Consider the following 68,998-nt stretch of genomic DNA (forward strand, 5'->3'; position numbering starts at 1 on the left):
TTCCCATTATTTCTGTGACACACATCAGAAGTACCGTATTTTCTGCCCTATAAGGCGCACCGGGTTATAAGGCGCACCTACATTGATTGACATAATTTACAACTTCATTCATATATAAGGCGCACCGCCCTATAAGGCGCATGGAACAGACCAGTGGTCAGCAACATTTATAGCTCAAAGCCATTATGTTACATTTTCCATTGCTTCTCACACCCAGAGAGGTGCACACACTTTATTTTGATAGTCCTACCTGCAGCCTATGCCAGTACCACACTACACACAAAACCTTCTTCACTACTGGTTGACAACTTACAACTACCGGTAATAATAATAATAATAATAAACTAAACTACATGAACTAAGCAACAAAAACACAACACAACACAATTATTACCGACACCACAAACCAAATATAACCCCCAATAATTGCATTTAAAACACCACAAACAGCTGCAATGAATTATGGGAGTTTCTATCGGCTGCACTGAGGAGCTCAGGTTGAATTTGTCGCTGCAAGGCATGATGTCCCATCATGCCTTGCAGCGACAAATTCATGTTTTGTGTTGTTGGAGGTTATTGTGGCTCGTTGTTGGGCTTGGTGTTGATTGTGTTTATGCTGTGTTTTTGTTCCCCAGTTTAGGGAGTAATTATTTCATCTACCGTATTTTCCGCCCTATAAGGCGCACCTAAATACCTCAAATTTTTTTAAAAGCTGCCAGTGCGCCTTATAGCCCGGTGCGCCTTATATATGGACGATTGTTCTACTCCAGGCTGTTATTTGACAGCTGAACAACTACAAGCTTTTATTTTGACAACTCTAACTTTGCAACCGGATCTTCAGTGCGGACGAGACTCCGCACAACACCTTAATCACTCATGGTTGCACACCAACGTTCTAACAAACCAAAATAAACTAGATGAAATAATTACTCCCTAAACTGGGGAACAAAAACACAGCATAAACACAATCAACACCAAGCCCAACAACGAGCCACAATAACCTCCAACAACACAAAACATGAATTTGTCGCTGCAAGGCATGATGGGACATCATGCCTTGCAGCGACGAATTCAAACTGAGCTCCTCAGTGCAGCCGATAGAAACTCCCATAATTCATTGCAGCTGTTTGTGGTGTTTTAAATGCAATTATTGGGGGTTATATTTGGTTTGTGGTGTCGGTAATAATTGTGTTGTGTTGTGTTTTTGTTGCTTAGTTCATGTAGTTTAGTTTATTATTATTATTATTATTACCGGTAGTTGTAAGTTGTCAACCAGTAGTGAAGAAGGTTTTGTGTGTAGTCTGGTACTGGCATAGGCTGCAGGTAGGACTATCAAAATAAAGCGTGTGCACCTCTCTGGGTGTTAGAAGCAATGGAAAATGTAACTTAATGGCTTTGAGCTATAAATGTTGCTGTCCACTGGTCTGTTCCGTGCGCCTTATAGGGCGGTGCGCCTTATATATGAATGAAGTTGTAAATTATGTCAATCAATGTAGGTGCGCCTTATAACCCGGTGCGCCTTATAGGGCAGAAAATACGGTAGTTTATTTTGGTTTGTTAGAACGTTGGTGTGCAACCATGAGTGATTAAGGTGTTGTGCGGAGTCTGGTCCGCACTGAAGATCCGGTTGCAAAGTTAGAGTTGTCAAAATTAAAGCTTCTAGTTGTTCAGCTGTCAAATAGCAGCCTGGAGTAGAACAATCGTCCATATATAAGGCGCACCGGGCTATAAGGCGCACTGGCAGCCTTTAAGAAATTTTGAGGTATTTAGGTGCGCCTTATAGGGCGGAAAATACGGTAGGTCATTTTATGTGAGGTCCAGACGAGGGGGCGCTGTAAAGCTCTCGGCCGCGACCGCGAGTCACCTTCACCCCGAACCCTTCCAAGCCTTTAAAGCTGCAAGCAGCATTGGACGGGACCTCGCAAAAGACTGCCCGTCGGGCTGGGCACAATCCTCTAGACCGGTTAATGATCATTTTTTAAGTAAAAAAAAATAATAATAATTTTTATGAGTTATATTTTGAAGAAAACAGCGTCAAAACCAGCTAATTTGTGACCGCAGCGCCCCCATGAGGCCACCTACCAAATTTCAGCTCAATCTGACAATGTTTGTTAGCATGCTAACGGGTATGCTAGGCCACAAGCTAGCCAATCCACCTGAAGATCTCAGGTGGTACTCCCCATGTGGCCCCGATCCGGAATCTGGTTTTACTTCAATTCTGGTGTGTATGACACAGTGCTGATGGAACATGAAATGTTTTTCAAAAACTTCCACCGACATGAATTTGAGGGCATTGGGCCTTGTCTCTCTGTCTGTAAGTGAGTGGATCTGTTTGTCTGTCTGTGAGTGAGTGGATCTGGCCGTCTGTCTGTCTGTAGGTGTGAGTGTGTGTGTACACTGTTGGTGTGTCTGTAAGGGCCCTATGTCTCTGAGTCTCTGTCTGTTTCTAAAAGTAGACATGAGACATGGATTAAATTGACACATCATACATCAGTCATCAAAAAAAGTCCCAAAAACATAATACAATGCAATTCACCATTAACCATCATATTTTCTTGTGTGAAAATTAGGAGAGTAATGATTATTACAGGCGGATTACGTCTCCCACGATACAAATCAATACATCAGAGGCGGCGGGTGACCTGACCAAGATGGCGCCTGCATCGCGTCTGGGAACAGGAACTGGATGTGACGTCACACCGGCAATGACGTGTCAGGACTTGTTTCCCACACAAATGCGGCGTGCTTCTCCTCCTCCACACGTCCCAGTTTGATTCCAACGTTTAACAGTTTAGTGTTTTTTTCCTGAAAGACGCGGACATTGGATCCAGGTGGGTGAAACTCTAGTCTGCGGCCGATGGACTGAAAGACTCTGGTGTCGCTGCTCCATGCCGAGGAGGAGCAGGAGACGTGACGAAGACGGGTTATTAACACTGTGGACATCATAGCGGTAAGAAAGTGATGAAATACATAAAGAAACGTGTGCTGTAATTATCAACAAGCCACCGCGAGCCGTCGTAAAGTAAGACATATTGATTATGACCACTGATTGTTTATCCAGGTGAGAGGATAATGAATGCACGTTTTACCTGTTTGTTCAGCAAGTCCTGCATGAAGCCACGTCAGGAAGAACAACTCATGTGTGAAGTAGCTATATTGTGATCATGAACATTTTAATTCATACTTTGTAGATGAAACATGAATGATCAAGCTATGGCTCTGAACCAGAACAACTTGATTGTACTGCTCAGAGCATGATTATTGAATCATTACAAAGAAGCAGACGTGTAAATACAGAATACATCCAGCAGCTGAAACTTGGTGAGATTAGATGCGATTAATTCATGTGTGTGACATTAAGGTGTTTAAGGGGGTGAGAGTTCAGGAAAGTGACTGCTCTGTGGAAGAAGCTGTCTGCTAGCCTGCTGGTTCTGTCCCACAGGCTCCTGATATAAGGACAGTACGGCACTGCCATCACTCACTTTATTGCAGCAGAAATGTGTGGGGATCAACTTCCTCACCGCTCTTCTTTTAGTTACATTTCCTTGAGTATGAATTCATCACCCTGCGACGGCACGAGTAGTTCTGGTTCCATGAATTCATGTTTGTGTCAGGTGAGATGGTGAACCTCATCGCCCCCCATGGAGCAAGTCAAAAAGAACGTTGTTGAAAGCCTCAGGGACCAGGATTTGTTTTATGACGTGAAAAGATGCTCTAAATGAACTTCTCATCTCCTCTCTGCTGCAGCAGCTCGGTGCTGAACGTGTCCTCTTGTGATGGCGGTTTGACAAAAGTTGCACTCGGCCGTTGAACTTTTCTCCTCCTTTAGCGTCAAATAATTCCACACGGCAGACATGAGTGCAGCTCTGCAGGCTTGTGTTCTCATGATCCAGTGGATGGAACCATCACTAGTAATAATGCTAAAGCACTGTAAACTACTGGTGTCAAATGTATGTTGTTGTTACTAAAGCTGCCATGTCCTGTTTCTGATTGTCATTCCAACAGTGGTGGAGCTCCAGCAGCCCAACCTACTGGTCCACTGGCACATCCAAGCCCAGTGTTGTTCCTCCACCTTCCACTCAGGTAACCTGTGTTCTATGTGACCATCTGCAGCAGCTGGAACAATCAACTGAGTGCTATTCAAGATGGTGTTGACCAAGCTTTAAATGTAAGTCCCTGTTTGGTTCATGTCTTTAAAAAACAAGATTTTAACAAGTACCAACCCATTTTAGATTGCAAATAACTTTCTGCTTTGTCCCATGACAATATTGGTTTTTGCTCCAAAGGTAGAATGTGTATCAATAATTGTAAAACCACTGCATTGACAGTAAACAGGTCATGGTTAAAGTCTGTAAATCAATGGATGGCTGTGTCACTAAATACAGTGGTATGAATAAGTTTGGGCAGTTTGGGCAACATTGGTTGTTTGGATGCAAAATTCCAGTTAAATATATCTTATAGGAGACAAACACAGTGATATTTGAGAAGTGAAATAAAGTTTATATGATTTACAGAAAGTGTGCAAGAATTATTTAAACAAAATTACGCATGTGCATAAATGTAGGCACCCTTTTATCTTATTGATTTTAATACCTTTAGCACTAATTATTGGAACTCAACATTGGTTTGGTAACCTCAGTGACCCTTGACCTCCATACACAGGTGAGTCCAATCATGAGAAAGGGTATTGTTTGATGTCAATGTAGAAAACTGAGTGTCCAACATGAGAATAAAGTGATCTAGACTGTGTCTCTGTCTCTGACCTTTGTTCAAGCTTCAACACGTCACTCAAAATGTGTTTCTTGATGTTTGGTGCTGAGAAGAGGAGGCTGTGAGAACTGCTGTTCTGGCTCAACAGCACTTCCATGGTGACAAGAAACAAAGTTTATTCCAGAGGTGTCCTCAGTGGGTCCTGCATGCTTCAGGTCTCTTCCAGGAACAGCATATGTGATTATAATGAGGGGCTGGCAATTTGGCATTTTCACAAGCTTGGTGATGACATCACTACATTGAGGTTTGAGCTGGAGTGTCACTGAGTTTTATGATCATGGTTTTCACTTGAAATGGGAGTCAGGAAGCAGCGTTGGACGTGTATGATGACAAGGACACAGACCAACGAGACCAAGAGGATTTCCACCCGGCTGAAGAGTGAAGAGGATGTGCTTCTCCACATAAATAAGATTTATCAGACGTGAAACAGTGGTTTTTACAAATACTTGACCCACGTAGGATAACCTGCTCCAGATTTGATCGGTCTGCGTGTAGTGGTTTTAGATACCTGGACCGGGTCCAATGTGAGGCAGTTTAAAGCTGCAAGCAGCATTGGACGGGACCTCGCAAAAGACGCGTTTTTTTTCAAAATAAGTCAATTTATTTTATTTTTTTACTTAAATTATAATTAACCGGTCTAGAGGATCGTGCCCACCCCGACGGGCAGTATTTTGCGAGGTCCTGTCCAATGCTGCTTGCAGCTTTAATTGAAGTTGGAATTCATTTCGTTTGATATTTATCCCTCAAAGTTTTCCCTGCGATGTAGAGGCCAGCTAGCCGCTTGAATTATGATCTGTTAAATTTCAAACGATTAAGACCAAAATGCAGTCTTTTTTTTCCTCAATATACAAACATAAGTACAACCAAAGTACCAATGGTTTATGCATTGCTCATTGTTTATAATTCAATATTCTTTTCAGTCTTGTATATAATCAATTTCTGCCATAAAAGGGGTTTCAAACATATCACCAGTGGGTCAAATCTTACCCGTAAGAGACTACAACCATACAGGACTTAGCTAGTGGTCAAAACCACTAGCTAAGCTAAAGTGGCGGTTAGTACTGATCAAAAATACTCAAACGACGACAAAGTAATGCTGTAAAGTTTTCATTGATTTTTTTTTTTTTTTTAAAGATTATAGCAACTGATCCAATTTTTTCACCTTCATTGTGTCTAAACAGGTAAATTCACTCAAATCACACAACTTAAAAAGATAACATATTGGGCTTCTTTTTAGATTTTATACTTTGATAAGTATCTAATGATTATGAAAGTAAACGGGAAGCAGAATATAACGCTGTGAATATCCTCGCAGCATTGAGACATCAGTTGCCATTGTCAGAAGCAATAAGAAAGAAAATAGTCCCAATATTCTTTGGCGTGCTCAACATTTAAGCATTTCTACATCTATTACATGGTTAAGTGCAGCATTTAAGTGATATTCCCCTCACTACAGGGTATAAGTGCAGCATTGAAGTGACATCACCTTTAATACAAGGTTAGTGCAACATTTAAGCATTGGTAATGAATCTGGACTTTCGTGTGTGGTGCAAAGAGGGTCACTCTTTCCAGAAGAGAATGTAGACCAGGCCGTTTCCGTCGCCGCACACCAGCTCAGTGGGCTTTGCTGGATTCACCTCCAAGACCAGAACAGGGCTTTCGCACACAAACATGCCCACCTTCAGGAAGAACAGAGATCACAATTATTTTTAAAGTATTGTTTTTATCTGAAACTTGAGTAGAGAACTACTTTAATTTAATTTGATCTTGAACTATTGACCAACAGATAATTGAACTTCATTCTCATTTACAAACATTTCATTCACAGAGTGTTGTACATTACATTTGGACAATAACCCATTTTGTCCTTTAGCACTATTATGTACCTGTTTTTTGGTGTTGCGGTCCCACAGCTTCACTGTGCGGTCGAGGGAAGCGGAGATGATGGTAGTGTCAGTCAGTCTCAGCTGAGTGATCTTGTCATTATGAGCCTGTGAAATAAAAGAAACATCACTGTTAATACTAAAATAATTTCTAACCATTTTGTCTGTTTGCTGGGAGATCAGACTTTATGTAAATAATCTGTGCAATAAAAAGCACTGGGCTGTGACTAATTCCCAACAGAACATCTGAAAAACTGTCCAAAATATTTAGAATATTTGCAGGACCTCTCTTTGAAGAACTTATTTTTTGCCAAACTATCTTCAACCCTTCTCAGTTTAGTCTCCATGAATTAGAAACTGGTCCAGCCATCAGCGTATCAGTGACTTTTTGGGGCAAATCTCAACAGTAGTATTATGCAATATGTAAACTCCAGGTGAATTTCCATCCAAATTTCAGAGTTTAAGTATTTGAGTTTTCATCATCCAAACTAATAATCAAAAATAGATTTTGTGATTAGTCATTTCTTTTGTGCATTTTATAATTTTTGGTTGAGTTGATGATAAAGTTGGAGTCCTATAAAGTCTAAAAGGTACGGGGAGCACATGCTGTGATGTTCACTTTAATAACAATTTATAAAAATGTACCTTAATCCTTTTACGGAAAAGTTCTTAAATTAACTGAAATATCACATCCCTGAATGTTACAATTAAAACATGCACTACCTTCATTTGTACAATACTTTTCTCAGACATGGTTTTTCAAAATTTTAAATGTGTTTGCACAGTTAAGTTAATTGATCCAATTAAGTGACTAAAAGGAAGCAAAGCTTCAACAGAGCAGTACCTGTCTCAATGATTAGTACACCAATTCATTCACGCACATTATTACTGTCAGTGTAGAAGCTACCAGATAGATTGTCCAATAAAAGCTTAAGATACACTGAACACTATAAAAAAAATTAAAAAAAACAGGATTCAGGATTTGATCTTTCTTTTCTTACAGGTTTTCTCTTGCTCCACGACAAAAGCTGAGGAGGTTGATTAAACCACATGTTGCCCTTCATGTCTCCACACACCACAAGTTCTGACAAAAAAAAGAGGAAATAGATTAGGCATCATATGTTTAAGACCCCCCCCCCCCCCAAAAAAAAAAAAAAAAAAAAAACCTACAGGATATTGACTGTCAAATGTCAAATGATTTTTTGATAAATCCATAAAAGTACTAGGGCTTTTTTTCAGTTTTATGTGGAAGTGAATGATTTTTATGTTTCTGAGAACAAATGCTTAATCAATTAAATCCACACACTAAATGATAAATACCTCTGTCCTTTGTTATAGCAGTTATGAGGGCTTCCCTCTTCTTTAGCTCCTCATCTTCCTTCTCATCTCCGTCCTCCTCTTCACTTCTCTCCTCCTGTGTCTGCTGTTCTTTCTCTTTCTCCTCCTGGCTCTGCTGTTCTTTCTCTTTCTCCTCCTGGCTCTGCTGTTCTTTCTCTTTCTCCTCCTGGCTCTGCTGTTCTTTCTCTTCCTCCTCCTGGCTCTGCTGTTCTTTCTCTTCCTCCTCCTGGCTCTGCTGCTCCTCTTCTTCCTCCTCCCGGCTCTTCTGCTGCTCTTCTTTCTCCTTCTGGCTCTGCTGCTGCTTTTTATTCTTCTGTCCCTTGATTACCTGCTTCTCCATCTCCTCTTCATCTTCCTCCTCCTCTTCCTCATCCTCTTCCTCAGCTTCCTCCATCTCATCTTCCTGTTCTTCCTCAGCTTCCTCCATCTCATCTTCCTGTTCTTCCTCAGCTTCCTTCATCTCCTCTTCCTCATCCTCGAAGTCCTCCTCCTCTTTCTGACTCGCCACTTTCTTTTCATTCTTCGCCTTTCTCTCTAGTTGTGAGTGCTTCTCTTCCTCATCCTCCATGTGTTCTTCATCCTCCATGGCCTCGTCCTCCTCATCACCTTCATCCTCCCAGTCCTCATCCTCTTCCTCATCCTCAAAGATTTCTTCCTCTTCCTGACTCGCCACTTTCTTTTCATTCCTCTCCTTTTCCTGTAGTTGTGAGTGCTTCTGTTCTTCGTCATCCTTGTGTTCTTCATCCTCCATGTCCTTGTCCTCCTCATCTTCATCCTCCATGTCCTTGTCCTCCTGATCTCCCTCCATTTTCTTTGCCTTCTTTTCCTCCTCCTTCTCATCTGACTTCACTTCCTCTTCCTCCTTGTCACCCTCTTCCTCCTCTTCCTCATCCTCATCTTCCTCCTCCTCCTCCTCATCATCCCTGTCCATTTCCTCCAAGGAAACTGAGGCGAACATTAAGGAGTCCTTTGATTCGGGGCCCAAGATGTACTGCAAGAGAAGACAAAGTTTTGCTTCAGTAAAAACAGCTTAGTTTGGACTTGGTGATTCAGAAAACAATTGTCATCAGCAAAAGGAGCACAAAGTAGAATAATTTACGTATGTGAAACTTCAGCTCTATGAAAATGTGGCTCTGATTCCAAATGTAATTTCAGACATTTTATTCACGCATGTGATCAAATCTTGATCCTCATAGGAAACCTTGTAATATAGGAATCCTTTCTTCAACACATGGGTGATAATTAACTATTTCTTTATGTTGACCAGTGACATAAAGCAGTGAAAGTCGAAGTTAAACTCACCATGAAGCCAATGTGAACTTTTCCTTCACGTTCGCCGACAAACCACACACTATTGTTGTCATTGCGGATTATACCGTGGATAAGAGTGTCCTGCCAGCTTAAAACAAGAAAAATACAGAGGTGTTTTAAGGGTTTCCCAAAATATACAAAATCTGAATGAACAAGAAACAAAACACAGTAACTACTTAGAACTTAGTCAAAATGGGTACCAATATGACAAATGCACAAAGAGGATTTATTAACTGTAGCGAATTGTTATGATTTGGCTGCTGAAATTCATTTAGTAATTTGCACATTTCAGGTATTTGTTCATTTATGTGTGAAGTACAGTGAAAGGGAAGTGGTTTTATTATAATGACGTTCTTTTATGAAGTGGTTTCCCATTTTCACTTTCAATACTCAAGTTCTCTGGGATTTCCATTTTCTTTTAAAAAGAATAAGCAATTTGACTCCCCAATAACTTTTTTGATACAAAACGAACATGTTTTTATATAAAGGAAAAGAATCAGTGTCAAAACCTAAAAAGTTGTGATTAAATCACAATATCGATGAGTAAGAAATCCCTACAATAGGCTTTTTATGACTTCAAAGCTGTTGCTTTGTTTTGTTTTGTTTTTTTAAATAATCAACTGACCCTGAGATCTCACGGTGCCATTTGTTACGCCCACGACATGACACATCAAGTATCCTCCCAGTGACGGTCACCCCAAACAGTATTTTGCTGTACGAGAAGAGGCGCACCACTTGGTCCGTCACTTTATAGGGACTCCCCTTCACCAGGCTGCAAGAAAACACAGAACAAAGAAACCCTTATACAACTATATATATATATAACAGAGATGCAAGACCAAATTCTGCACTTTTTCTGCAAGCAGCACTATTTTGGTTCAGCACAGCTCAAAGTTGTATTTTCAGCTTTTCTGTTGACAATTAGATTCCCGATAAATCTTTAAACTTTATGATTTTATGTGTAACAGGCTGATGCATCTCGTTTGTAATTGAATGCTTTTTTTGCAGAAGTCCAGAGTTTCAATGTAATGACTATGGAGGGTACTAGCAGCCGAAATTAGCTTTCTCCGCAGCTTTCTTCATGATAGAGCGAGAAGCTCAGCCATTCAGAAGACTCAAAGTTGAGCCGACTCAAAAGCGACTCCTCTACATTGAGAGCAGCCAGTTGAGGTGGCATCCGATTAGGATGCTCCCTGGTTGCCTCCCTTTCGAGGTTTACCAGGCATGTCCAACTGGGAGGAAGCTCCGAGGTCGGCTCAGGATTCGCTGGAGAGATTATATCTGTGGCTTGGCCTGGCAGCGGCTCGGGGTACCCTCCAGTAGAGCTGGAGGAAGTTGCATGAGACACGGATGCCTGGGCTTCTCTGCTCTCTATGCTGCTACCGTGACCCCAAATGGACTAAGCAGGAAACATGGATGGATTGATACACGGATGGATGGAAACTGCAAACAGAACTTGGTAGAAACTGATGCACATTTTTCTTTAGCCTTCTGTGATACAGTGATTGCACACTGAACTATCTGGGCTCATGTCGCCATCGGAACAAAAATGAGGGATCCTATAAGCGAAGTTAACATTTTTAGGCAAAAACATGTTTTATCGTGAGATTGAGGGTTCGCTGGATGACGAAGGACAAGGATGTCGTAACTCTTATGTTTACCTGGCCTTGTTGTGTTCTTCATTCCACATCATCCTCCAAACATCAACCACCGGTGACGCCACGTAGCTAATCGCAAACTCATCTTCGGACATGAAGTTAGCCGCTATGATGGCAGTGTTGGACACCTGACGCAAACATTCATTTGGTTAATTTGGTTAATTTGGCGTATGCCAAACATAATGACATACGCATGTGCTTCAATAAGCTTTCTTGTGGGATTATTCACCTGTTTGTGGGCAACAATGTTGTTGTGATGCCACACCTCCACCAAGCCGGACTCATAACCAGCAAGAAACATTTCACCGTTTTCAGAGTAGCACAAAACTGAAACACTTTTCTTGTGGTCTGCAGGATAGTCTGTGCAGAAAGGGGATAATATGGTTTCATAACTAGTGTGTAAATAGTCTGACATGACATAAGAGAGCTGAAGAGGGAACTGTGTTGCAACTGTTCAGTGGCCATCTGTAAAGAAAACTTTTTTTTTTTTTTTAATTTGATTCAGATTTTAACGGGAAAGCTAAGGTCAGTTCTGTAACCAAGTTTGTATTTAATTATCTTGAAAATAATTCTAGGGTGTGTCCATTAAGTATCCTTCTATTTTCAAGTCTATTTACCCAATGTAATGTCCTCCTCACTAGTCGGCACGAAAAAAATGAAAGAACTGACTCCAAGTTGTTCTGAACTGTGCAGCCTGCCCAGAACGAGAAGGAGAGCAGCAACACGGCAGAACAAGTGTACTTTATTGATCCCCCATGTGGAAATCATTTCTCTGTATTTAACCAATCCTATTCACACATATCCATAACTGCACGTGTTAGGAGTTTCTTTCATTTCAGTGTTAATAATCACATAGTTTACCACATAGTTTTAAAACGCAGTTTCGCCATTTTTGTCTTGAATTTACTCTTCTGGTTTTCATCCTTGTTTGGCCCTATCATTAGGTCAATCATCCTGTTAGCCACTATAAATTATACCAACCTGCATGAGAAGTGTCGCATGAATAAAGTTTGAATAATTAATGGAGCTGTACCTCTACCCCAGGCCCAGATGCGAACTGAGCGATCTTCAGACACTGTGATGATTTCGTTCAATTCCTCCTTAAGAGCGAGTCCTTGAATAGCACCACTGTGCCCGTAGAGGGTGGCAATGTGCTCCACCTGGTCATTAAAAGAGACAATAATACTGCAAATGAGAAGATAAAGCTGAAACAAACATGAGTTGAATCAGTTTTCTTATAGACGAACACTTTTGCTTTGACTTGGAGCAGCAACTGTAACAAAATCAAAGAACAAGTGTGTATAAACCTTAAAGTGAGCCCTCACCAAGAATGAGAGGAGCAGCTTTCATGAAAAGCATGTAGTAGTGAAGACTTTATTTCAAACAAACTGACCTGTAAGGGCTTCCAGACTTTCACGTTGCCATCATTAGATGCAGTGAAAACAGTCAGGTCTCCTGGCTTGGTTTCATTTTTCTCATCTTTAATTCAAAGCATGAACAAAAAAGTTACAACAACAAGAGAAATTGCACGTCTGGACTATTTTCCCTTGAAGTCCAGTACCTGTGTTTGACGGGAGGCAGCACTGGTTTATACGCTTCTTGTGAGCAGAGATGTGGCTGATCTCTGCCGTTGTTTCCAACTCCCACACATGTACCCCCCCCTCTGCGCACCCTGCAATCACATGTTCTCCCTGCGCACAGTGAAGTCAGTTAGTTCTATTAAAAAGAAATGACAGCTCTTCCTTGAGATACAGTCGTGTAGCTTACTCACCAGACAGCAGACTGAAGTCAAGGGACACTTCCAGGAGATTTCTCTGATGCACTGACTTGCCTCAAGGTCCCAGAAACAAAGTCTCCCATCATTTGAGCAGCTTACCTGAAACAGAAACAAGTCTATGAAGACACAATCAACTCAAGAATGTACAGCGCTTTTCATCACATTTTAAATGTGTTCCTCTTTGACCCGTGACCGACAACCCATCAGGAATTACTATAGCGACAGTGACCGTGTGACAACTCCAGATAACAGCCAATCCGGGGTTTACATTGACATACTTGACTCAAGCGATTCTGAGGACTCACCACACTATCGCGAGTCCAAACGCAGCCGTTGATCCAGTCCCGGTGAGCATGAGGCAGAGACTTTGAAAGGCGGCCAGGTAGGGGCCTTACATCCCACAACATCAGAGACTGAAACAAGCAGATATTCTTCACCCGAGCACTTTAACATTACCCCTGTTTACATGTGGACATTTCAAAGCAAAATACGAAAGCTTTTACTCAACTACCTTAACCCATCAAGTTTAGATAACGTACATCATTACGATTCTTGAAAAGAAAACATAATCATGAAATAAGTTTACTCATCTAATAATGTCAGCTATTTGTCGTCAAAAAAAGTAATGACTCTGTGCTACCCCTTTATTAGACAAGGAGTAAGTTATTGTTTGTTTTAATTGCTCTTGGTTTACTGGGATCGGCTACAGTGCAGTGAAATCATATTTAATTTCTTACATTCGATTTAACTGAATGTTAATACAGTGAAATCTCTTAATGTTCTAGAAAACCAAATAAACAATCAACTGAATATTTTAGTTACCAGGTCTTTTCCACCAGACAGCAGCTGTTTGCCATCAGGACTGAAGGCCAGGCAGGTGACTGCTAAAGTGTGGCCCTTTAGCAGCGCGCAAGGTTCCGTATTTGGGTCTTTATCAAGAGTCTTTAAAGGCCACAGAGCAACAGTGCTGTCCTCTGATTGGAAAAGAAACACAGTGTTACTGCCACCTACGGAAAAACATTTACAGTTGTCTTGAGCATCATCATTACGAGCAGTCATCTTACCGGATGCTGTCGCCAGGTAAGTTGAGCTTTGTGCCATTGCCAGGACGACACCGAACTGCATAGAAAACATGCCCACATAGTCTAGGCTTCCATCATCCTTCTTCTTGTACACCCTCATTCGTTTGTCACTCCCTGAAAACACCAGTACTTCCGTCTTATTCTTCTTTCTCTTCACAACGACCCACAGCATGCAGAGGATGGACAGCTTGACGAAGTCAATGGACTGAATCTTCTCGCCTGCAAACGAATCATTGTTATGGTTGGCACTGTATGGCTTATCAACACCAAAACTATGCTAATTTCAACCGATTGACAAAAAGTCATGTTAAAATTAGGTTTAAAATGCCTTCTCCATACATTTACATTTGGAACCGATAACTCACTGTTGTTTTTTTTCCAAATATATGCAACTTCGTAATATAATTCTCCTTTGTACTTTCTTTAATAACTATACAGGATTTCATAGATTTAATTTATGAGAGAAGCTTGAAGAGCACTTTGTGTTTTTTGGCTTCTGGTGTAAATTTCTGATACTTGTCATCTTGTTCAAAAAAACAAATGACATCACATCACAAAAGCATACCTGAAGTAAGACTAAAGATTTTGATGCTGTCAAGGTGGTACCCAACCGCAACATCGTCTCCATGTGCAGCCACACACAGTGCAGCAGGCCCAGATGTGGCGGATTTCATTTTCTTCTGAGGAGGCTCCTGCAGACTCTAACAGAAAAAAAAAGACTTTGAGCAGCTTGAAGAAAAGAAAATGCTCCTACAATAATATAATATAATAATATAATAATCTTTATTTCTATAGCACTTTTTATACATTAAGCAACACAAAGTGCTTCCACAAAAATTAAAAACAGTGCAAAGATAAAATAGATGAATAAAAAGCAGGTGAAACACACACGCACACATGCAGACACACATCATAGGTGAAGACATGCCGAGTGATATGGAGACATGGCAGGACACCGAGGACTAAGGTGAGGAAAGGGACATATTTGGGCCGTCCACACTGGGGGCGGCACAACTTCCGACCACAGGGGGCGCCGCCCCACAGATCCCCCCCCAACCGGGCAGACAAGCCAATCCCACCGCATACGCGGGGGACCTGCCAGGTGCCCGGGCAGGGAAACCCATGGGACGGCTCCACCAGCGGCAAAAACCGGCCACCACCAGTGTAGCGCCCCCTAGAGGAACCACTGGAGATAAAAAAGAAAATTAGATAATTATCTGAAATAAATAAATAGAAGTAGATAAATACATTGATCAAATACATAACTATATACACACAATGTTCCACATTGTTACTTAAGATTACTTGCTTGTTATTTTTAATGTGAAGACAAAGGTGATGTTGACTGTAAATTATTATTGTACACAAAGTTGACAACATCAAATATGGTGATGCATATAAGGGGAATGTGAGATATTTCTTGTGCAAGATATGCAAGAGGTTATTACTTCAACGTTTTTCAACGTGGTGACTGAACGTCCAAGTCCACCTGACCAGAGTCGGATCTGTTTACAAAACAAAAAAAACAATACATTAGAAATAGGAAAGCAAGGGTTTGTATGTCCCCCTGTATGTGTTTGTTTTTCTTGCCCAGTGGTGGTAATGTCAATGCACGTGACTGCCCGTCTCTCTGTCTTGTGATGGGTTTGTGACCTGATGAGGATGGATGGCTGAGGCATCAGTGGACCAATAATGTTGTACTCATTCATACTTTGAAATATGCAAGTATGAATTTGTTTGCTACTCTCGGCTCACACTGGGGCCTAAACTAGTCAAACAAAGCTGTGCATCTGTCTGAATTTGTGTCGGTCTGTAATTACATTTATTCATGTTTACTAAAATGTGCATGTGTCTATTTGTAATTTGGTGTGCAAGTACTGAAATCGTTCAAACTGTGAAAGTCCCCATCTCAAACTCTACATCAGACTGGCCATTTATTTAGCTGGATGTTGACAGGTTAATTTTGATATCTTGGCTTTCTTTGCCCTACGTCAAGGCTGAGGTTCTCACTTCTGTCAAACCAGATTGTGTAATGCTATTTAAAGCATTAAAAGCTTAACAAAGAGTATAGGTCAACCTAAAATACAAACGTGTCAAGGGTGAGCTTACAAGTCTACACCGAGAGCAAAGAAAATCCTAATTTGAACGAAATCTCTGACAAAGCAGGAGAAGGGCAAAATTCACTTGCATAAATTCATAGGCCTGTTTGGGGTGGAGGAGAAGACAGAGAGATTTACAAGTCCATGTCGACTCGCACGCATCAACCATATTACACACGGACAAAATCTAAATCCACACAAATATTCCTTTCCACATCTGCGTGGACACCTAAAATTTTGATATACAAACAGTAAGTAGCAACATGCAAACACAAATCAAGAGAACACATCTGTCCAAAAGCCATTATGTTAACATAGTTTCACAATTATTCTCCCTTCAGTCATCACTATTATTTTGTATATAAAGTAAAGCTTCACCGTGCAATCAGAGCTGGCTGTCAGAAGCATGTGTCCTTCCTCGAGGAAAGTGAGGACCTCTGTACCCCAGCTGTGAGCCTGGAAACATCCCACACAGGTGGAGGTGGGCAACGACCACACCCTCACTTCTCCACCGATCGAGCCAGAGCAGAGCATAGAGGAAGACGAGAAGCTGAGACTGCGCACGGATCGCTGGTGACCACAAAGCAACTGAGGATATAAAAAAAAAAGACAGAGGAACAGTTTGGCCTGATGCTGCTGCAGTCTGGAGAAGAGCCATGTGATACAAAGTGCATTAAGTTCACCAATTATAAACTTCACATGTATTATTATTACTACATTTGTCCTTTTCTGTCCAGCCAACACCAACTCAAGATAGTTGTCGTTTTCTCTAAATCTGGAAAGTAAAGCTTCCACGCACTTCTAAATATGACTGAGACAAGCGTCTCACGAAGACAACTCACCGAATGTTTTTTATTCTGGAGCCAGTTCCACAAGATCACGTTTCCGTTCCAGCAGCCAGCAGCCAGTAAGTGATCTTCAGGGTCAAAGGTCACACAGTTCAGGGGGCTGACGCTTTGCAGAGAGGCCACTTCGTGATTTTTAGCAGAGGACCACACCTGAAGAGCACAGACATGTTAATATATATCAGTGTTTGTGTCGTGGTTCATTGCGAAACTACTAGTATTATTATGTATGCTCTTGACTCACTACAACAAAGTAGATCATGTTGTTGTGAAGATTTAGTCAACAGTTGACACTTAACTCTGGTTAACTGCGTTTTTTTTTTTTTTTCATGATGCACACAAAAAACCTCAATGAAAAACAGAAAACAATATTGCTATAATTGTTGAAGTGAATTGTTATATGATTTGTTTTAGACTCACTTTTAGCATGAAGTCAAGGGAAACCGTCACAAAGTGCTTCTTGTCTGCACTGACGTTACTCGCTGTTATTGCATTACTGTGGCCATCAATGAGAGCAGTCCTGCAGTGAGAAGAATCCGATATCAGGTCAGCAGTAAAACCACAATTTGCCATCAGTTTGAGGTTTTGGGCATGTGAAGCGTTTTAAAAATTCTGCTTTGAACCCTCATCTCACCTGCATCCGTTCTCCACATCCCAGACCTCGATGCGCCCATTGAAGGAGGTGGTGGCAAGACGTCCGTCCTTTAGAAATATACAGCTGGAGATGCCATCGCAGTTGCTGACCAGCGACTTCGCTTCCTGCTCACGAATGAGATATATATATATTTATACACACACACACACACACACACACACACACACACACACACACACACACACACACACACACACACACACACACACACACACACACACACACACACACACACACACACACACAATTAGGCAAAAAAGACAGACATGCTCCATGTTCATGTACAATAAAACTATATCTGTGTGTGTATGAAAAAAAAAGCATTTTTATGGCTTACCTGTCCAGTCTGTGCGTTGAGGAAGTGCAACATTCCTTCAGCACTACCAACCACCATCAGCTGTTTATTTGGACTCAAAGTCAGGCAGGTTGGTTCAGAGCGGAGTGTCGACAGCACCATGCTGGGGTAAAACACACAAAACAAATATAAGTATATATAAGAAGGAGCTGACCTTCCATCCATCCATCCATTTTCTGCCGCTTATCCGGGGCCGGGTCGCGGAGGCAGCAGTCTGAGCAGAGTTTCCCAGACTTCCCTCACCCCAGACACTTCCTCCAGCTCTTCCGCTGGCACCCCAAGGCGTCCCCAGGCCAGCCGAGAGACATAGTCCCTCCAGCGTGTCCTGGGTCTGCCCCGAGGCCTCCTACCGGAGGGACATGCCCGGAACACCTCCCTAGGGAGGCGTCCGGGGGGCATCCGAAACAGGTGCCCAAGCCACCGCAGCTGGCTCCTCTCGATGTGGAGGAGCAGCGGCTCTACTCTGAGCTCCTCCCTGGTGGCTGAGCTCCTCACCCTATCTCTTAGGGTGCGCCCAGCCACCCTACGAAGGAAGCTCATTTCAGCCACTTGTATCAGGAGCTGACCTATGACAAGCTAGTTGCTTATCACAAAGGTAACAAGTTCTAACAACTCATTTACTGATGGTTTCTGAGTATGAGCAGTGAGCATTGAGTGATTTTTTTTTGTTTACACCATTTAAGTAATCGCTACATACACTTTTTAATTAAGAAAGAAATAGTTTTCCACATGTATAAATGAAGTATATGAGTATACTGTATATGTAATTGATTAACTTCTGTGCAAAATGGAAAAAAAGTAAACGTCCTGGCAATGACTGAAAGTCATTTTTGACAAAGAACTGTTTACCTGATGTCTTGAGGGTCATATTTCAGACGAGTATGACACTCCACTATCCGGTTCACTCCTTTCATCGTCAGACCTTTTGCCCAGGAATGAGCAGGGGTCATTGGAGGATTGCGAAGGGCTTCTTGAATGAAAAGAGTCGGCCAGGAGGAGAGAATGGCAGCGTGGCACCGGAGGAAAGTGTGGCAGTTCAAGAGATGTTTTATGAAGTGTCCTGACAAGACAAAGAGACAATGTGATGAGGAATGAAAATAAATTGAGCAAGAATTTTGTGGCAAAAAAGTGTTTTAAGCACATACTCGACCGGCCAGATGCAAACTCCTTCTCTGCAGGGAAATCAGAAATTCACAGGTTTATAACATTATTGTTATAGACAAAACAACTTCAGTAGACATTTCATCTATTACATGAGGTGGGCATCCATACTCACTATACAAGTTGTACACATCCAGGAGGTGGTGCAGGAGACTGTTTCTCACATTGGCATACATGAAATAAAAGCTGGACAGCAAGGACTCAACAGCCTCCACCTGTCCACTTTGAATCTGACCAAAGCCAATACAGATATGAAACAGTTAAACGTTTCAGTTAATGTCAGGCTCAACTGTTAGTGTATTATTAAAGTTAACATTCTAATGTTTTGAGATTCATTGGTACATGATGATTATTCACTGCATCCAAAGAATGTTATTTTGTTGACTAGTATAAAAGTCCCACGGTTGATTTGTGAAGTAGTATTTATGAAATGAAGAATTCCTCACAAGGCTTTGAGGCAGGTGCATGACGGAGTTGACCTCGCAGTGAAAGAAGGTATCTTGTCCCTCAGGATCAGCCCGTGTCCACAGGTGAGCTGCAGATAAAACAATATTTTAATAAGCAGCCGCCTCCACTTCATATTGTGAAAACAGAAAAAGAAATTGGCAGACTTTACCGGCCAGAATGAGGTGAGCTCTGTTTGTTTCACTTTCTGCAGGGAGGAGAACGTCTTCAAAGGCTCTCCTCACCTCCAGATTGTTTAGACTCAGCAAGTCGCTGGTATTGTGGCAATGAGATGGATCCATCAGGCTGCAGGAAAAATAGCAAACGTATTTAATTCTTCTTTAATAATCACATTGCAATACAATGCATCATTTGGAATTTGGGTTGTGATTCAATTAGAGAATAATGGCATCTCGTATGGTGAAATTCACCAGTAACTGATGTCATAACTTCTTGAGGCTTGTTGAATTATACCTTTGTAATGTCTGCACTATGCGGGTGAAAGCCGCCATGGGAACGCGTCCTGTGGGATTCCTGGAGAGGTGCAGGACTTCCTGCCATGTGACCTCTCCTTTGTGAGAGGACAGACTGTTGCATGTGTTCAGCACAGAGTACAAGTCTCTCTCCTTCAGACCTGACATTGGAGAGAAGATAGATGTGGTTAATTCAGTTTCAGCATCTTCCTCAAAGTTTTACAATCACGACTTCCATGATACAAGTCTGAGGATGAAGCTGGTTCCATTTAAAGACCTACTACATCAGCCAAACAGACAAAAACTTTCAGCCAAATGCTCTAAGCTGAACCACAGTTGAGTATAGCGTATCATTTTGCTTTATCTAAGAATCATCTCCTTGTCCTTGTCATTGTCCAATTAATTACATATATAATTATATGTCACGAGATTCCTCTACCGTAACATAGCATCCACATTTTGAAATAGGACGAACACAACATTAAAATGTATGCGCATGTCGAATCATACCAGTGGTGCTAACAGTGAGCACTGCCAGTGCCCAGCGGAGTCCCTGCATGTCTCTGTAGTGCGAGCAGAGTCTCTCCAGGATGTACTGCACCAGCTGGCTTAAAGACTGTGGTATACCCAGCAAGGTTTCCTTCATCTGAGACACAAAGACAGATAACATAATCATTGTAATAAATATTAAAAAGCTGACAAATCAGATGGACAATGTGATGCTCTGAATGAACCTATCAGTGTATCGTCAAATAATCAGTCTTGCGCCTCAGAGACAATGGCATCTTCCTGGTAGATCCTCCAAAGGAAGGTGACCAGGAGCCATCGGGAATAGATGTCAAAACCACCTCAACAGCTCCGCTCAACTAGACTTAATTATTACAGTTTATCCTGGGTGGCTGACTGGATCCCTCAATCACAAAAAGTGAGGCCGGCACATTGGGGAGAAAACTAATTCCAGTCCATGACTATAGGTTAGAGTCGGGATGAAGATTTCAATGATCAAGTAACATATGAAGTATGGAAATGTATGTTGATCATGTCTAAGACAAATAAAAGTCAATGTTTTTCACTTAATTTTTGCAAACTATTTCAGAGATTCCAGATAAATATCACTGCACAAACCCTATCAAAGGAGGCGAAGTTCCTCAGGTCTTCACACACCAGACGGAGGTAAAGAGGACTCGCAGCTCCCTTGTTCATTACCAGCATTTGGAGCTGAAAAAGTGAACACAGCACAGTTTTAGCACCAAAAGAATTGCACAACGTGTGATGTCTGCAGTAGAAGAGAGAAGAAAACCTGGCTGTTCAATGCAGAGTCACTCAGTTTCTTCCCAAAGGTGTCCAGTTCCTTTTTAACGATTTCCCGGCGGTCCGGCATGGCAAGTTGTCCCAGGGAAAACAGGACTGTGCCTGTTTTTTTGACCAGCGTTTGGAGCAGAGGTGCTTTGGAGGTCATGCTCACGACCAAACACACACCCTGAAAAACAAAAGATGCAGAACAGTTAGGGTTAGAGAGAAACATGAGAAAGGAAACGAGAGATCCAATCTCATCCAAAAACCTCACAGTGGAAAATAATTTCTGCATTTGTCTACTGTAAATGTGGAAAAATCCTTGGAAATTAACTTCACAATTTCTGCGAGAATTTTATCCCAACAAATTACATTTGTCATAACCAACTTTGGGTATCCAACGTTTGGAAGCCATCATTTTAGATGGACTCCTACAAATGTCACTGGATGCTTAAAGGTGTGTATGTCCAGTTCTGTTATTTGATGTGTATGAGCCAGCATCAGTGACGATTTGCATATGCAGTCCACTGACCTTTGGAAGCTTCGGAGGGAGCCAATCACAGCTCAGCTGACCTCTGCCATCTCTGATGAGGTCTACTCCATCAACCAGCAGCACCAGAGGCTTCGTCATCTTCATGGCGATCAAGGTGGAGTGGAACTCCACCAGCAAATCTCTGTGATAAAAGAAACAAACATCTCCTCACGTCAACACAGATGGAAACCTATTGGAAAGCAAAACGATGTGAAAGTCACTCACTTGTACGAGCGCGGAAGAGGCGATTCTTCCTGTTTGTCGCCAGTCTTTCTCAGCAACTGAACGAGGCACCGAAGAAGGTTTTCTGCGGAGCGTGCCGATTGGCTGGCAGCCGTCGAGTAGGGAACGACATGGCAGACGAGGGTTTGGTTTTTCCTGGAATCATGTCCTTTCCTGAGGGCTTCAGCTAAAGCAGCCTGTGTGTGAGGAAGTAAGAGTTCAGGTGGTTTATCAGATTTTTATTGAAGCGAGGTCAATCAATCTATAAAATGTTGTTTGAAAATAAAACTTTATCCCTTTCAAAAAGGTACAGAAGTCATTGAGATTTTTTTTATTTTATTTTCACACTGTCGGTGTGTTGTTGGCTTTTTCAAGACTTACATTTTCCAAATGTTAACATTTCATAATCACAATAAATAATAATATGTTAATTTGTTAAACACTTTTAACAATTTTGACTGCTTAGTGTACCAACAAGTATATGAGCCATTGGATTTATGGAAAGGAGAAAGACAGAGGTAAACATCTATAGTCAGTTGTCCAATAGAAAGTTAAATTCTGAGCATGTTTTGGTAAATGTTGCTTTAATTCTGTCACTTTGTATAAAACCTCTGCTTCTGCTTGTCCCTTACGTGTGCATAAATGTTTACACACTTTAATCAAAATGGTAAGAGGCCCGAAGGACAAGAAAAAATGCCAATGCTAAAGATTTCTCAGTCTGGTTATTCATATATAAATGTAGCTGTTTTTATGCAGTGCTAAAAGTAATTTATTTAATTAGTTGCAAGCAAACTACAGAAATCCAGTTAGCGTTCCATCAAAACAGCATTTCTTTAGTCTGCTAGCATATTTAATCAAATTAGAAACCTTCTAATGGATTTACCATGAAGAGAGTTTTGCCCTCTCCAGGCCCTCCTTCCACCACCATCATGTGCCCTTTGCTCTGAACCTGGTGGACAATCTCCACAGCAGCCGACAGCAGCTTGGACCTGCCAAAGAACTGCCTCTGTAGCGCCCCCTGGTGGACCTCCTGCTCGTATACCTCTGATGCGCCCTCATGCTCCTCAGAATTCTGCGATGAAAAACAAATGGTTCAGTATAATTAAGAGCTTAAAATACGAAATACTAACAAATATTAGTTTTGTCCTTGACATTATCACAAAGTTGTTTGCAATACTTAAAAGAGACAGAAACTGTAATACAACAAAAAGATAGTTCAAATTAAATGGTGAAGCTTTGATCATTTCAAAGCTTTCACATCAGTTCATGTTCAGAGTTACTCACATCCACAAACAGTTTCTTAACAGCCATCCAAAGGTCCTCCAGAACAGCTTTGCCAAAGTTCTCCAGTTTTGCCAGATGTGGCTTCCCTTCCCTAACGCCTCCCCACTCACACGAGTAACTAAGGCCGGCACATGAGAAAATTCAGAGAAAAGCACCCATCATGTTGTCATTGTTTCTATTGCAAATTATTCATCATGCCAAATATAGAACCTGAAGTGTGATGCATTTCAAAAATATGGCATTTCAATTTACTGATGCCCATGACTGAGAAAACTCACTTTTTCGTGACCTTAACGTTGTCACGTCTGAGTGTGTTCTTCAAAGTGGTCATTTTCTCCTCAGCATCCTGTGATTCAGGGGCAAACTGTGATCTCCAAGCAACAGGGACCGATCTGGCAAAAGAGGATAAATACAGGAGGAAGCACTTCATTTCAATTCTTGTTATATATTACACTAACTACAACAGGAATAACTCATTGAACTCATTTCACACTGCATATAAACACACTCAAAGAGCATACTTGATGAATTTTGGGTTTCTAAAGTAGCAGAACATCCGCTCATGTGCAACGTCGGGGTAGAGAGCCTGGAACTGACGGATCTCCATCTCAGTGACGGACAAACTTTCCGGGGCCGTGGCCAGCTGGACACAAAGAGAAAAATAAACTCAATTCTCACAATGAAAATGAAAAAAACATTCAATTCAGAGTCATGAAGACATTTGATGTATAATGTCGCACAAATGTCACAATATGATGCTGATGACACACACGCGCACACACACACGCACATGCACACACACACACAAAACATCTATTGTTCCGTTCAGGGTACATAGTTTAATATGTTTACATTATATATGTATATACTTTATAAAACATTGTGCTACGCATTGACCTTAAAATATATACATGTTAAAGATATGATTCACTGCTCAAAAGTAAATTTTGATTCTTGGCTAGTTTAGCATTTGCAATTTAAAAAAAAAAAAAAAACTGGACCGGCTGTAGGTTCACATCACAGTCTAGAGCAGGGGTAGGGAACCCCGGTCCTCGAGAGCCGCAGCCCTGCACATTTTGCATGTCTCCCTACTTCAACACAGCTGATTGCAGTGAGCAGCTCGTTATCTGGCTTTATGCTGAACATGGTGATGAACCATCTGGACGTTCAGTGGAGGGAGACGTGGAAAACGTGCAGGACTACGGCTCTTGAGGACCAGGGTTCCCTACCCCTGGTCTAAAGACCAAGTGCACAATTCTTTGCAGCCCGCAGCATCTTTCAGTATAACCAGTTTTTATGGATTGTTCCTACATTAATTTGTTCTCAACAGCTTACAGTATCTAATCAATATTGCCTTTCCATGATGATATTTCATTCACTGAGAACAGGGAAGTTTGATCCATTTTTGAGCAGTGCATTATGACAAGATCTCTCAGCATAATTTCAAGTTGAGGCTTCACAAAACCTTCTGAGTGAGACTTACAGAATTATACATTCAGGCAGCAGTGGGGTTATTACACATCGCCACTTGGTACCAGTTTAATTCTTTTTCATAAGCCTTACCCAGCTGTACTGCGGCAGGTCGGGAAGTGCAGGCCGATCAGGCACCTGGCCGTACCTCTCCCCCAGGATTGCCACCAGCATCTGGCTGCGACACACCTCCGACAGGCACAGCTCAGTGGCCCGCTCCGACTCTTCCTCCGTCACACCCCAGCGCAGTTCCACCTCCTGCAGGTAAAGGCAGTGCGGTGCAGCACGACGGCGGAGCTCTGGGAAGACGCTCTGCACCAAGATGTCTCGCTCAGAGTGCATGTCCCTGAAGGTGGAGGAGATGAACACCCGCACACCTTGCCACCTGGAAACAAGTGCATGAGCGGAGGTTACAAAACTTGCGATGACCTACAACTTTAAGAACTCTAAGAATTTGAATGGATTGATGACCATCAGTAATGTTGCATATATGAGTCTTGAAGTTAGTCAGCTACCCAACTTGTCGAGCACGCCATAAATTTTACATATCTTCCTTTTGAGTAAATATTACCTCAGCTTTGGACTGGGTGGTATCGTTACAACATCCTTGGTGGTTGGAGTGCCTTTAGTGCCCTCTGCTGGTTTAATGTTGTACAATCTGTCCAGATGCTCCACATGTTCCAGCATCCTGGAAGATCCCCGCTCCGACACAAATCTAGTTACACAGATAAATACTCGGTATGATTTTGGCCAGAAAGCAAAAAAGGTGTATTCCAAAAATCCCAATCTCCCATATAAGTAAAATATCTTCTTTATGATGTTGCTAAAGTCAACAGCTTGGCATAGATTGAAGACTTCCAACAAAAAAAAACCCAACTTATTTCATGATATGATGAAAACAAAAGAAAAATCGATTAAATGTATGCACTTTACCTCAGGATTTGCTCCCCGAAACCAACCAGCTTCACGGTGTTTGCTTCAAGGGCAGCGTTGTAATTGTAGCAAGAACTAGGCATAAGAGCACAAACATTGAGGGTAAGCTCAAAGAAGAAAGTCGATGCACAAATGCATCATTGTATTTCATATTTCTACAATCAGGCAAAGCAGTCCATGTATTTTCTCATTACTGAGAGTCAGATCCAGGTAGAACAACACATACAGTTTGTAAGAAAAAAACAAAATGCTATTACTTGTCTGCGGGTAAGATCAGCATGACCAAGGCTTTGGGGTTCACGTTAGCCTTGTAGCGGTTGATGGCACCCTCGGTTTCATAATCAAGCCACCTATCAGGAATTGCAATGATGTTGTCCACCTGGAATTAAAAAATGATTTCAGGCCAATAAAGCAGTCCACACATAGTCGCAGAGCAATACTTTAGAACCTTCCATTACAAAATAAACTAGGCCACCTTGATGTATGTCATCCGCAGGCACTATTCTTCTAAATGAAAACCTAGCAACCCCTACTCCATGTTACTTCTTTCTGCTCTCAGTTCTGTTTATATTCTGCTCAGGTTGCAGGCAAATAACCAGCATTCATCAATGATGTATGCAGCCATAATAGCCAGATGTGCACTTGATTTGTACAAGAAAGAAAACATTGAAATAACTCATGAGGAAATTCAACTTGACACTAAAAGATGGCAGTGAAAAAATACAACTAGCCTGTAACATCTGTAAGGAAAACATAATTACAACCCCCCACGTCCCCAACCCCCCAAAAAAACAAAAAACATACAGACAAACAAACCTACCTTATTCTCCTTTGAGAACAATTTGTAGTGCATGAAGTTGCGGTTACTAGAGTCCTCGTATCCATTTTCAAATTCCTGTGTAAGAGTGGACATTATCCATTTCTCAGTCAAAAAAAGTTAACTTTTTACAAAATTATAAAATATATAATTCAAGAGACTTGACAGAGAAAGAGCCTCACCTTCATTTGCTTGATGACAGTTCTCACGTTGTCCAAAAGGACATCAGACTTCAGTGTGATTTCTTTACAGTAACCATAATTCACTAAGCAAAGCTGAGCGTCTTCTGCACAGCTCTTGATCATCAGTGCAAGCAAGGCCATCACCTCCTTTGCCTGTGAGAGAACAAGCATAAGGCAAGTTTGCGTATTACCTCGTTTTTTTACGATTATTAGACAAAACGGAAACGGCCCTATTACTCACAGAGAGTATGAGCTCCTCAGTCTTTTCAACGTTTCTCCTTCTGTTATCGTGGTCATGCTCACGTTTTTGGTCTTTTTGCTCTGGATCTGGAGGGAGGCAGAAGCCTTGTTTTTTGAGCCAGTCAGTGTCAAAATACACACACGGGGCGAAAAGGATGACTGTCCGTCCAGGGAGCGGGGGCAGGTTGTAACGGCAGGAGATCTGAACTGCAGTCTCCAGGGCTTTACGGTAACGGTCCAACAGAGCCACGGTGAACACCTTCTCCCTGCACGTACACATAGAGAGAATTTAACTCAAAGACCTAAAGCAAGTCAAAAGTGTTCTTATAAATCTTAAAATTTTCTTTAAACCACATAAACCTGTGAAATATGTCTTGGCAGTGAAGCGGTTTGTTGAGATGTTTTTGCGTCACATTTCATGAATCCCACTTTGGAATCCTTTAATTTATTTTATGTACTATTCTTCCGTTTTCCTTTCCAGCCATGGCTGATTAGACCCCATGTTACTAAACCAGCTGTTAATTTTTCTACTGTAAATTACTGTTGGTGTTGTCTTCTTTAAAAAACATGAAAACACATTTAAAGCACACCTTGCTTTCTGTAGCTGGGCCTTCTTTTGCTTGTACAGTCGATAGACAAAAGGCACGCCAAGCGCCACCTTCAGCCTGCTTCTGTTCGTCGTCTCCCACTGCATACGGTTGAAGCGATTGCTCTTGGGGATCTTCTTCACGATGCCCCGCAGAATCTTGTCAGTGCTGACCATCTCATGCTGGGTTGCAGTAGCTAAAAAAAAAAATCATAGTTTTGTTCATAAATCTCAACTATAGTAAAAAAAAAAAAAGAATGAAAATGAATAGCATTTAAATTTTTGAAGCAAAGTCTTAATTGATTTCATTTCGAATGTATGATTGAAGCACTAGCAGCTGAAACGAAACTAGCGAGGGAGGAGATCTGTTCAAGGACGAGCCCGAGAACACTGGAGACTGTAGAAAAAACTGTAACCAGGAAACATCTGATAAGTTCGGCCTAGTTACACACTCCCACTAGACTCCGTGTCTCCATGTCTAATTACAAGTATTTAATAATGTAAACAACAGCTGTTCAGAAAAGACATGAATTAAATTTTCTAAGATAAAGATAAACATATCAGTTAATAACATATGATATGCAATACTGACAAATGTGTGACATATTGTGAAAGCCCTAAAAGGCATACATATAAGATTCCTTGATGTGAGTGTGAATTGATCAGCTCTTGTTGATGTATCTCACCAACTGGGAGAAGCTCCAACATGACTTTATAGGCCGAGAGGAACCTGAAAGGAAACTGCCGACTTTCGATGACCGCTTTCTGCAAAAGCCACAAAGATCAAAACAACTTAATTTACTAAATCTTAGGAGTCAAATCATGATCGAAACAAGTGCACCGGGTTAGAACATGATGTAGCTGGGGCTCAGGCTGCAAACACGAGGTGTGGCAGCCAACAGCACTGGTGTGTGAGTGTGTGTGAACAATAGGTCGTCCATTTATCGATTCTCCATCAGACCTTGTCAGTCAGCCTCTTCAGGATCTTGCTGTGATGTTGCTCGCTGATGCCTGCATGGATCATGTTCCTCAGATTCCTCAGCATGGCCATGAATGGAAGAGACTTACTGTCTGTACAGCAAAGGAATTACCATCACTGCGTGTACATACATGTGTGTGTGTGTGTAGGTACACTATGTGTTTATGTATAAACAACACTTTAAGGTACACCATCTTGTATTGGATTTGAATAAATAGTTTCCAGGTGTTATTTCTCCAATAAGACAGCAATCAGTACAGACAAAAAAATATTAAGGTGGAGGGTTTTAGCAAAGATTTAAAGCAGTTTTTTGTTGTCGTTTTTTTTTTTTTTTTACAACTAAATGAGATATGATAATGACACCGTTATCAGTCAGTTTGAAAGAGTTTGAATTTGCACTACAGACCTATGAGCTTCTCCCAGGTCGCAGCTTTGTTGCCTTCCAGACTGACCAGCCGTTCCCACGTCTGCGGCTCCTGGAGCTTAATTCGCTGCCCGGCCTTGTCCGGATCCCACTCACCCTTTAATCCACTGCGGTTGAACGCTCTCTGATCACTGGGATACCTTTTAAGAAAAGCACTAGTCATTTCAAAAGCTAAACCGAAGAGAAGCGAATTTTTGCTATTGTCAATATAAAACACTGGGTCAAGCATTACAAAAAGCGTCACAGAAGATTTTTATTTTTCTGGTGAGATGTGTGCTTTCCTTTCTTTATCAGTTATTATCATGTCCGTTAAATTAAAGTGTGTCAGGCTCCGCCTAAAATTCACCAGAGTGATTGAGAAATATTAAAACCATGTAGTGGCCTCACATCCACAATCCATTGGTATACGTGTGTCTTACTTTTTTCCCAGAATGGCCATAACGTGGTGAGCTGGTTCTTTGATGTGAAGCCTCTTTATCAGCTTCTTTAGACTGAACTCGTTTTGCTTTTTATCCACTTGGACTTTTTTTTCTTCGAGCTGCAACTATGCACATAGACACACAAGTGTTAGTTTGCTTTCAGCACAGAAAACCAAAATAAAAAAAGGGTAAAACATCTATTGTAAAAAATATTAATTTTATGAGGTGTTCCATTATTTTGCTGGGTCTTTAAAAAAAAAATTTAATAAATTCATATCCATGGGAGCATCTGAGAACCACATTTATAGGACTTAAAAAAAAAAAAAAAAAAAAAAAAAAAGCAAAACATTTTAAATATTCGCAATAAATCAAGTGCATGCATATTGACTTACAAACTTCTTCAGGATGGTTTCATCTGATCTCAGCTTCCGCGACCACTGTTTCAGCTGCTGGCTACTTGGTTTCTAGAAATCACAGACACAGTTACAAGGACAAATTATTTAATAACATGAGCAACAGAAACCAGCAAAATGTAAAAGTGTGTGAATAAGAACTGCACCCATTATACAATTAGGTCTGATTAATTAAATATCAGTGTCTGTACCTTCCCCTTGGGCTTGTTTCGGTTGTGTTTACAGCGATGTTTGCGTGTATTGTATTTAGCCAGCTGATACTCGCTGAATTGCTTGAACTTGTCGGCCATTGCCTTCTTCAGGCACGCCGGCAGGGAGTGTTTGAAGCACTGAAATCAGACAATGACATGGTTCATGCGAAGTCAAAGCGCCAGGATTCAACATCTACAGTAGATGTTCCCTGAAACTTACCGTTGTATAGATTCTGACCACTTCCAGCCAATCGGAGGGCAGCTGCACGGCAGCACAGAAATATCTGCGGACATGCGACTTGGTTTCGGGGAGACTGGCGGCCAGAGCCAGTAAGAAGTTTGCAGTGATACGGACGTTTAGCTTCTGTCGGGTGTACAACGCCACCTGGACAGAAAACAGAGAAAACACGCCAAGGTGGAATCATTAAAACGAGTCCTTTTCTTTACTTTGATTTGAAACTGATGTTCAAATGCAACACATGAAACAATGTCACTACCAAATATGGTGTTACTACAACTGTAGTTCATAGTAAACAAAATATGAAATTCTGAGTATAGTTCTATTTATCTAATTTTACATGCACATACTAAAAAAAAAAATTAAATGCTTTTATAATCAAGTTTGATCTTTGCAAAGTCTTTTTTTCTGGAGCGGCACTAAACTGAAACCGTCGTTAGTGTGAACTCAGACACAAACTGACCTTGTGGGAAGACGAGTACTATGCAGTGTATTGCTTGATTTTAAAGGTTGATCAATGGCGTAGTGGTCGGCACTCTCGCCTTGTCGTGAGAATTTCCCCAGGTAAAATACGGGATGGCTTCTTTGTTAAGTCTGCATGTTCTTCTTGACAGTGTTTGGTTTCTGGTCTTTATAGTCCAAAACATACGTGTGTGGCTACCTGGTGACTCTAAATTGCCCACAAGTGTCTATATGTTTGGTGTAACCATCTTTCTGTGCCCTATTCAGCCCTCGCCCGGTCAGCAATTAAGGCAGCTCCAGAGACTAATATTAGTATAACAGAGTGATTTTTCTGACACATTCTACCAAGTTAGTTTGTGGGTTGCTTTGTTTAATGGATTACCTAAAAAAAATTAATTGAAAGTTATTACAGTTCTAGAAATTGCAGGTTCCAATTCAACTTGACAGCAAGTCTTCAGCCAAAAACCGATACAAACCTTGAGAATAAACTCTGGGTCTTTGGCAGAGATCTCCTTGACGAGCTTCAGGATCTTACACCAAACACTGTCCTTTGACTTCCACTTCTTCTGGCCAGGAGCTCCCGTGCTCAGCATCAGAGAGGAGCTCACCATGTTCAACAGAAGATACTGAGGACAACAAACAGAGATGCACCAAGTTCGTGTCATTTTAGTCAGCACACAGAAGTTTCAGTAAACGTTTTGAAATCAAGATTTTATTTTACGGCTTCTGCTGAAAAAAAAAAATCTCTTCATACAGTATTTTCATAATGTGTGGAGTCTCTGCTTCCGTCTGTTGTATAGTTTGTGTGTGGCAAGAATCTCAAAGGTGGTTGCCAAAATAACACTATATGGATTTGTTTATTCATTTGGATCAAATATGGGTTATACGTTCTTTTTTTTTTTTACATTGATGTGTAACATTATTCTCTATTTACATGATTAGAGCATGGTTGAATGCAGTTTAAGATGTCATTTTGTATTTTTTTCTTTTTCTTTAAACACAGGCATGTATATTCCATGTGAAAAATTCTGTTTTACTTTTCGGTCCCGGAACTCCTCTTCAACGGTTTTATTTCCTCTATCAAACTCCGGAAATTCATCTTCCAAGTCCATCTCAATGTCCTCATAGCCGTCATCCTCCAAGTTTGTGTCAGAGGCCTGTAATGTCTCAGCTCCCAAAGCATCAGTCTCAGTCTCCTCCATCATGCTCTCTTCTTGAGACGACGCATCTTGTGTCTCAGAACACTGCCGGTGCACAAACCGTTAAGTTAAAACATGATCATCACGATGAAGTTATGGTCAATCTAAAACCTAAAATTATGATTTGTAAAATGATAACTAAGGATTTAACGCACCTCACTCGTTCCTTCAAAATCGGACACGACAGATACTTCCTCTCTCTCTTCTTCGCCATCAACCTTTTTCTTTTCTCTGCCCTGTGGTTGGGGGAGAAATGAAAAAGGGTGTGCAAAGCGATTGAGCAAAGCACCGCTGGCCGTGGTTGTCGCGAGCGGGGTGTCATTGGTGACGGGGGAGGTCAAGGGGAAGGAGGGACAAAGGGAACAGGCGGTCAAGAACTTGTTCTGGGTACTGAGGAGGGGTGAGGAGAGGGAGGATGCAAGTGCAGAGGAGGAAAGAAGAGAGGATGAAGTCGAACACAGAGCAGAGGGTTGAAGAGACGGGCAAGATGTGGGCTGGACTGCCACATTTATGAGTGGAGAGAGGGACTCGGGCTTCATCGCTGAGGCCTGCGCCAAGTACTTATTCTCAAGGTTTGGAGGAGAATAGTTTGAAGACAGGCTTCTCCCACATGATGTGTGCTGCGGTTGCTGTCCAACATTTGGATGTTGCAAAGCCAACGCCTTCATCGCTGCAGGGGAAAAACATCAATCAGTGAGCCACTACACATATATCTGATAATCCTACACATGAGCAGGGACGAGGCTTTGCAAGTTCATCTGCATTCTTTCGACTGTTTGAACAAGCGTTGTGCCGTTTCAGGGCGTGTTGCAAAAGGGAGCAAAGTCTGCAAATAATCTAGAGCTGACAGCAGACCATAAAAAAGGCATAGGGAAACTCAGAATATTGAAATGAACAAGATCAAGAAAGACACAAGACATTGATGTAGACCCACTAAAAACCCAGAACTCGGAAGTTACCAGAATACGTTTTTAACTGGTGTCAAGCCAGCCCCTACTTCAGAGAACACAATCAAGCCAGCCACAGCTCTGTTTAGCAGTGCGCCCATACACCATGCATTACCGTAAAGTATGCTCGAACGGATTTCAAAATAAAATTGGCATTACTTTGAGCGAGATCTCACACTCATTAAGTTTGTTAATACAACAAAATGTATACTTCTGCTAATAAAAACACATAATAACAAACAAAATAAACCAATGTGCCATTAGTGCAATCTATTAATGATTAAATATTAATAAAACTTACTGCCTGCAGAAGCAAAATAAGCTAAAAACCTCAGCCCATTCTAATCACTTCTTTCTGAATCATATTAAATGTAATCCTTCTGTTGTCATAAACCCATACTGCTTCAGATTGATAGTAGACCAGTTCAGGATGTGACCTATCAAAATAATACCCCTCTGAAATAGCACTTTTTGGCTCCATTCCTTCCAAATTCAGACTGAATTTAAAAGGAAATTTCCTGTTAACATATACTAATTCCTTGTCAGACTGAGAGTAGACAATCTCAGGATTTCACTGCCCAAGAATCTGCCACATCTGATGTGGCATATCAAAATAAGAGCTCTTTGGAGTAGCACGTGTAGGCTTATTTTGCTACATTTCAGACAGCTATGAAAATGAAATCCCCCATTATCATGAACCATGTCAGACTGATAGTAGATCAAGTCAGGATGTCACTCACAAAGTACCAGACCAATCTGATCAAAATAAGAGCCCTCTGATATGCCACACCTGGATTTCATTCTCTTGATCTTCAGACTGATATTAAAAGCAAATTCCCTGTTCATGCACTCATTCCATGTCAAACCGATAGTTGACAACCTCTGGATGTCCCTAACAAAGTGCATGCCCAGTCTGACGTGGCATATCAAAATAAGAGTCCTCTGAAATAGCACATCTCAGCTTCTCTAAATTCAGACTAATACAGAAAGGGACTTTCCTGCTATCATAAACCAATTCTATGTCAGACTGATAGTTACCTCAGATGTCACTCACGTCAGGTTGCCACCAGCCCAACCTGGCGTGATATATCAAAATAAAGGCCCTATGAATTAGAACATCTGGACTCTACTGGATTAACTCCAAAATTCCTAGTTATCATGTCAGTCCACGTCACAGTTATAGTGGACCATCCCAAAATATTTAATATCCCATCTCTGTTAATATTAAATATTTCTGATGTGTCATTTCAAAGATAGAGAACTTTGAATATTGGACTATGACCAAACATTCAACATGACAACTCCTGATTTAAAGATGGCTTAACTCCAAAATCCCTATTAATATTAATATATTATTGTGTGTCATTTCAAAATAAAAGGCATTTGAAAGTTTGGATAAAAACTATAGGTTTATTATTCTATCGGTTAAACACACATAGGACGATAGCAGGCCTGGAGTGGCTAATAGAGAGAACCGGTCTGATGTTTGGGCTGCGAGGGCTGGTGAGGGCTCTCCTTTACCGGAATGTCACTTTTATATTGAAATCCGTTTGCGCTACGCCGTTACGGTAATGCATGGTGTATGGGCGCACTGCTAAACAGAGGGGCGACTGATTTGACTGTTTTCCGAAGTGGCCTGGCGTGACACCAGTACATTACTGATACATTAAAATCCCAAGAGGGATACACGTTACACATAAAGTTTAGTCACGTGACAGTGCAATGTAAAGTGACGTAAAGGGTAAAGAGTAACTATGACGTTCATGAATTACGTGCATGTCTGGTAAAATCAAGCAGAGGCCAGGATTTTTCTTTTTTTTAATGCACCTTGGATTGTTTTGCATCTTGGATTGTTTTGCGTAGGCGTGGTGGGACGAGGAACGAGCTGGACGCTGAAAACTCACCACAAACCCCCCCAAGTTCCCCTCCGCAGGAGTGCCGGAACTGTCAACAAACGCGTCCGCTGGAGTGCGATGTAGTCTTTCAACGTGCTGCAGAGTTATTATCGGTTTGTGAAACCCTGAAGGAAAATATGCGAGTTCGCCCACTTCCAGTAAACGACCTCACCGGAACAGCTGACCGACTTCTCGTCAGCCAACGAGACTCGCTGGTCTTAATGAGTAGAGTTTTTTTTTGTTTTTTTTAAATATACTGTAATAACCATAACACACGCGCCTCTAACAATCTATCAAACGCCTGATCAAATATAGGAGTAATTTTTAAGTGCAGGGATGGAGTGAATAAAAAGACATTTTAAATTAAAAATGCACGATGATTAAATCGGATCACAGTATAATAAAAGCCATTAAATTGCAGGGTAATTTTGGAAATCTACTACCGTAATAACTGGTGCGTGGCTCAAACAGGAAGTGTGCATGCTCTATTTCCGCTGCAGCAGTGAAGCACAGGGCGAAAAAGAAAGGAAAATGTGGGGAGTAAGGACAAACTGAGGCCGGAAAGGAGAAAACGCAAGCGCAACAGTCCTCCTCTCAAACTTAATTCACCATCCTTCGTTGATATTTAAAGTCCGACGCCGGATCTTTCGCGATTTGAGGGTCGTTTCGAGGTTACGCCGTCCCCTCGTTCGGTGGTGTTTAGCTCCGAGGAAGCATTTCGGCTAGCCAGCTGAGCCGAGTCGCCAGCCCGAGATGGGGACGAGAGCGAGCCGCATCCAGGAAGACCCGGTCCCCTCTGCCTTCGGGAAAGACGGCCCCAAGCGGGATTCCTACCGGCGACCCCGCTGTACGAGGCCCACCAGTCTCGTCGTCGACTTCTCGGGGAGCTTCGAGGACACGGAGGCCAACCGGAGCCGTTCGGAGGAGGGCAGCGACTCGGACCTCGGGCAGCATGGGGCGAGCGCCGACGGCAGCCCCGCGGACCACCACAGCATCCCCTCCAGCATCAGCCAGGCGTCGCCTGCGGACGACAACAACAGCGAGGGGAAGCCCCAGGAGGACGGCAGCGTAAGCCCGGGGGCTCCCGTCGACGCGGAGCACCAGCCCGGAGAAGAGACGGGCCGCACGCCCCACCGCACGTTTTCCGAGCGGCTGCCCGGGAACCGCCACTCTTCCTCCCGAAGCGTTGGCGCACGATCCGCCCGGGTGCGGGGCACACACCAACGGCCAGTGTCGGAGGCGTGGATCGGTCTTTACCGTGTGAACAACCGCCACGGCAGTAAGTTCATATACTCATACAATGCATCAGGAACTTTTAATATTAATGTTCAAATCGCATTTGGATTTTACTTCTGGTTTGCCTCGTTTCCAGACAAGCAATTGCACAACCGAGCAGAATTTACGGATGTCCTGACATTTCCTCTTGCGACTGACTATATTTGGTCAAAAATGTGCATTTCTCTAAAAAAAAAAAACAACAACAAGCAAACACAAAATAACATCATATGGTTACTTAGGTCTGGTGGATTTTGAGATTAGGGTTAAATTTCAACCGTTTCTGGAAAAGCTATTAAAATGTTTTACAACCCAATAAATAAACTTCATGCTTATTTGCTTAAGAGAGGCATGTTTTTCTTTCAGTTCAATGTAATCATGAAAATATCTGAAATATTTGATCTTAAAATGGGTTTGTCCTGATGCATCTTGATCATTGTGGGATACTTCACAGGGACCTCTCATCTGTAGCCAAGTGCTAGAGTTAGATAATCATCTACTGCTTGGAGAACATTGCTCTGCTCTTAACATTGATTGCATCACTCTTAAAACCCAGCTCCAAGAAAACCCAAACAAGTTACATCTCTTGAAACATGCCCCACCATTGGGTTAAAATTATGAGGGTTAAAGTGTCAGGAAATTAATCTGTAATATATACATATATCAGACAGTTGATATTTGCCAAAATTGTCATGGGGAAGTATATGAATAATTTAACTTATGAGATGGATGCATTCACTGACATTTTGATCTATTCATGACTGTAATGTAATATTAAAGATACATTCATACATGACTATTTATGCTTTTCATGATGTAACACCATCAATATATCCCACTGTTTGCTCAGCCTGAAATTAAAATGGATTATTTCAGGAATTTAAATTCCTGAAGAGCTAATCTCCTATCCCGTGCTAACATGCAGTCTTAAATCATCAGAGACCCTATTGTATGAGTCGGAGCTGTTGTATAAAACTGGAAGGGGCAACATTAATGCCAAATCATGTCATACTGCCCGGTGGCAGTGGTTGTCGGTGTTAAATATTGCATCGGGCCAAGTGTAAAACATGAAGCAACTGACTGCCTTTTGAGTGACACTGATTTAAAATGGGAATGATGGTTTACAGAGAAAGTGCTCACGCACTCCCGTTCTGCGTTAGATAAACACACGGCGAGGCATGACAGCGGACGTGACATTCTGAGCCAAAACACGGCACCGAGCGTGATGGGTTTCCCAGGCCTGCCCGCCAGCGAGCGTGGGGGAAATGGGTCACAACTTCACTTGCCCGCTCACTGCTGGCAGCAGCTCATAGATGGAGGAGGGGAATGTAGGGCAGCAAGGCAATGTTTCTGCCTGGCTGTCCCATCCCCGGACAGCTCGACTCTCCCTCGGGCCTGAGTCACTGTTTTGAGTGGTGCATGCAGTCGAATGAAGCTATTTCAGGTCAGGTACATTTGTTCTCGCCATCTCTGCGACGAGCCGACTGTCTGACCGAGGGCGTTTCAGTCCACTCTTTGGTATGCGGCGTCGGCCTTTGTGGTCTGTATGTCCAAACACGGCACCAGAGCCCAGCGTGACGGGCGCTTCATCTATCATTTATATCTGGCTGTGACACAGTGTGTTAATCTCGGCCCCCTGTTGCGTCTCTGCCCACCACAGATATCCGCTGTCCTTTCTGCTCAAAGCCTTTCCCGGGGGGTCGGATTGAGGATCACCTGTTGAGCTGTCTCACGTCTCCTCCTCTACCTTACAACAGTACGTATCACATGTAATATCACAAAAATGCTCCGACAGCTATGTGTTTCTTTCATATTTTTTTGCATTTTTCTTGAAGGTATTTATTGTTGCTGTGCTTGTGTGCGTGTGTGTGTTTACAGCGGACCTGCTCAGTAAAGACAGTGGAGAGTGTTCAATCTGTTTGGAGGATCTTGTACAGGGAGAGACAATTGCCAGGCTGGCTTGTCTCTGCGTCTACCACAAGAGGTAACCAAGCCTAGTTGATGCACCGTTTAAAGTTGCTCTACCAGAAATTAGAATCTTTGAAATATATGTCCCATGAATGGTATCACTTCTATCATAAACACGAAAACAAGACCATTACTCATTTCCACTCATTTCCAAATCGCAGTTGCCTAAATTGAATTTACAGAATTTTTTGGCATGTAAGCTACTGAAAAACAGGACTCCTGAAAAAGAAAATACAATTGATTTACTAATAACTCATGATTGGTAATCATTATAGTATTTACAAGTAACAGAACACATGCTTTCACTCATTTTTAACACCAACTGTATGTACATGGTTGCGTTTGTGTCGATCTGATTGAATTACTTTGTTGACAGTTGTTTGTGTGAATGAATTGACGAACGTGATGAAGTTGGATAGTATATGTGCACACAAAGCATGCAAAGTACCAGCCTAATCAGGTTGAATTGTTTACATGTGATTAACTTCCAAACAAATCGATCAGTCGCTGCTGCTCCATGGACTAGAGTTGGAAGGTTTTCAACAGTTACCATGGAAACCAGTGGATCCTGGACACTCACTTAAATCACAACACCACCTTTCTTCACATTTTGACTGCGCTTTCGGTTTGACTTGTATCTTAAAGCTCCTACAGACTGCAACTTGAGCGGTCTTTAGAGATGATATTTTATTAGACATTAAATTAACCACCTGGATTTCATACACTTGTATAACAGTACGTCAGTCTGCACAATGTTGCCGCACTGAATTGGGAGTGAGAACCACTACAACATACCTCAAAACACAAGAATAAAGTTATCATGTGTATTGTCAGCATGCATTATACTGGCGTCATGGGAAAGCAGATAAAACAAGTTAATGAAAAATCGAGTCATTTTAGTACTGCATTTAGGAAACAGTTCGGTATGGGACAAGACAGGGCGCTTTATTTTACGTATTGTTTTTAATGGGTGTCGCTTTATTCGCCACACCATTTTCTGAGGCATTCTTATTGGTTTTCAGCAGCTGTAGCTCGTAGCAGTCCTGATCTTTCTGACACCAGCACAAAATGATCTCAGGCGGTCTGTTGTCACACGGCCGTGGCGTCAGCCACATATCCCACCAAGACAAGACGACATACTTTGAACCATGATTGCTTATCTTCTGTCTGAGATTGTAAAGTTTACATCCACTTTTCCAAGTTATCCCAGACCGACTGTATGTCACTCACAATAAATGTATTCATTTATTGACATATGTTTGGCATCCCTGCGTTAGGGAGCGGTATCGCCATTGAATATATAAACCCGCCACGACTTCAAAGTAAAATGTCGACAAAACTGGAAAGAAAAGAGGGATTTGAAGGTAAACTTCAAAGTGAGTGCTCTGGATCGGATGTGAAAACGTAATTGTCTGTTTCCAGATGTGAAATGTTGGTGGCTGGGTGATGGTTTCGGACAAGAGGGAAGCAAAAGTTGCTTCTTACTGGTGGACATGTCCCTACAGTGCACACTTCTGATAAATGGAGACAGATTGTCCTTTCCCGTCATGGGATGTTCTAAATTTATCTTTGCCACTTTGATGAGTCATTGTAAATGAAACTCACGGTTTGGAAAGCGAGTTAACAGTCAAGATCTTGATGTGTCCCTCTGCAAATATTGTCCAATAGGAGCTCAGTCAATTGTGAAAACATCATCATCAGAAATACATTTTAAATAGACGTGGTCACCGATCTGTGTGGAGTTGTAAAAGGACCACCAGTGTTTCTATAGGTTACTGGAAAGCCCGTTTCTTTTCTAAGCATGCTGTAATGCTCTCAACCCCTGGTTAGTGTTTCCCATTTGTAAAGTATGAAACCTACTAAAATTAGACAATCTTTCAACCTTGAGCCCCCCCCCCCCCCCCCCCCCCCCCCCAACCGTTTACAACATATATTTGTGTTGAAGCACCTCTAAGTCCAAACCAGTTTGGAAATCCAGGATCCATTTTCACACATTTCACATAACCATCACAGACTAGTGAACTACAGGAGAGCTGTTGGAGAAAATAGATATTAACAATAAGGTGTAATGCAAGTTCTTTGGGGGGAGAAAAAAATGTCTGTTTGTAGTTGTTCAGAGAGTGTTTTGTATTAAAGACACTGGGCGTGTTGACTTGGCTGCAGAAGTCACATTTCAATCCACCCAATACAGCGACTGAGATCTGGAAAAACACTGAATCTTCTATTGTGCAACAATAATGGCGATAAAGATAATTATACACTGCAGCTCTGCAACTGTTTCTTCCTGCAGTAATCATTATTTCTCTTGAATATTATGTCCTAATTATTTCTCCGATTATGTGGTTGATATATCTTTTGGCCTTTTAAAAAAAATAATTTTCCAGCTTAAGATAAAGCGTTTGAAATGGGTTGGTTTATTCAGCAGTGCTGAACTGAACAATTAACTAGAAATTATTGTAGAGAGAAAGAAACCATTTTGTCTGTTTATTCCCCATTAAGGTGTTATGGATTAGTTTGAATTGAATAACAGGAACAGTCTGTTTATTATCTGGTCGTCCCATTTAATCGCGTTTTACACTTTCAAAACTCTGTGACTTTTAACACATGCTAATCAGACTGTGGTGTCTCAACTGCTGAGTATTGTCCTTTTTTCCCCCACAGCTGCATTGATTCCTGGTCCAAGGTGAAGCCCTGCTGCCCCGAACATCCCTTCGATTGACTCACAGGTCACACATATTCTGCACAGTGACCAACCCGACTCAGGTACGACCCGAACTCACTGCACGACGAACACACGCTGTCGGCTTCTGACCCCGCACTCAAAGTTGTTACTGTAGGTGGGAAATATCCCCGAGTAACTTGACACCGATCGAGTGTTGGGGGTAATGAAGTGTTTTAATTTGAAAAGAAGATGCTTCAGATTGAGCAAAATATGCCAAAGTCCTTGGTTCTTTACTTGTTGAAATAGAATTCAAAGTTATGGAATTTATGAAGGATATTTAAAGACTATTTTCTTGATAGATAGATAGAAGAAATAATCATCTTTATTTATGTGTTAAACAGACTAAAATCTGCCAGATTTAAATTATTTAGATAGGATAAATTTCTCATTAGACATGCAGAGATTAACATGTAAGTTTACTTTGTTGATGTATTGCTTTATTTCCATATTATTGTAAAACAAATTTGATTAGAGCAGAATAGGACTTTTTTTTTTTGGTCCTTTTACAAGAAACGCAAAGGAGCATGTTTGTATAGCCACCGTTCAATAGTTTCCACAGAAATTCAAAACCAGCTGGTGTTGGTGTATTATTGGTTTTTCCCAAAAAAGGTGTGGCTGCATCACAGCGGCGAGGCAGCGCCGTAACGGCTCAGGGGAGCCTCCACGAGACGCACGATCAGGAAATGCCCTCGAGTACAGCATGACTCATCGGGCATCTGGCAGCCGTTTCTACACGAGACGGGAATTTTAAATGAGAATATTCCCCACAGGTTGAAAGACAAATTAGGAAATAACATGGACACCAAAAACATTTTCTTGGAAAATGGGTCTTATTTGTAAATATGCAAGGGGTCTCATTGTCCCACATGGTTTTTACTGCTTCACAGAAGTGGCATGTAATGAAGTATTTGTACTTCATACGAGGTGGATTTTGATGTGAAAGTATTAAATGTCACTGCAGCTGTTCAAATCAACATTACTAATATACTCTTTTAATTGCCTCTAAAAAAAAAAAACATATTGAAAATATACTACATTTGTAATTGCTTTAATTATTGCCCGTTTTTTGAAAATGAAAACAAGCAAAACATTTTTTATATATATGCTGTATTTTTTTCTTGACTAATATATGAAAATTATTCCATATAAAACATACATTTAAAAACTGAAGTAATTTGCTATGACTGTCTAAACAGTTTTGTGAACATTTCGATTGTATTTACATGTTTTTAATTGCACACCTTTACTATCATCTTGACAATATCAATGCTCCCAACTGTGCAGGACTAGTTACTCGCTTAAAAATAATAAAATAAAATTGCCACTAATGCAGGCACTAGAATTAACTGAATAGATCTTGTCGTCTTCAAAGCAAAACTGAAAGATTATCGGTACAAATGCAGAAGCAATGGCTGCTGGTGTTTTTGTCCCATTGATGAAATATTTATGTAAATATTCAATGTGTTATTTTTTTATTTTTTATCTGATGAATTTTGTTTCTGTCTTGTGTTTTGTCTTCACAGGAGACTACACTGAATCCCAATAAAATCCCATTGAAAATGTGTATTTGAGCAAATGACAGCCCGCGGTCCCACTGCAAATATTCGGGTGGAGAACAAGACGACCCCGGCAGGAGGCTCCAGTTCGCGACGCTCTCCGCTCGGATCGGCCCATTTCAACTCGATCTTGACCATTTCACACAAAAGTAAAAGCAGCCGATCTTTTCTATCTCTGCTCCAAGCCCCGTGGCGGAGTTGACCTCGTCTTTTCTCTGGACTCGGCTTGGAAACGCGGATTATTTAAATATTTCTTTAAACCCTGAACGATGTCGACCCTGCGGAGGGAGACGAGGAAGATAAAAACAAACGACGACAACAACAAAAAAAGAATCTTAACTGTGACTCTGGATCCTCTCCTGTGTAATTTTTCCTTCCTCCGATCGGGGTCGCTCATTTTATCAAGTATTTTGCAAAAAACAGTGTTTGTTCCTGTCATACATGGGATGAATGTTTTCTTTCCTCGGCTCACCCCAAATGAACCGACCTCACACGGAAAGCGTGAACCGTCGCCACATGGACGTTGCTTTACTTTGACCCGGCTGGAGGTTGAGGGCTTGTTTCTATTTTTTTGGTGAATGGGTGCTGCGGCTGCTACGTCTTCTGTCCTCTTATCTGTAAACATTTCAGGGGAAGTGTGTGTGGGGCCTTTTTTTTTTTTTTTTAAGTTTCCTCAGTAGGTCAGTTTCTGAATTGTGGTTAGTTAGCGCTGAGTTTACCGTGCTGCTACTTGGTGAGTGTGTAGGAAGGTTTTAGGTATTTCATAGGGCCATAATAAAGCCTGTGTTGGCATTTTGTGCACTTTTGCCCCTCAAAGCTTTTTTTTTTTTTTTTTTTTAACCCACCCCTCAACATTAAGTCTGGGATGAGTGTGTGCATGTGTGTTGAGAAGATGACCAGGGACATAATATGTCCTGAGCTTGTGTGTGTGTGCGTGTGAGATTGAAAGTCGGTAAGTTGCCCAGAAGTCTGCTTCTCAAGTTGTTCACGTTAAAGCTCTTTTCTTTTTGTTTATTTTTTGTGTGCTTTTTGAGACATTCTAGCTGGTAAACATCCTGTTACACATGACATTTGGTACGCAAGGTTTCAGATCCACTTTGAAAGGGGTTCGGGGGTTGTTGGTTTTTTTTTTCTTTCTTTCTTTTTTGCCCCTCCCTCCTTCCTCCTCCCCTCATTTTCAAACACTCTGGGGTTTTGTCCGGATTGTTTGGACTCGGCCCCGAGCGACAAGTTTGGCCATCTGGTTTCATGTACGCCAGATTGGGGGGGAGGGTACAAGGGACTGATCCGGGGATGTAATTTGGGGGCAAGTTTACACCATGTGGCATCTGCCTCCCTCCACAACACTGGAGGCTATGGACAGATGATGGTTAATTATTACCCCGTCTACCCCCCCCCCCCCTCCTTTTTTTTTGTGCGTTTATCGTTTCATTTAAAAAAAAATTTTTTTAACAATTATTACATTTCTGATGCTAAATGTGTTAACGGGCTTTCCTTTGCCTTTTATTGCGAGTGTTGATTGCCTTTGCCTGGTGAAAGGGGTTTTTCTGCAAGCAGGTATTTGTAGTGTTTTTTTTGTTTTTGTTTTTGTTTAGTTTTTTTTTAATTCAGGGCTGAGATGCAAGCCCCTAAAGTGAGACTGCTCGACAGATGCTGTGTATGACACAGGTTGTGCGCAGGCTCGTGGAAACGCCGGCGGAAAGAACAAAGACATGAATTGATTGTCGATGCTGCCTGCTCGGGAACCTTGAGTCCGCCCCGCGTGTTCCAAATCTCCGATTCGCGGTCGAGCCCGGCGGGTTCGGTCACCCCTGCCCCTGTTAACTTTTTTTTTTTTTTTTTCTCTCTCGTCCCTGGTGTTCTGCAGTCGGAGGTGCTACAACTTGTTCCGCCCCGAGAGGGCAGCCCCGTGCATGTTTCTCATATTATGTATTGGATAATAGAAAAATGATGCCAAAAGTCTGCACGTTGCGATTGTGGGAGACCGCGCAGGAGACGAGGCGCATCGATCATTAGGTGTTACATTTGTTGTGGTGATAAGTTATGATGTTGTATACTTTTGGCTGGGAGGGGTGGGGGGGGGGGGGGTGTCCGTGCGATTCGGAGGGGTGGTGCTGGAGGTTGGGTTGTCGACAAAGAAAACAAGACAATCTAAAACCCCACAATACCTTGTTTTATTTTCCTACCCTCCCCCCACCCCCATAAGCTGTGTGGTGCAATACCTCAATTTTTACCAATGCTAGCTAAACGTGCCGTGTGTAAACTAGCTCCTCTCCAAACAAGGGTGGTATTTTGTATAAATGTCCCCAAATCCTCGGCTTTAATGTGTTTTGAGACCGATGCGTTAGATGGGAACGTTTTTTTTTGTTTTGTTTGTTTGTTTTGTTTTTTTTCCCCCCAAAGAGTCCCCACCGTGGTATCTACATCCCCGAGATATGGACAATCTGCCTTTACTCTGGTATAAAAACAAATTGAATTTTATTTATTAAATTGTAAATATGCAATGCAATTCAAAGAAAAAAAAAATGGCTTGGTCCTTGTCTGTTCATTATACTGTTTCTAAGCTCTGATCTTTTGTATGTCTCAGAAATTGTTTTTATATGTATTTTTTACAATAAATATGTGTGAGAGATGGTTTTTTTTGTCCTTGTCTGCGTTTCATGTCGAGGCGTTGTATCGATACATGTAAATTAGTGGTACGTACATTTTACACATCCTGGTTTGAGGCCTTTTTGTTTCGACGTTCTGTGACTATGTTGCCCATGAATGTGGCTGTTTCTGTGTTTGTCCTGTGTAAACCGACTGGCCACCCACTTGTTTCAGGTCGTCACTTCCTTGGTCTTGTGGTAGATTTTTTTTTATTTGTATTTTATGTTTTTTAAATATCTATCTGCCAACATTTCTCGAGCCTGTAAAAAAAAAAACAAAGTACTATGAAAGTTTCCAGATATTGTTTTGATCTGCCTGCTACTTCGCTTGGATTTCCTTATTAATGACTGAAAGCAAAAGCACTTGTGCAGTAACACAAGCCAGTAACCCACCAGACTGTGACGACAGTGAGCTGCCACTTCCTTCTTCCACTTTCTGTTCTCAGAAAGACACAGAAAAATTTTTTTTACTCTGTTGTCTGGAAACATATCAGATACCAAGTAAAACCATAACTGGTTAACCAAGTAATGTGTCAGAGTAACTTAAGTGTTAGAGGAGTTTATGTTGTTTTAATTTTGAGCTATATAGAGGACAATAAAACAAACTTTTTTTTTGTTTATCTTAATTTGTATACATTTTCGTCATAAACAAAACAAAATTATATATGTTTTCAAACGAGAAGCGCTTACCCAAACAATTCTCTGTTGGCCTTATAATAGAAATCAATTTCTCCCATCAAATTGATCTTTATCATTATCCAGCCACTGTTCTTCTGGGGGTTTTGCATTAAAGGTCATTTCCTAGTGACGCATTTCTTGCTGCAAGTACACTATGCGTCTTCCATCATGACTGTCTTTAATTTTTCCCAGGTACATCACAAGTAAAAGTGTTTGGAACTTTATATCCAAAAAGTTTTTTTGTTTTTTTATATATAATTTCATAATATAGTTCACACTTTTCCAAAATTGTGTCACTTCTGTACTCTGAAAGGTCCCCATCTGCAAGTCCATACTGTGCCGCTGAGCACATACTTTTTATTTTCGTTGTAATCTATTTAAAAAGAATCGCGTCACAGTAACACATGATCTGGAGTGCCAGCGTATGTGGAGCATTTATAGAGCAGCACTAATCACATGTGGAAGAAGACGTTGTGTAAACCAGCAAGAAAAAGGAACTAAATTGCATAATCACCTTTAACTTTAAATCAATATTTTAACATGATATTTTTTTAAAAAGCAGACAAGTATGTTGTCAACCTGCAGCGCTGGCAAGGAAGTACTGTATTTGCATTTAAGTACATTATCTGTTCTGCATTTTATCATTAACTTTTCCAGTTCCTCTTTACTTTTGCTGCCTGCATTTGAAACTACTCCGAACCTTTTATTCCTCAATTTACTAAAACAGAAAGACTGATCACATCAGCTGACTAACACTTACCCCCAGTGAGGCTGCAGAAGTTGAGTCATGAAGATGTTTTTATTAAATATCTTTAAAAATTTTTGCAATTAAAAGGAATTCCTAGTGAATTCTGTAAAGTTCAGTCAGGTTATTAGGAAATGATTTAATTCATAGCTAAACTATGATGCAAGTTGAGTCATCATCCATGTTCATGACAAAGCTGCTGCATCCATGATGAGGAACACCACAAGAACAAATGTTACGTGTGTTTGGATGACTATGTTCATGTCCCCTTCAAAAAATAGATCTTGTTGAGTTTTGAAAGAAGTCATAGCATATCTATTAAAAGCAAACAAAACAAATCTGAAGTCAAGAATTTGAGAATTTTCTTCCGGCTCTGCTCTGCAGTAAAAATGATGAACTCTCAAGTCTGGATGGTCTGATGTGCTTCTGTGGACGAACTCACCGCTGATAGCACGAAGCAGCACTGGAGAGTTCTGCACTGCAAGTCATCACACAGGATGTGTTTGTTTATGCTGTTTTGTACTCATGAAGGAACATTCCACACTGCGGACCGCATTAAAGACTGAATGAAGGATTGTTGTGTAGGACGTGTGGTCGTTTGAGGGCATAAAGTTACCCAGAAATAGGAGAGGTAAGAACATATTTCTGTAAATTCTTCACCACAAAAGTAACTACGAGTTAAGAGAGATTTAAAAAAAAAAAAAAAAAGAAAACCCACTATGGCCTTTATATAGACTGGATGGTTATATTTAGTTTATAATATTACTCTAATGGGTGCACATATTCGATTAAAAAAAGCTGATATTTAGATGTTTCTGTAATTTTGAGTAATCTCTCCACAAGTGCAGCAGACCGAAAACACCTTTTAACTATAAGATTATGCAGTGTTTGTGCAATATGTAATTACCGTCTCTGTGGTGTTTTCTTCACGGACATAAAAGGAGATTTACTCTTACAGACTCAAAGCTTTAATTATATCCTCAATTATGGCTGCTGGATCCCAGGGCTCCAACACTTTGTAGGTCTCTTTGTTTATGAAAACGCTGAGCTGTTCAGTCAGCATCACCTGACGCTTCACAACTGGAGGCAGCCTGGTGAACATCTGCAGTTCTTTAACATTTTCACCAGCGCTGATGATTCTTTTGCTGAAAAGTTCAGTACACTAATGCTTCTATTTTATTTATACATATACATTTTTTTTTTGCATTAGATGTTGTTGTAAAATTGTCTCTTCCTACTCTTCACAGGAGGACCAGAAAACCGGTTGCCAAACTTATTTTTGAAGCTTGGATTAAAGACACTAGTCCAGCTGTTCAGATCTTTTAGTGTTTCCCCTGAATGTGAATTGGGATAAATAATCGGATCAGAATAAAAATAAATGATGAGAAAACCTAAAAAGGGAGAGGATAAACATGGCATTCTGGCATTAAATCCACTCCACTGTTCCTAAACACAATACAAACAAACAAAACCGAGATATAAACATGCTCTCTCTTCATCAATTAAAAATAGGAAAATAATTGGAAGTTGCATTATTGATTTTTAATTGTATTTAGTTTGAAGAAAACAACTGAACGAACTTATAAAGAAAGCACATTTGTTCTAGTAAAATGGAAAATAAATGAAGAATCTGTAACTTTAGTTAACATTTATGGAAGTGATACCAACTTTATCAAGAATGTCAGATTTGATTCGTCTCAGAATTGAATCCTTATGAGTGCAGGCCACCTGAATATATTTTAACTCCTTTAAAAGACACATTCAGAGGCTTTTTAATCATGTACAGCAAGCGTTTCAGCAAGCGACAAGAAATACTTAAAAAAAAAAAACTGTGTTTCAACTGATGGGAGATTAAGATTCCTTATTACTGGTTTTGATATAGTTCTATAATGTCTAAGAGCTTTAATGTATTATTCTATAAATATATTTCCATTATTCCTTTGCAAAACTTCTGTATTTCTTTAGTTTCTTTGTAAAACACTGTGAATTGCCTCGTGTTTGAATGGTGATCAATACATTTGCCTTGCCGTTTGCTTCCATTCATTTATGTGAAGGGTCTGGATTCATCCAAATCTAATTTTGTCATGGAGAAAATAAACTATTCATCTATAGCTGGAATATAAATTTCAGTTTACCAATGATAAAAACTCAATCCTCTTTTCTATCTCGATGAGTGATGAGAACACATCAGCTGATGTCAGAGATGACAAGTTACAGACGCCCTCACCTTCTACCTGGAAACTATTCTCATCTTCCGCTACCTGCTGGTGAGAAGGAGAAACTGCACAAACGTTCATATAAACACACACGCCCACACTTTTAAACTGTGAATAAAGTTATTTATTATGGTGATTTGTATTTATTCAAAACAACATGGCTGGAAAATTTAAGAATTTCCTCAATTAATTTTGTCTTTTTGAAATATACGTCAAATATTTTCCAAGGTAAGTAATGAAATATACGGCGGCGTCCAATTCTTTGAAAAAAGAAACAAATTTGAAATAGACACATTTCATGACGTCATAGTTGTTTGAAGAACTTCTGGTCACTTGATTTACAAGGTAATGGTGACACAAAGATAAACATCGTCATGTTTAGAAACACAGCGACACTGAATGTGAATGCAACGTTAATGCAAAGCGATACAAACAAAAAGTAGTGCAAAACTTCTCCAACTATATATTTCTCATGTCATTTTCAGTATGACAAACCTGAAATACCCATCAACTAAATCAGGAAACACTCGATTGTGATAATGTGGACGTTCCCTCACTATAGAGATGCATTCATTTGAGTAAATATATGAGCCTGTGCAAAACGTTTTGGCTGGAGTTCATGCTGCTGGTCACACATAGAAATGCTGATTCACTTTACAATGCGCATTGATAGATTCAAAATAAACTATCAGTGCATCGATTTTTGAAAGCACTTCAGACACCATCCGAAAAGTTTTGCCTGGCACTGTTGCTTTACTAACAGATATTTCATTCGTTTTACTGAAATGTAGCCGATAACTAAACTTATTTCATTGAATAGCTGCAGTTTTTTGGTGTATTAATGATTCATTGCTGCAGCTCTATAGCGGAGGACACGTACGCACTAAACCTTTCTCATCCCCGAAATCTCGCAGCTTTACAGGAGCGACCTCAATGTCAAACATGATAGTGCATTCTCTCTGCCCGACGGGGAGGAACGCCTCCTGAGTCCAGGCCGCCTCACCACAGCGAGGAGTAGTTAAACTGGATCCTCAGCAGGTACCTCATTCGGATCTGGGCGGGGTCGTAAACAATGAACTCGTTGTAGAGGAGCGAGTAACCGCTGGACGGATTAATACGCGTCTTCACCCCGGGCCCCATCGGCACAGTCACACCATCCCTAAAAAAAAGACAAATGAAGAGAGAATCAAATCAAATTGACCTTTCATGTACATATTTTGTAGTTTCATCATTATAAATAGAGATTTTTTTTTTTTAATTTTGTGTGCAGATTGTGCCAACCCTATATATAAAGCATTCGTTGTATGTGTGAATTTGTGGAAAATAAATAAACAAAAACCACTTGTGACACTATGAGGCGACATAACGGGCAGCCATAACATTAAGACCCCTGAAAGGAGACGCGAATAACCGATGTTCTCTTCATCATAACATGTTAGTGGGGGAAATAAATCACGGGCGATGGATTTGTCCTCAGAGTTTGTGTTTCAAGCTGTAAAAATGTGCAATAGAAAGAATTTGATTGAGTGTTTAAGTCGCGCCAGAGCAAAAAGAGAGCAGTATCGTGACTTTGATTTTAAGTGTGCAGCTGAGAACCGCAGCAGGCGAACAGATGCAATGACGAAACTGGATCAAAATCAATTTGAAATGAAGATTGTCGCTCAGTTACAAAGTCCACAAATAATTGGCTGATGAGTCCCACCATTAGTTTAAATGGATACATTTGAATCACTGAAGCCAAGAGTCATCCTCCCAACTACATATTACAACCTGCATTAAGTCCTTGCTGCTGCGATAAACTATGTCCACCAGACGGCTTAATGATTTCTGTTGTGTACGAGTTCCACGTGCACCTATTGATGTCAGTGTCTGTGTGACATATAGCAGTGAATCAAGGCGGACTAACAGTGTGACTGAGTTTTTGGGGTCAGGTCCGGTCCGTCCCAATCCCTTGGTGCTGTTTTTTCCAGCTGGAAGGTTGTTGGCCTGGTAATCGGCGTTAAGCAGCTCGTTCGAGTCTCCTAGAGCGACCTGCAGCCACGCACAAAACACGGATGACAAGAGAATCTGCATCAGGCCAGTGACAAACACACAACTATTTTAACTTCTTTTGGTTTTCTTCCTGTAGAATTCTGCAAAGATTCTCTATTTCTATATCTTAGAAAAATGCATTTGCAGCTTTGCAGGTGTTTTTTTTCTAACAACCATTATTCGACTTCATTTAACAAGCCGTTTGCTCCAGTAAGCTGGGAAAAGATAACAGATTGTGAAACGTGGCGAAGAGAAAATGAACTCACCTCACACAGAAGAAGCAATCCGATCTTGCTGTTCTGAGTTGCAAAGCAGTAGTTGGCACTTTTTGACGACATGTCAGCAAAGTAGACACCTTTACCAAACTAAAAAAAAAAAAAAAAAAAGAGGTCATATAGTAATACTGTGTACTTTGAAGAAAATAATCTTTAGCAATATTTACATTTATTCAATCTAGGCCTTTTTTTTTTATTAGAGTAACAGTATATTATAATATAATGCTTTTATTAAGCGATATCAGAGCAGAACTGAGTAGAATGACTGGCGAGTCCCAACTTTCTCAAGTTGCCCGTTTGAAATCTTTGTCCGTCCCACTAAACCTACCATGTAACCAGTGACGGGGGCTTCCGGCGGCGCCACTCGGAGACCCTGGCTGAGGATGCCAGCCCAGTTGGAGAGCCGGGAACCGTGCCACAGCAGAGTCCTGTCGGACACATTCACACACAGTTGTTGAGAAAACCCACGTTCCCACAGACGTGCCGGTCAAACTTTAGGTGGGAATCAAAACATGAAATGTCAAAGACTTGTTGTGTTACTTACTTGTTGTGCATCTGAGACAAGAATTTATTGCTCTCCCCATCGCGGTCCACTGAGAAGACGTCGATAATAGTCATGGTGTAGTCGCAGTGTGTGGAGGCATGTGTGGACTGCAGATACTTCTCTATTATCTTCACAAAGAAAGGAAGGAAAGGAAATCAGCTGTATGAGGGCAAAAAATATCAATAGACTCTGAATAAAAATAACAAACCTTGTTCAATCGAAATTAGATAATGAAGCATAATTGTTGGACCTGCTACCATTTATACTCTAAAATGCATGGTTATATCAATTATAGATATCATAAAGCAGCAGCGATTTAACCTTGTTAACCTCATATAATGCAGCAGTTGAAATGCAAATATTTTCTTGTGATCTCAATGGGATTCATGTGAAAGCCGTTAAAAATAAAAATAGGTGAAAATGAAGAAAGTGATAGGCTTTTTTCAATCTCGCTGTTTTGGTGCTTCTTGTTTTCCACTATTTCACAACCACACTTTGGGATTTCTAATTTCTGGAAGACCCACTGACTTTGTACTCGTTGCAGCCGGCGTCCAGCGGCTGCAGTTTGCAGCAGAGGGATTGATACTGTCTGTCTGCAGGATGTTCGTCGCCGTCTTCACTGGACTGCACCATTTTCACTGCGATTTGGATGTCACTCAGTGCCTTTGAGAACAGAGAGCAGACGCTCACAGCTCAGACAATAATCACCACAGTCAAATACTCATGAACCCATTCAGAATCCCCCTACCTCCAACAGAGCAATTTTCTCCTTCAGTTCTTGCTCTGTGCGGATGATCGGGGGAGTCTTTAACCTGGAGGTTCAGATCTTTGAGTAAACCACAACATTCCATTTTTCGGCCTCGATGCATCTTGTCATCTGTTCGGCGGCGTTAACCTCACCCAAAGTCATGTGGGATCCGTGTGTAGAACTGGTTGCAGGCCTCCAGCAGCTGCTTACTGCTGCCCTTCTTCTTTAAACAGTCCTCGATGTTCTTCAGGGCTTGGTAGCCGGCGCGAATCTGCTCGGAGGTCAGCTTTCCTACAGATCGATGAGGCACGAAAATGAGGTGCTTGAAAATATTCATTACTTTGGAGCTACTTTGAAACTCCATTTAATTTCTTTTTTGGTCCACACGGGGCAATATCAAGAGCAAACAAACAAACAAACAAACAAACAAACAAACAAACAATCGAATGAAGTTGGGTTTTCAAGTCCCACATAGTGAATTCTTTTTTTTAAGTTTCCCTGATATAAACGCCAGACTGATCCAAAGATTACAATTTCTTCCTGAAAATGGATCTGAAATATTGTGTTGTATTCAGGCTCTTAAATTCTGCTCCTACGGTTTTGCTGAGTTCTACAGAAGTGCTATATTGGTAACCTGGAAGAACTTCTACTAAATTGCACTTGTCATGGATGCTCACGTGTCTTTCCATGTATTTGTTTTCTGTTATCAGTATCTACATTTTTTTAATTAATAACTGTTTAAATTTGGCGAGTAAATCCTTTTTTATTGAATCAATGACGAGATTATAGTGCATAGTGGAACCAATCAATATTTGTTTAATTTATTTCTCCTTGATGATGTGAAAGGACCTATAAAATATTAGTTTGAAAAAAGAAATAACAACTGTTCATTTTCATCTGATTGTCATATGTTAATATATTTTTTTTTTCATTTTAAAACAAAATCTGGGCTGTTTTCTGAATTAATAGAGGATTTTGTTATTGATTGAGTTTTAATTGCATGCAGCTACAAACAATAAAAAAAAAAGAATAGTAGTTTAACAATTTCTTATCTTTCCTTGGGTCTCATGGTAATACTATAAGTTGAATAATTTTTTGATTTGGTGGAAGACATTTGAACAGATCTGTGCTGTAATTTCTTTGGCAGACAGACGAACCGAGAGGAGCCTTCCGGACGTCAAACTTCATCTCCAGCACGCACTCCTCCATGGTTTTGATGTTACAGATGAGTTCCAGGAGCGACTGAACTTTCCCGTCCAGCTTGGAGATCTTCTTTTTTTGTGTGGCATCCGTGCTGGGTTTATCCTCCTCCTGGAGACAGGGAAACAATTTCACGAGTGACAAACCCGACCCTGAACGCAACTTCGTGCTTCTGAGACCATCAGCCGAAACCACAAAGATGCGCCACCTTTTTGTCCGTGCTGTAATCCATGAACACCATGTCATATTTCCCAGACTCCTTCTTGAAAGTGTCCCGGTCACACCACCAGTTCTTTGTCTTGTCGAAAAACCTGCAACAGAAGAGTTTTCCGAATGTCACAGAGCACGCTTGACATCTCCGAACATCTTCGGTCAGCCGCACTCACTCACTTTTTCCTGAAGAAATCTTTGGCCTTGAACAGGTCTCCACCACAGGCGACAAGGCTGCTCTGACCAACTTTGCCCACTGCGCAAGACATATGGAATAGAAGAAAAGCACTTGATTCGTCCAACGATCAGTTTCACTGATCGAAAACAATGACAATAAAATGTATTAATTAGTCACCTCTGCCCCATCTCATCCACACACTATAAGCTTTGGAGGCGTCGTCCTCCAGCAGCTGCATTAGATAGTATTTGTTGTTGTTAAATTGAAGATTCGTCTGTGGAAAAGAAGAAGCCAAACATTGTTTGCTGCATGCTTGAAATTCACCCCACTTCTTCACAATCAACTGAAGACCAAAGAGTTTGAAGTGTTTCCTCCTCCACGGAATGGAAGGAGCTTTGTTAAAGAGAGACACAGCCAGCACTCTCAGTTTAAACAAGGTTCTGCAGCTTGTCATGAGATACAGACTTCTACTTCTGAGTCGAACAAAACTGGCTCCCAATATTTTACAATATCTTTCTCAATTGATGTGTGAGATCAATTTGAATCAAGTGCCATTAAGATGTTTTACCTGGTTGAGCATCACATCAAAAACCTCTTTTCCTTCGTCGTAGACGTGAGCCTGAAGCAAAAGCATAAAAATAACGTTAGAAAATGTGTCATATTTTGGCATTTTTATATGTTAAACTAAAGGACATCAACAATTTAGGAAGTGCTCACTGAAAAGTACAAATGAAATATGAACGAAATAAGCTAAATGAAGTAACATTTATGGTATTGAAAGATATTAACATTTCTTTACCTGTGTGTCACATTTCAAGATAAATTATGTACCAATGTAACAATTGATTATGAATGTTACATTTAAAATTATTAATAAACTATTGTATTGTTAGTTATTTCAACTTTTGTAATACAAACTAAAAACTCTCAAGCATTTCAGCCTCGGCTACACATCAGACCTCATAAAATATTTGAATACTTTGAGCTACTGCCTTTTACAAGCTACAATCTTAAAGAGTAAATTGAAAGAAAAAGGTACTATATCCATTTATATTTTAAAAATGTGAAATGTAGAGATGTCACAGTTTGAGTTGGATTATTCAGAAACATTTACATTTACACTGTGTTCCATTTTACTTCTACAACTATTGTGTATTGACATTTATTTCAAGAGTTCTGGAGTTCAGGGCAACAGGTTGAGACGTTGCTCATTTATCTCCTGATCAGGAAGTTTTTGCTTCAGTCCAGAAAAACACACATCCAACAAGTTATTATGGCTGAAACAATCAGTAAAAGAAAATTCAGTTTAACCAAAGAATTCTCTGCTGAATGAAACAGATTCAATCAGAATTAAAGCACATATAAGGAACTGTACAAGCATGTTGTGCCAGAGACTTTCTTTAAAAGACATGTGCGAGCTACAGGTTTGATGATAAACTTTACCTTTCCCAATTTGGCTTTGCATTCGGGGTCCACTGGAGCTTTGCCCTTCAAGACCACAGTCTTCACAACCTCCGCTGCAAAGAGTAGAAGCAGCACATGCGCCAACAATGAAGGCTTAAATACATATATACATATAATTCATATAACAGCATCTATTCACCTATTTAAACTTGAGAATTTTTAATACAGCAAAAGCCCTCAACATTTTCCTGCTCGCCTCAACATGTCAGATTCACGTTACCTTCATCTTTTGCTTCCACTTTGGGAGTTTCTTCTGTTTTTATCTGCTTCTTGCTTTGTCCTCTCCTCCTCTTTGGTGCAGGTTGCTCTTCTGCCTCTTCTTTTGCCTCTTCTTTTGCCTCTTTGGCTTGAGCTGGTTTCCCTTTTTGTGCAGACGTCTCGCCATCATCCACTGAACTTTCTTTAAAAAAAAAAAAATTAAGGCAGGAAATATGTTTGTAATAGTGAATTGTTACAGGAAATCCCACTGATGAGTGACCAGCTAAAAAGTGTGTCGGCTTAATAAACAAACAGTCTCATAAAAGTAAAAGGACCCGAGAGTTATTTTTGATATATACGTATTTGATATATCTCCTTCTCTACTGTCAGGAACATGTTTACTCGGTCATCCTGGTTCTGAGGGTTTCTTTCTGCTAAAAGGAAGTATTTTTTTTTTCCTTTTCACTGTTGTCAATGCTTGCTCATGTGAAATAATTGTGTTTTTCTCTGTAAGCGTCCTGAGGTGACTGTGTTGTTGGTGGTGCTGTGTAAATGAAATTGCACTGAAAATTAAAAAGAAGACGAGCACCTGTCTTCACAGTCTGGGAACGGATTTTCCTCTTGTACTTGGAAACAGGATTTATCTGGACCATTTTCTTAAGATCAACGTCGTAGGACGTCCCTGAGCCGAGGCTGAGAGTGACGGACGTTTCCCCAGAAGACACGGCCGAGTCCAACAAGGCGGTGGCGGTAGGTGAATACGGCACCCATTGTCCATCATCTCCCATCCACTGCCACACTGATCTCAATGAAAGGGAGGGAGAGGAAGACTGGATAAGAGAGTTTCCGATAAGCAAATATACATGACTACTATAAAGAAAGAACGAGAATCACTGATAATTGCAGTGGTGTACCCACCATCCATCCATCTCAAAATATAATTCAACTGATTATCATTGGAAAGTTAATTGTTTGTGGGTTACGTTTTTCAGATTCACTTGTGATTGAAGAGCCACCAACGAAAAAAAAGCTTTTTAACAGTGGCAGAAAAGATTTTTCAGGAGCGCCTGTCACATACTCTGCTGCTCATCCCACAAATACATGCGCCATAGAAACGTGGGTCTACATAAAAGAAAAAATAAGAAACTGATAGCCATGGGGCTTTAATTTAATATAGAAATAATCTAAAAAAGTCGAACTTTTGTGCCTTCTCTGCAAAACCCGAATAACAAGCAGTGATGCATTAATCATCTCAGCCTCCTGGTATGGAGAAAAATAACATGGCGGGTGGATGTAAATAGGATTGGGCCTTGAGAATATAAATTGCATAATTATGGATGGAGCCATGGAGGGTAAAGTCTGCTTGGATCGAATCTGGTGTTTAATAATCGTGATTTCTTGCTGTAATCTGCCCCGACATGTCGCGCGAGCACGCGTTAAAAACAGAGGCAACACACCTGTTTTTGATTGGACGTCTTCACTTTCCGCTGCACTCTGGCCCTTTTTGTTCGAAGCCCTTGTTCGTCCCATGGTGTTTTTGTTGTTGTTGTTTGTGGAAAATTGGCCAGCTGCAGTAAAATTGCAACAATAAAAAGGAGAGGGAAACTTTTCTGAGTCGTTTCCTGGATGTGACACCAGCGGTGAGTTGGTATCAAAGATCGCGCTTTATGAAGATGAGTCACTCCGTGGCCAACGTTTATAAGACAATAAGATAAATGGACGTGTGTTTGGAGTATGTTTACAATCAATTATAATCATGTAAATGAATAGAGATGTACTTTTAACACAAAAAACAGCGCTATGTGTTGTTATTACAGTACCTAAAAATACGAGCAGAGTGAGCCGTCTTCGTAACACTATTCTTTTTATGAGTGGAACGGCACTTTGGTGAAAATATTTCCGCTCTTGTGTAGAGTCGGAATTATTTTGATGCTGGACAATTTAACTTCCCCGTGGTTGACACACTGTGGGCGGACAGGCGCTTTTAGCTGGTTTTAAAATTATACAGACACAGGTCAGACAGGAGCAATGACTTCTCGGAGCTTCAGTGCCGTGGCTTTGTGTCAGCGGGCGGCTGTGCTGAGGGTCGCGTGCAGGGTGAGTGCTTTTCGTGAGTGTTTTTTGTGAGTGTCATTGAACGCAGCGTCTCAGCCATGGAGGTCAGGCTCAAACGTAACACACATAAGAAATAATAGATTTTAGATTTTCTGTAGTCACATCACACGTTAAAATGGTTGGGGCATTTCTAGATTGCAGGACAGAGCTGGAAATATGCCAGGGATCTCATCGGGATCATCGGAGATTTGAAAAAAATGTCACGTTTGTTGATGAGTCTGATGGAGAAGTCTTGGTGGTATTCGTAAGGCTGCCTGCCACCACCATGAGCTCCAACTGTGATGCTTTTATCGTCGTGCTTTTGTGGGTATACAATAATAACTCAATCTTTTTTCTTTAAAAAAAATATATAATTTCAGAATATGAGTGCAGCTGCTAACCCAGAAACTCGGTCAGATTTCCTTAAAGGAGAACTACACAGGAGACACCCAGGTGTGACCAACCTGAAAACTCTGCGACTGCCTCAAGAGCTGCAGGTTGCTGCGCAATCTATCATTCACAGTAAGCTCCACGATCTTGTATGAATTTCGCTGAAACGACAAATATTTCAGTTGTTTCTCTAGTCTGACAAACTTGCTCAGGTGCTTTTTCGGCCACTGTCCTGTCTCCCTACTTGCAGGAGCTGAAGTGGCTCAGCTCCCCGAACGCGTCCGCAAACTCACAAATTTCCTGTGGAGCAGGAAACGACTGATTGAAGATGTGGCTTTGAGGAAAAGAGCAGTAACCATGGAGAAACAACTATGGGAGAAAGCCATGCTGAAAGGAAAAGGTAGAAGACGTCAATGGCAATACAAAATAAAAACTATTCAACACATTTAATCTGAAGCGAGATTCTGCGAGGCGGCTGGGGAAATAAAGTATTCTTTACTTTGCAGATTTAGACATGCAATTGCTGGACGATCGTATCAAGAAGAAAGTTCTGTCAGAGCTCAAAAGAACAACATATCACTGGAACCCACTAAAGTAACACATTCATCTGCTTTATATACTATCCATAAGTTATTATTTTCAGCTTGATGTATGTCTAATGGAGATTATAGTTAATATAAGTGACATACAAACACTAAAAGGGTCATTTCTGCAATTAAATATATCGTATTGACAGATCTACATCTACAACAACACTGTGGAGTTGGAGTTTATATCAGGTGCACTACATACAGATCATCTTGTGTTTTTCAGGTACGATGAGGAGCTGGGTGTGGTGTACATGGCGGCTCGGCTGGCTGGAGGCTACGCAGCAGTGAAGAGAGCTTTAAATGAGGTGATGGAGGAGACATTTAAAAGCACGTCACTGCTTATGGTGCTTAAGAGCAATCTTTTTCGAACTTTTTAAAGATTGTATATGCTGAAAAAGCATTGTGTCACGGGAGTCTGTTTTACGAAGCAGTTGAATGCTACGTTGCAAAATTCTTAAACGTGGGCTGTCATTTTCTCATTTTAATAAGTTTCACCGACACCCGGGTGACTTTTGGGTTAAAAAGAAAAAAAAAGAAGCAATTATGGAAATTTGGTGTAATTTGGAACCACCAGCAGTGGATGTGCTTTGTGGAAGAAATACTTGTAAAGGAGAAGCTTACATGTAAACTGAGATTATGAGAACCACAATTTAAGACACATCAAAGTGTTAGACTGGGACTTTTTTTTTGGTCTAAATTGCGTTTTTGTTTCTTTGATTTCAGATAAAGAAAAGAGATCCTTCGTTTGCCCCTCAGTCGCTCCTGGATTTTGGTTCAGGCCTGGGAACAGTTGCATGGTACGTGTGCATCATTATGAGAGTTTCATCGAACTGAAATTAAAAGTGGACATTGGGCACTTTTTCCTCTCCACAGGGCGTCCCACTCGCACTGGGGTGACTCTCTGAAGGAGATGGTGTGTGTGGACAGCTCTGGATCAATGAACACCTTGGCCGAACGACTTCTCAACGGTACACAAATTAAGATTGTTTATTGACTTTATGTGTACCAAATGCACAATTTGACAAGGAACTGAGTATCTGTGTGTGTTTTCTAAACAGGCGATGATGAAGGTGGTGCACCTCACTTCAAACACGTCTATTTCAGACAGTTTTTGCCAGTTTCTCCTAAGGTAGGAAACAGAAAGTAAACCCCAAAACTTTGGAATAAATACATGACATGCAGCTAAAAGTTAAAAACACTCGCCTTGACCCGACCGTATTGTTTGCACAATGTTTAATTCTGCTGAGGTGGAAATCGCCTCCCCTCCCACTCCTCAATAAAAGACATACTTAACTTTAATAACCTGGAGAAAATCAGGTGCACATTAAACAGTTAATATAAAAATCCATCTAACATAAAGGCCTTTCTTTGCACGTGCTCAGAGCCTGTTTACTGATAGAACGACTGCCACACATGTTGGTACATAATCCTTTTGGCCGATCTGTTTCTCTCTTAATTATATTGGATTTACAGCTTTTCCAACTTGTCATGTATGACAGTTTCATAAAGGGTGTCTATCAAATGCAACCTTCTTGTCAATATACTCCAATTCTCTGTTTTTAAACTCTTTTATATTAATTTGTGGCCTGTGCAAAACTGAGGGGAAAAGGGATACAAACAAAAGAAGTGTGCATGTCAAATGATCTCTTTTTTTAATCTTTAGAGTTCTATTTAATGCATACAATCTTTTTCTAAGGGGGTTTTACATATAATTGTCTATCTGCCGTCTTCCAGGTGCAATTTGACTTGGTGGTTTCAGCCTTCACCCTGTCCGAGCTTCCAGGTGTGAAGGATCGAGAAGACGCCGTGTTCACCCTGTGGAGAAAAACCAGCTCATATCTGGTTAGTGGAAAACATATCAGATGGCAGGTTTTCTGCAATGTCTTTTACTTTTGCTACGATCAACAAATGTGTTATATCGCGACGTATTCAAATTATACTGACGTCTCGTATTTCATGTCGTAGGTGCTGGTTGAAAACGGGACAAAAGAGGGTCATCAAATGCTGATGGAGGCCAGAGACACCTTGTTGAAGGTAAACATGTAGAGTAGATGCACTGTGTTGTGTATGGTTTAATGAAGGCCATCATACTAAAGGGCTGTTTCTCCAGAAACAAGAGAAGACGGTATACGACTCCAGGCCAGCGTCTGTCTTTGCTCCGGTACGTAAATTTCCCACTTTGTTTCAAGGTTTATCAGACTTTCAGCCACCAGTGTCGTTTTCTCACCAGAGCACTTTTTTTTTCTTTCTTCCTGCAGTGTTCCCATGAACTCACATGTCCAAAGCTCTCAAGCCAAATCGTCACACCCTGCAACTTCCAGCAGTTCTACCAACCTCTTCTTTCACCCGGGGTGAGTTTCAACAACAGAAGTCTGATTTCAAGGCACTGTGCTTTAAATTACACAGCAGGAGTACGTAAGCTCCATTCATTAATCTTCTATACTTTAATCCTCTGAGGGTTGCAGGCGAGTCCAGCTGTGGGTGAAGCTCCTTATCAATGTCCTTCCTTTTCCAGCATCACCAACGTCACACCGAGAAGTTCAGCTACCTGATCCTGAGCCGCTCGCGCCCCGCAGAGGAGGACCGCGAGGGCGTGGACTGGGCCCGGCTGGTCGCGCCGGTGCTGCGAAGAACGCGACACATTCATTGTCGGATGTGCTGCCCGGACGGACAGCTGCAGCACGTGGTGGTGACGGCAAAGAGAAACGGCAGGTAAACACCCTGCGTTGGTTAAAATTGTCCAATTATTTCTGATAATATTTCACATACATACATAAAGGCAAACTGTCTCAGAGTAAATACTAGTGTTCAGTCATTTCTAGGTATAAATAGAGAAAGATGACATTTTTTGGTGACACAAGCAGCTGTTCATTTGTTTGTTTTTTTAATAATCAAAAGAGAAATTATAGCAACCAGCTTTTTCTTTTTTTCCAGTACTGTGTTAGTCGTTACACATTTCACCCAGTAATACTGTTGGGTGATGTTCTTCTGGCTTTCATACCTACCGACTTTGACGTTTGCGTTTTCTCTTATCTCATCAGGGACGTGTACCGCTGCGCTCGAAACAGTGACTGGGGGGATCAACTTCCGTTCGTTCCCAATGTCCAGGAAGACACCAGTGATTCAGAGTGACGGCTCTGATGGGAAAACACTTTTTCTTTGGACTCTTGCGCCATCATTAAAAAGTTAGACAAGCCTTCCAGTTAAGGACACGTCAGCTTTTGGTTCCTCATAAAATCTGCAATAACTCATCTAGTCTGTTGAAATGCCCTCCCATTCAACAGGTGTGGTTAGATCTGTATTTACCAAGTTTTATTGCATATCGCCCACAGTAAATAAGTTTATATCCTTTTATAAGCTTGATCTACTTTAGAAGGAATTGTGGTATTAAAGTTAATAAACTTTCTAATGCTTTGATGCTCAAGATTAGAGTTTGTCTAAATGAACTGTATTTATTCTGAGAAATTCCTCTCTTTGGGATGGTGTAAACAGTAAGATGTTTGTGCAGCAGGGGGCGCTCTAGCAAAGAAAATGTGCTTCAGTAGTTTACTGTATTCAAGATCAGTTCCACACAAAGTTTTATTTAAAGTAGGTGTGTCAGACAAGCAGCCTATCAGAGGATCTTCAAGAGAACAAAGTGTAGTATAAAAAAAAAAAAAAGGCAATTGAATACACTTTCAATAAAATAAACTGTAGTTTATAATTCCTCTGTTTTAGTATAATTGGCAAACTTAACATTGACACCAAAAACTGAAAGATGAATTGCTGTAAGATGTCAAGAAAGCAAACTACAAACCTTTAGCAAGTGACAATTACTTCAGCATCAAATTGATAGTGAAATCATGTACTGCTACCAAAACCATCGCGCCTTGAAATCGGCTGGCTTTTTCCAACGTTTAAAAAGAAATTTCAAGTCATTCATTGTTTATTCTTCACAAATCTGCACATTTCTGAATACACTTGCATGTTGACGAGAAATTGAAGAATTTATGGTACCATCTTCGTAGTACGGTCAATGTGACATTAAACAGCCGTTTCACACTGCATCCTTTAAAGTCCGACTGATTAAAAAATAAAAAGCAGCATTGGAATCAGATATGAGGTATAAGACGCACATGTATTCTTTACCTGCTCATGATTAAAAGTTCGTTCGCAGTACAGTAAATATGAACACACCATTGCAGAACATTTAGTGTTGCCACTGCTTCAGTTAACTCCCAGCAATCTGCTTCAGAGCTGAGGTCAAGTCGGGATACTTGTACTGAAATCCAGACTCTAAAGTCCTCTTGGGTATGACTTTCTGGCCTTGGGTGAGGACCACGGCCCTCTCGGAACCCATCAGTGTATTCATTACGAAGCCAGGCACGGGAAAGATGGTGGGTCTCCTCAAGACCCGGCCCAGTTCTTTGGTGAACTCATAGTTGGTATTGAGCGCCGGCGCGACGCCGTTTAACACTTGTGGCGGAGAGCAGGGAGCGTCGGCTGCTGGCTCCAGTGAGTGGGCAATAATTCCCGCCAAGTCCGAGACGTGGATCCAGGGGAACGGCTGTCTACCAGACCCCAGGGTGCCGCCGAGGCCGAGCCAGAACGGGAGCATCATTTGTTTCATTGCGCCGCCGTCACGACCCAGGACGGCCCCTTTTTAGACGAGGGAGGAGAAAGATCGCATCAACCTTTAACAGCCAACTTCATTTAATCAAAGCAGGAAAAACACATCGTGTATGAACAATGGCTGACATATACTGAATAGTGGCGAAAAAGACTTTATCTTGGCGTTTTGAGTTTTTCTCCCTTCATGGGTATGGGGTGGGGGTTTAATTTTGGGGATTACTTTCTGAGCAAAATACTTTGTCTTATTTTTGTCTTGTGCCAAAGATGCTATACATTGATTGATTAATTTTTGGGGAAGTACGGCTTTGAAATCCTGAAACAATACACAGCTTCAATTAAAATAGCTTCTGTCCCTGGGAGCAAGTCATTGCAATTTTTCTTTGTCCCTCCTGCTGCAACTAGGATTTAAAGCCACGTCTGACATCAGGTCATTTACATTTGGTTTTGTTTTGTTTTTTAAATACCGAAATTACTCAAGCGATCATTCTCGATGAAATTAACACATATCCCATCCAGCAAAAAGTGATGATTAACTTTTGCACTGTTTTCAATTTTTTTTTAATGTACCTGTTGGTGGAGATACTCCCCCTGATCTTTGGCTCTCAAAGAATGAATAATTGACAGATCGCTATAAATCCTGGACAAAGTTGTTAGAGACTCTGTGTTGGTGGCCATATTAAAAACACTGCATCACTTCAGATTGTTGCTCTTTAGATGGAGCTCCTTAGCACCATCGACTGTGATATTTGTAGGCAAGTCTATGTGAGAATCAAGTTGTCATATTCCAGCAAACACAGTTTATGGTTTGGAATTACAATAATCTTGTAATTACATTAGCCTATTAAATTAAAAAAATGTTAGTGTACTTTGTAGCTTCTCCTGCCACTATAAGCAGTATAATTTCCTCCCTTAAAAGTGAGTATCTTGTACACACCAGGCCGAATGACGACTTGTCTGGTGGTTTTTGCCGTGTCCTCAGGAAGTAGTGCAGAAGCCTCCCACTCCTTGACGAGTTTTGAGAGAAGGTCAAATGGTGTCCACTCGCTGTCTTCTGTGTACTGAGCTGTCAGACTGGGTTTGTAGCAAGCTGAGGGTCAAAAACAAAGACAGGAAAGATGCGGCAATGAAGGAAAGGCAAGGACATTTGTGTTTCGTGGATTATTTCTTTGTTGTAAAAGTGATTCCTGGCATTATACTATTGGCAAGCATAATTATTTCTGTTCTGAATGGTGCCACATTTGGAATATGCATTAGGAGTGTGTGGATTCTGACCCTATAAAAATGAACAAATATTCAATCCCAATGTCAAATAGTTTTGTTTTGCTATTGCTACCGACTCCTGCTTCAAAAACCAGCACACCACATTTGACTGATTTGCATAAGGGCCATGCAATAGGGCAACTTCCAACTGGTTTTCTGCAAAACACGGAGAAGTCAGAGAGTCAAAGTGTAGAGGATGTGGAGTGTTGCAATAATGGGATAAAATATATTTTCAAGGAACTGCTACACCGAAGAAATAAATACACATTTTCTTATTTTTTGTGTCTATTTTTTGATTAACACAAGGCAGATGCATCCAGAAAATGCTTACCTACACCTGATACTAAGACCCAGGATTGAGGTGGAGTTGGGGAAGAAGCAATGGCTTGAGACAAAGCCTTTGTGGTGTCAATTCGACTGGAGAACAAGTCCTTCTTATAATTTTCATTCCACCTTAAAGAAAAACAAAATCATAGCTAGATATTAAAACACATCTTGTAAAGTTGCTCTCATCTCAACAGACCATTGTTCATATTTGAGCCGCCGCTCATCCGTTACTCACCAACGAAGAGGGTTCATGAGATTTTCTCCAGCCAGGTTAACGGCACCCTCACATGGTGGGAGGCCGTTAGATTCCAGCTCGCCCTGCAGCCACATAGAAAGAGGGAAAACTTATATGGATTACAGAAGTCATGTGATGGAGATGTGACAAACAGCTGATCATACCCATGTTATCTTTCCTGGACCAGGTTGACGAGATATCACTGTCACCTCATGACCTTTGTCTCTAAGCAGGCGGGTCAGTTCACGACCGACAAAGCCAGATCCCCCACCTACAAAGCAACAGCATAGAGAGGAGTGCAGATACCTGTTAAATTGAATCTGGTTTAGAGAACCGATAGCTTTATAATAATTGTAAAAAAAAAAAAAACACACAAAAAACTACTTTTGTTTTGCATTAGAATGTGGGATTCACTTGTATTTATTCTGCCCTCAATATTATACAAAATGAAAAAATACTTATCAGAATTGGTAAACTCAGCTACATTAATGCGCATGCGTCTTGGACAGCCTTACAAAACACCCTTGTGTGAATTTGGCTTTAGCAACAACTAAAATACACACAGATCGGTTTCTGCTTTGACTCATAATGATGACATGCGGGTTTTTGTGTCGCTAACTTGACAAACATATTGTTGACGGAATATTGTACTTGCCACCTCGACTACTTTTGCAGCATTGCTATGCGCTAACAGCTCGCTGCTGCTAATTATGTCACACTGACCTTTCCAAACTCCTCTAGGAAAATGAAAATCATTTAAAAAGAAAAAAACGTACATACCTATTAAAACTCTCATGTCCAGTGAGTTGCCTTCAGACGTGAAATGAAATCAGTGGAATTCGCAGTTATTTACAACCTTATCCGGTCACAATCTTGGTTTCAGTCTAGTAACGCATTGATTCAGCTGATTTTGAACCAGTGGGCGCGCCGTCGTTCAGTGACGTCATTCTGTAGTCCATGACGTTTTTGCCCCCTACTGGTGTAACACGCGTTGCTTTTGCGACAGCACGGAAAAATTAGGTTTTAACGTCATTGAATAACTAATGGTTACATGTTTGAAACAAACTTTTATCACCAAGAGAAATAGTTTTGTTTACAATCTGAAGAAGAACTGCTTCATTTGTCAAAATAGTTACTAACCCATAGGCCATCGCTTCCTCTTCTGTATTAGATACTTCATTTAGCAATAGGCTATGTTGATTCTGTCAATGGTAGATTGTATTTAGATACTGGCTGAAAACAGATGAGACACAGATACGTATACATTTATTTTGTCATTACTTCGTCTTTTATTCATGAATAATGAGCTACAGGGTTGCACAGTATCAAGGATGGATGGGTGGGTGGATGGATGGATGGATGTTGAGCAACAGGTTAAATATTGTTTTTGGAAATCAGTCATTGTGTGGAACAATTTTTTTTAATTTTACATAAAAGGCACAACATCAAAGTAATGGTCCAACACAGTTCAACTTAATGTTGAAGCTTTATTCTGACATGTTTATTTTGTTTTAAATAGGCTCACTTTGTAGTCATTTCTGAAAATGCCATAAATTACATGGAACCTTCAATACAACCAAATTATTTTTTTTTTGTGTGGCTGCAAAACATGTGGAGGTTTGTCTATATTGTTTACTTTATCTGTTATTAATGTCATAATAAAACTCTGCGTACTGCAGTCTGTTTATGTTGTTAAAGTTCAGTTATTTCCAGCAGCAGGCTTTACCAGTCCATAAATGTTCTGTTCAGGCCACGACAGCTAAATACTATATCACCAGTGCTGAAATATTTGCCATAGAAATGTCTAACTTTAATCATTTCTGATTAACTCAAACAGACCAAAACAACTCATCCACCTATTTGACTTACTACTGACTAGTGTGACTTCGTGTGTGTGCGAGTGCGAGTGCGAGTGCGCGTGCGTGTGTATTTGCCCTATGATGGAAAAGTGCAATGTTCAGCAGTGTCGAGATGGACGAATTGATAGATGGGCGCCAGAGCCAGTTCTAACTATGGACAAATCAAGAATACTCCTGGGATCACAACAGTTTTGGACTGTGGGAGAAAAACAGAATTAGTAAAGAATGCACACACAGACTTGAAAGTAACTGTATATTCCCATTTTAGAGGGATCACTTAACAAACTCAATATCTGCTTTAAAAACTTGATTGGTTGGGGGAGCCATTTAATATTTACATATATATACACGTCACGTGGGTTTTATATGAAAACAAAAACATTTTATTATATTTGAAAATATATATAAATAATAACACAAAAGAAAAGAGGGCATTAATGAGATAGGAATATAGGAATCAAGTTGTTTGTTTGTTTTTTTTAATCGTTTCACATTAAGCACTGAGCTGAAGGAAGCAGCACACCCGGAAGCAGTAAACACGTGGTTTTGATCAGGAGATAAATTGCGGCGGAACTTCATTAACAGCCTCTCTTCCTCGTTTTCGCCCATGGAGGTCGGTCGCGTGACCGCGGCAGGAGCGAAATCAGTGTGTTTAAAGTCACATTTACAGTAAGTGTTCACGTTTATATACCTGCTCGTCTCGTTTGCGTCGCTTTGATGCGTTTGTGTGCACAAGCGCTGCTGTTTATTGCGGTCATTTAGGCGCCGATGTGCACAGTTCGCTTCCTCCGGAGCGCCAAACCGACCGCATGGCGTGTGTGTAATGAGAACATCTCAAATAATGCACAAGGTGCTTCCCAGATGGTTATTATCGAGGGTAATCGTGTTGAAACACCCTCTTAACCTGATTGTAAATTTACAAATTGAAAATATACACTTCCACATTTGATCGATTTTTGACAAACTCTTTAACTTGTATTTCATAATGTAGTTTAATTTTTTTTTTTTTTCAGCCAAGGCCTCAACCGCCGTCTTGGCTCAAGTGTTTGCTTATTTGGACTCTTTATAATGCAGTCAAACCTTTATGATGATTTGCAGTCCGTGTTTCACCTGAACCTACTGATTACACTTTTCTGCACTGATGGGTTTGACTTGATGTGGATATGTGAGGATTTGTGTGCTGTAGTACCGGACTAACCTGTATTTTTTTTAATTTAATTTTAAGGTTTAAGAACAAGGGACCAGAACATTTCTAAGGTGAGACTGATGGTGATTGCTGTTGCACATAATGTATGGCTTGTGCAAACTAATTTTAAAGTTATTCTAAAAACCTAAAATGAAGAAGTTTGCCCAGTTGGCATCAACACTTAAATTATTAAAGAAACAATATTGCCTTTACATGATCCAACTTCAAAAAATAGGAATTGACTCAAAGATTAAATTAATTTATGTATTTTTGGCTCAAACATTGGGTACTTATAAACCCCCGACTGTCTTGACCTTCACTCAAAACTGGGGATTTTTAAGTTTGATCTTTATATTTAATTTTGGATCAGAAATATTCTTTAACTTGAATTATACTGGAGGTTGGTTCTAACATGGGTAGTTACACTGGTGGATTAAGTCATTTGTATAAACTCTTGCTTTTTTGGTATTCAACTGGACCCAGTCTATAGCCTAGCAGGCAGTGGTTCCTCCAGGCCTTCATAGATTTTCTGTTTTAAATGTATTTACTGTGGTGTAAAATTATTTGATGGTGAATGAATACTAATCTCGTTTTCTCTTTTGCAGGTGATTGGAACACTGCAGGACTATTGGTGTTCCCTAATCTTGGAATGTAGAGTTTTTTTTGTGCTGAATAAATGGGCATGAATTATTGATCTTAAACATTTTATCAATGCGTCTTAATCCCACATGGCAAAATTTGATCATAACAGAAACTCCATGTTGCATAAATGGTAATGAAAATGGGATGATGGAATATGTACGGTAAATAATTATATGCATGTGAAATGAAGCAGGTACGTGTGTGGTGGCGCTCCTTCCTATATGGTGGCTGCAGTAGAATAAGGTTTACCTGACAATTGAGTTAATTAAAGGTCTTTGTGTGTGTGTATATAGATTTATTTTTTAGGATTTTTCTTAGTGTTCTGTAACTGGATATTGCATAGTTTAATAAACTACTTTCTCAAAGGTTTTTCCACTGCTTTTTTCTTCACACAAAGTTAGATTGGTTCTCAAATAGAAGCATTGTGTTTATCATGCAAAAACTACAGGTACTGACTTGTACCTACTGCTTCAGGATTGGAATGAATTCATTAAAAATGATGCAGTGACATGTTGTATCAAAGCTTTTATTTATTTTAAAATGTTGCAGTATTCATGCAAAGTTGTGCAAG

At 40.8% G+C, this 68,998-nt stretch overlaps 6 protein-coding genes across 8 annotated transcripts in view; 3 read left to right on the forward strand and 3 right to left on the reverse strand.

Moving 5' to 3' along the window:
* Window positions 1-459, forward strand: part of LOC308135502 (uncharacterized protein) — a 2,385-nt gene extending 1,926 nt beyond the window's left edge. Inside the window, exon 1 of the mRNA XM_080503527.1 lies at window positions 1-459. This exon is cut by the window's left edge and continues 1,926 nt beyond it. The gene's annotated coding sequence lies outside the window, so the exon portion shown is untranslated.
* Window positions 460-5,832: 5,373 nt separating this feature from the next.
* LOC308135500 (telomerase protein component 1-like) lies at window positions 5,833-34,763 on the reverse strand. Of its 3 annotated transcripts, none has more exons than XM_080503524.1 (56): window positions 34,587-34,763; window positions 31,891-32,405; window positions 31,574-31,780; window positions 31,013-31,162; window positions 30,057-30,221; window positions 29,837-29,974; window positions 29,625-29,696; window positions 29,233-29,357; window positions 28,796-28,953; window positions 28,372-28,481; window positions 28,097-28,175; window positions 27,415-27,607; window positions 26,826-27,090; window positions 26,585-26,737; window positions 26,406-26,480; window positions 25,843-25,964; window positions 25,586-25,660; window positions 25,224-25,367; window positions 24,746-25,037; window positions 23,704-23,825; window positions 23,461-23,574; window positions 23,183-23,300; window positions 22,782-22,970; window positions 21,902-22,095; window positions 21,677-21,818; window positions 21,152-21,331; window positions 21,016-21,069; window positions 20,362-20,497; window positions 19,853-20,012; window positions 19,551-19,684; window positions 19,381-19,469; window positions 19,050-19,164; window positions 18,919-18,945; window positions 18,623-18,833; window positions 17,756-17,876; window positions 17,398-17,522; window positions 17,184-17,283; window positions 16,761-16,916; window positions 16,297-16,506; window positions 15,268-15,324; window positions 14,385-14,520; window positions 13,802-14,038; window positions 13,560-13,711; window positions 13,043-13,150; window positions 12,732-12,836; window positions 12,522-12,651; window positions 12,354-12,439; window positions 11,994-12,120; window positions 11,190-11,320; window positions 10,964-11,088; window positions 9,928-10,074; window positions 9,294-9,390; window positions 7,974-8,982; window positions 7,655-7,737; window positions 6,657-6,761; window positions 5,833-6,449 (listed from the first exon to the last, which is right to left on the reverse strand). In XM_080503524.1, the coding sequence occupies exons 2-56, from the start codon at window positions 32,401-32,403 to the stop codon at window positions 6,330-6,332; spliced, it is 8,688 nt and encodes a 2,895-aa protein (XP_080359650.1). In that variant the 5' UTR covers window positions 32,404-32,405; window positions 34,587-34,763; the 3' UTR covers window positions 5,833-6,329. The 3 variants fall into 3 exon arrangements, with proteins under 3 accessions (XP_080359650.1, XP_080359651.1, XP_080359649.1); XM_080503525.1 differs by having other exon boundaries at window positions 13,802-13,933; window positions 20,977-21,069; XM_080503523.1 differs by having other exon boundaries at window positions 5,834-6,449; window positions 20,977-21,069.
* Window positions 34,764-35,111: 348 nt separating this feature from the next.
* LOC308135236 (uncharacterized protein) lies at window positions 35,112-42,811 on the forward strand. The gene is made up of 5 exons (XM_080503125.1): window positions 35,112-35,856; window positions 37,513-37,608; window positions 37,731-37,836; window positions 40,482-40,583; window positions 42,066-42,811. Exons 1-4 carry the CDS (start codon window positions 35,331-35,333, stop codon window positions 40,537-40,539), a joined length of 786 nt encoding a protein of 261 aa, XP_080359251.1. The 5' UTR covers window positions 35,112-35,330; the 3' UTR covers window positions 40,540-40,583; window positions 42,066-42,811.
* A 5,683-nt stretch (window positions 42,812-48,494) lies between these two features.
* On the reverse strand, window positions 48,495-56,848 carry parp2 (poly (ADP-ribose) polymerase 2). The gene is made up of 17 exons (XM_080503202.1): window positions 56,691-56,848; window positions 55,823-56,032; window positions 55,256-55,435; window positions 55,015-55,088; window positions 54,140-54,190; window positions 53,749-53,845; window positions 53,574-53,649; window positions 53,392-53,494; window positions 53,141-53,294; window positions 52,136-52,274; window positions 51,984-52,047; window positions 51,764-51,898; window positions 51,236-51,363; window positions 51,020-51,119; window positions 50,683-50,781; window positions 50,292-50,416; window positions 48,495-49,544 (listed from the first exon to the last, which is right to left on the reverse strand). The coding sequence occupies exons 1-17, from the start codon at window positions 56,761-56,763 to the stop codon at window positions 49,385-49,387; spliced, it is 1,968 nt and encodes a 655-aa protein (XP_080359328.1). The 5' UTR covers window positions 56,764-56,848; the 3' UTR covers window positions 48,495-49,384.
* Window positions 56,849-57,199: 351 nt separating this feature from the next.
* mettl17 (methyltransferase like 17) lies at window positions 57,200-61,627 on the forward strand. Its single transcript, XM_080503707.1, has 14 exons — window positions 57,200-57,330; window positions 57,708-57,849; window positions 57,968-58,117; window positions 58,224-58,311; window positions 58,531-58,612; window positions 59,031-59,104; window positions 59,181-59,275; window positions 59,366-59,436; window positions 60,042-60,149; window positions 60,273-60,341; window positions 60,418-60,468; window positions 60,566-60,658; window positions 60,823-61,019; window positions 61,349-61,627. Exons 1-14 carry the CDS (start codon window positions 57,262-57,264, stop codon window positions 61,437-61,439), a joined length of 1,380 nt encoding a protein of 459 aa, XP_080359833.1. The 5' UTR covers window positions 57,200-57,261; the 3' UTR covers window positions 61,440-61,627.
* A 301-nt stretch (window positions 61,628-61,928) lies between these two features.
* On the reverse strand, window positions 61,929-65,645 carry sdr39u1 (short chain dehydrogenase/reductase family 39U, member 1). Its single transcript, XM_080502869.1, has 6 exons — window positions 65,521-65,645; window positions 64,905-65,011; window positions 64,741-64,823; window positions 64,510-64,631; window positions 63,853-64,005; window positions 61,929-62,945 (listed from the first exon to the last, which is right to left on the reverse strand). Exons 1-6 carry the CDS (start codon window positions 65,534-65,536, stop codon window positions 62,518-62,520), a joined length of 909 nt encoding a protein of 302 aa, XP_080358995.1. The 5' UTR covers window positions 65,537-65,645; the 3' UTR covers window positions 61,929-62,517.
* Window positions 65,646-68,998: the final 3,353 nt, after the last annotated feature.

The sequence above is a fragment of the Blennius ocellaris genome, assembly GCF_963422515.1.
Source record: "Blennius ocellaris genome assembly, chromosome: 10".
NCBI classification, from domain to species: Eukaryota; Metazoa; Chordata; class Actinopteri; order Blenniiformes; family Blenniidae; genus Blennius; species Blennius ocellaris.

What these genes read in the sequence shown, in the direction of transcription:
- LOC308135500 (XM_080503523.1), bottom strand. Translation starts at nt 32,403, where the DNA reads ATGAAGGCGTTGGCTTTGCAACATCCAAATGTTGGACAGCAACCGCAG. An exon ending in GAAACAAGCCCAAGGGGAAG is followed by an intron (nt 29,697 to 29,836) that starts GTACAGACACTG and finishes TGTGATTTCTAG; the next exon opens with AAACCAAGTAGCCAGCAGCT. An exon ending in GCTCACTGTTAGCACCACTG is followed by an intron (nt 20,013 to 20,361) that starts GTATGATTCGAC and finishes CTCCAATGTCAG; the next exon opens with GTCTGAAGGAGAGAGACTTG.
- LOC308135236 (XM_080503125.1), top strand. Translation starts at nt 35,331, where the DNA reads ATGGGGACGAGAGCGAGCCGCATCCAGGAAGACCCGGTCCCCTCTGCC. An exon ending in TGTGAACAACCGCCACGGCA is followed by an intron (nt 35,857 to 37,512) that starts GTAAGTTCATAT and finishes TGCCCACCACAG; the next exon opens with ATATCCGCTGTCCTTTCTGC. An exon ending in TCCTCCTCTACCTTACAACA is followed by an intron (nt 37,609 to 37,730) that starts GTACGTATCACA and finishes GTGTGTTTACAG; the next exon opens with CGGACCTGCTCAGTAAAGAC.
- parp2 (XM_080503202.1), bottom strand. Translation starts at nt 56,763, where the DNA reads ATGGGACGAACAAGGGCTTCGAACAAAAAGGGCCAGAGTGCAGCGGAA. An exon ending in TTCCCAGACTGTGAAGACAG is followed by an intron (nt 55,436 to 55,822) that starts GTGCTCGTCTTC and finishes TTTTTTTTAAAG; the next exon opens with AAAGTTCAGTGGATGATGGC. An exon ending in CCCAAAAACTCAGTCACACT is followed by an intron (nt 49,545 to 50,291) that starts GTTAGTCCGCCT and finishes TCTTTTTTTTAG; the next exon opens with GGATGGTGTGACTGTGCCGA.
- mettl17 (XM_080503707.1), top strand. Translation starts at nt 57,262, where the DNA reads ATGACTTCTCGGAGCTTCAGTGCCGTGGCTTTGTGTCAGCGGGCGGCT. An exon ending in TGCTGAGGGTCGCGTGCAGG is followed by an intron (nt 57,331 to 57,707) that starts GTGAGTGCTTTT and finishes ATATAATTTCAG; the next exon opens with AATATGAGTGCAGCTGCTAA. An exon ending in ACGGCAAAGAGAAACGGCAG is followed by an intron (nt 61,020 to 61,348) that starts GTAAACACCCTG and finishes TTATCTCATCAG; the next exon opens with GGACGTGTACCGCTGCGCTC.
- sdr39u1 (XM_080502869.1), bottom strand. An exon ending in GTCCAGGAAAGATAACATGG is followed by an intron (nt 64,824 to 64,904) that starts GTATGATCAGCT and finishes ATGTGGCTGCAG; the next exon opens with GGCGAGCTGGAATCTAACGG. An exon ending in GGTCTTAGTATCAGGTGTAG is followed by an intron (nt 64,006 to 64,509) that starts GTAAGCATTTTC and finishes TTTGACCCTCAG; the next exon opens with CTTGCTACAAACCCAGTCTG.